General features: G+C 41.7%; 1 protein-coding gene across 1 annotated transcript; it reads left to right on the top strand.

Moving 5' to 3' along the window:
- Positions 1-26805: 26805 nt before the first annotated feature.
- On the top strand, positions 26806-58017 carry LOC126191043 (26S proteasome regulatory subunit 6A-B). Its single transcript, XM_049931755.1, has 8 exons — positions 26806-27017; positions 27306-27512; positions 28580-28687; positions 40778-40978; positions 41107-41209; positions 51333-51619; positions 53004-53231; positions 57631-58017. The coding sequence occupies exons 1-8, from the start codon at positions 26970-26972 to the stop codon at positions 57739-57741; spliced, it is 1293 nt and encodes a 430-aa protein (XP_049787712.1). The 5' UTR covers positions 26806-26969; the 3' UTR covers positions 57742-58017.
- Positions 58018-72089: the final 14072 nt, after the last annotated feature.

Consider the following 72089-nt stretch of genomic DNA (forward strand, 5'->3'; position numbering starts at 1 on the left):
TTTTCCACTGCTTAATGAACCCACAAAAGCAGTGAGAGTCATAAGCAAGATATGTGGAACTAAGCTTCTCGTCCCAGCAGCGAACTCTATGCTTTGTAAAGCATTTTTACCCTGACCTCAAGTCACCTCAGCATTTTCCTGTCAGCAGGTCGTTGAAATGCTATCATTGCTGCCAGGGCCTGAACTTGACAGCTATCAAGTTATTAATTTCAGGGGGGTGTGGGTGAGGGGTGGGGATCATATACCAGCCTTGTGCTGCTATCATGAGCAAAGATATGGAGAATTTGCATGATGTACTCGACAGCCAAGCTCAACTCTGTTCCAGGACGCATGCATGGGAGATTCTTGATGTATTGTCTAACTAGTTTGTTATAGTTCTCTCAATTCATGATGTAAGTCAGCAGAGCCACTCTCCTAGTATCATCTTCAACATTGGCAGTTTTCAGAACACTGGGATTACGGTCACAGCTAATCTTATGGGACGCAAAAGATGAGTCCTGCCAAAGCAGGTTTTTCAGCACTGAGAGATCCGATACATCTAACCTATGCAGTGGATTTTTAGAAATATAAGACAGTTTATCAGACATATGGACATTTACAGTATGACTGGCCCATGCTACAAATTGTGGTCACCAGCGACTATCACTTACGTCCAGGACTACTGAACTAACGAGCTGTGTGTGGAAGGGGTGTGAGGGGCGTATCTGGACTTTGGTGTCGCCAAAAGTAGTCTTCACACATGTGGCTTCAGCAGTAGCAGCACAGTCTAATAAGTATAGTCACGATACTCTCAAAAGTTTTTACCATTTGACGGCTGAAGCGACACTAGCGCTCCAAGCAGACAGACACAAGCGTCGTATGAATAATGTTTGTTTTCAATAATTTTCTACTTAATTAACGTAATAGTTGCTGCATTTTTTAATTCTATGCTTTAGTTAGTTACCAAGAGACATGAATTATCGTGAAATACATGTAAAACAGCCGAATCACACGCACCATGATTCAGTAACATAGGCTGCAACTAATTCGTGAAGAAATCCTTTCGAATATGTCTGTATCTGCAGATTACTCCGCTGAAATCAAGAGAATATGAACACATTTCGTGCATGAGAAGCGTATATTTCTGTCGTTGTCTGTTGTTATTATCACAGGTATTTTCCTTGGTACTTAATAATTTTCACCCATTCTTACACTTCACTCGACTTTATAATACACGAATATTTTGGTAAATGTAACTATTTTTGCTTTAAAAGGGAATATGTTGAAGATTCCTGCCGATTGTGGATCAGATTTAACAACAATTGTGGAACTGATTTCTTCTGTATTGGGAAATAGTTTTATTGCTTTTGACGATTTATTATCACGTCTGTGTGGCTTTCCATTAGCTATAGTTGTGGTGGCTTATTTGATACGTTGAATAATGTAGGTATTAAATTCCATTTTGAGTTCCTACATTCCACATTCACTGATTTGGCCAAAAGTGTAGTGAACAAAATTCTGCTTTGTTGGATAGCTATACAACGTGTTTCTGTAAAAGGTAAGGTCTTCTGGCATTCACTAATAATTTTTTGTTATCAAACGAAAACCACATTATTCTGTAAAAATGGCTCAAATGGCTCTGAGCACTATGGGACTTAACTTCCAAGGTCATCAGTCCCCTAGAACTTAGAACTACTTAAACCTAACTAATCTAAGGTCATCACACACATCCATGCGCGAGACAGGATTCGAGCCTGCGACCGTAGCGGTCGCGCGGTGCCAGACTGTAGCGCCTAGAACCACTCGGCCACTCCGGCCGGCTATTCTGTAAATGTTTGTACGTTACATGAGAATCTTAAGTAAACTGTTCTGTAATGAACCGTTTGATATCCCCAAGGGTTCTTAAGAAACTAATTAATCAAAAATGTAGTATAATTTCTTAGTTATTGTCGACTTTTATGGCACTATCTATACTCCCTATTGTTAAAACTGCACTGATGTCCAAAATTAAAGCAACAAACGGAAATTTCGCAAGACTGATTTATTTTGCCACAAAACACTTTAAACAAGAGATAGTAAAGTAGGAACAACGTGTTGAATCATAACGTAAACAACAGCAACAAGTATAACTATAGGCAAAAATGTTTTTCGTTTTTTCAACTTAACGGGTTTGCGCACACGTTCTGACAACTAGTTAATTGGCTGGCCGGAGTGGCCAAGCGGTTCTAGGCGCTACAATCTGGAACCGCGCGACCACTACGGTCGCAGGTTCGAATCCTGCCTCGGGCATCGATGTGTGTGATGTCCTTAGGTTAGTTAGGTTTAAGTAGTTCTAAGTTCTAGGGGACTGATGATCTCAGAAGTTAAGTCCCATAGTGCTCAGAGCCATTTGAACCATTTGAATTAGTTAATTTGCTCAGTATGGGGTGTGGCCACTTCTCGCAGCAGTACAGGCCTGACAATGACAGGCAATTGTGTTGCTCGCAAGTCTTGGAGAATGGTTGGTGGATGTTGACGTGAGGCAACCCTTCTCCCTAGTGGATCCTACACATGATCTATGGAAATCAAATCGGGAGAGCGAACAGGCCACGCCAGGCGTGGAATAATCTGTTTCCCAGGAAACATCAACCACCCATGCTCTATGAGGTCGAGCATTATCGTCCTTGAATACTAAGTCCCCACAGCGCCTTGCAACAGTCGTACATGTGGTCCCAAGATCTTGTCACGACACCTGACAGCAATTAAACCTTGCTGATCTACCTGTACAATTTCATAAAGAGCTGTTACAGTGTTAACATAATCCCTGCCCACACCGTTAGGGATCCTCCGCGATATCGATCTCTTTCCGTAATGGTTGGGACCTGAAATCGTGTTCTACGTGCCCTTCAGATGCAAATCCGTCGAGAATCAGTCTACAGACCAATTCAGCACTCATCTGTGAAAAGAATATTGGAGCTCTGTTCGACCTTTCAGGTTGCTTGTTAACGACTCCACTCTAGACGTTTACTTTGAAACGTTCCCTTAGAAAAATTATACATGACTGTGCTTAAACTGACACACAATGTTTTTTTAGCGCAACGCAATCTGACTTTCAATAATCCCTACAAGAGAATGGCCCTGACTAAATTAACCTATACGTTTCACAAATCACTTACCTCACAAAAATCTTTGTTACTCGAACTACTGCAATACAGCGAGCGCCACTACTGCCAGCTAAATAAAAATTTCAAACTACTGAAGGCACTAACTACTGATAGGCATAGTTAGCAAAAGAAAGATTTTAGCAGAGAACAAACAATGTATTTACCTTAATGGTGTTCAAAAGTCATAATATATATAGCAGTTCATGACATCCAGTCTTACCATGGAGGTAAGAATAAGGGGAGATGGCGCTACGTATCCCAGCCGTATTACGTTTTGAAGCCATGGACGCGTAGCTCGCTGCCATGACACCCTGACCAAAACATTGGCAGTGTGCTATAGCGCTGCGTGTATTACAGTCGCTAATTGCACCATATACGCATGTAACGTCATCAGATTGGTTGTTTCAAAGTTTTTGTTTAAAATAAAGTCTCGTAAAGGCGAAATTCCGCGTTTCTTCTGATTAAAAATAGTTTTTAATGTAATATTACGAATAGCTAGTCTTCAATGTAAACGATACAATTTTGTTAATTCAGTAATAAACGTGTATCACAAACTAAATAATAGTAACTGAAAACTAAGTCAGCTATACCCTCCCTCCAAAGCCCCATAAAAACATTTTGTTTGTAATATGTACTGGAACATTTCAGTTACGTTACACTACTGGGAAACACTGTTCATTACCACCAATATTTACTGAAATACGGTACATAGAATGGCAAATCTACACAGTGTCCTGTTTAAGCCTATACTTTACGCCAGTTAATGTAGTGTTAGCTCTTAATTTGGTACATGATGAATTCAAAGTGAGTTACTCAACACTTCGATTATCGATGATACGTACGTATTATACTGATACGTGAACTTAAAAACTAAGAATTTAATTCTTTGAATTAACATACCTTTTGCAAATGTTTTGGGTGTGTAGGGAAAACTGATGGTACAGCAATTTCACGCAGCCTTACTGTTGAACGGGAAGTTCGGTCTATGTCCTCTTCTCGAAAATGCTGAGAACATACAGAGCTCCATTTAGACGCACGACAATTCTTCCTCCTCGCGGCATTCTCCCACAGAGCTTTTGGACTTTCATTTTTAGGAAATCTAAAATCATACAGGAGAAAAATACGCTATAGTAAAAGTACAGATGTAGCACACGTTCGTTCACAATGAAGTTGTAAAATGACACTTAACGAGACAACTTACACATGAAATGTTATTCCCTTCGATTTCGCATCACAATCAGAGCGATTCGTACATCCGAACACCGCACAAGTCACCATAATAGTGCAAAATCCTTCCAAAAACGAGCGACAGGCCTATGCACACAAGCTTACAGCAGCAATGTTTGGTCGGATTGAGATGGCTACCCTCGGCTTCACATAGCTTCGCAGCTGTGACATCACGGCGTCTCCCTCTATTCTTACCTCCATGAGTCTTACAAATGTACTGTTTCTGATGGACACACGTCCAGATCATCCGCTCTCAAAATTCCGCCATTTCTCTCCCCACATTCACCACTGCTGGCGGCTCACCTCCAACTGCGCTACGCCACGCGCTGTTAACAGCCAACTGCCCAACACTACAGTAGCAGACAACAATGCAAACTAGCCACAGACTGCACACAGCACAGCCAGTGATTTTCATACAGACCGCTACGTGGTGTTACCAATGAGAAAACCTAAACAGCCTACTTACACCTTCTGTGAAGACACGTCAGAGGTAAACATACAACAGGTCTCCACCAATAAAGGCCACTCTACTAAAGCATTCTGTACACCGTTTGCCTTGGTACAACACGTCCAGTGTGTGCTGCGGGGTCAGATGCCAGTTGCAGTCCAGTACGAAAGCGGTACGTTGTATCCTTACAGCGAAACAACGGTCTCGTCTTTCTGATGTCCCACTTGGTCGGCACTGCCCTGGTTTTAGGGATAAAGTTCCGATCTCTATAAAGTGTCGCAATATCCGAGAAACAACAGAACGATTTACATCAAGTCATCGTGGTTTTGCGACTGTTCTGCTTCCATTCTTCCTACGGTCCTCCACTGCAGAGTTACTGGTAGGCGTCTTCTCTGCGCCACACTGCACTGCCTGTGACAGTGCACACGGCGATTGTGATTGTGGAACCCTGGCAAACATTGCCCCGTTAGATAGGAGCGCCGACGTCATTGTGGTGTAATTTTCCGTTGACCGGAATGCCGTTTTCCGTGCAGAACACGATCCTATGAACATCTATTGACATTTTGTATGACTACATAGTGAATTAGACACAGGACGGTGAAATAGCCGTTTGTTACTTTACTTATTGGACACCGGTGTATGTTACAAATCATTACAAACCTTAGTATTCGCCGTCATCTGGTACCATACTCAAAAGTGTTGCTTGCCGCCGCTTGGGGAGCTGCTATCGTATCAAAGAACGAGACGTAGTGTCGCAACTGTTATGTTAGACTGTGGTAGCAGTCTGAGGGAGCTCTAGAGTAGTAAAACAACGTCGAAACTGCACCAGGCGGCCACGTTTCTTCCCAGCTGTCCGCCGCTGTTCACCCAGTGCACAGCGTAGTTACAAGGTACTCAGTCTATCAAGTGCGTCTCAGAGACATACACAAAGTGAATGTCACATTGATCGAGGAAACACCCCTTTTTAGAATATTAGCAAATTCCAATTCAAAACGTGAAAAGGTCGCGTTCTAATTTGGGCCGTCACAGTAAAAGCCTGAGCTATGACCACAATTTTAGCAAACTTGCCCTGTGCAGTACACAGCGTCAGGGAGGGGTCGTTGCAGTGAATCTGCGCAGCCATATGGCTGCTGGGGGTTTGTTAGAACTGATGCCTATGCTGACTGTCTACTGATTACACAGTACTATCCGCCACTCTTTATAATGGCGGATCCACCTCTCTTCACATCTAGTGCCCAATTTAGCATTAGATAGAGGTGTCCAGATACTTTTGATCCCATAGTGTACTGCACTTACCAAAGGATCGCTCCTGTAGAGCCCCAGAATACGAGAGTAGACTAATTACAGTGTGAAAGAGGCATTCCATGCACGAATGGAACGGAAGCAACCCTGTTAAGTGATAGAATGGGAAATACAGTACCAATTGCCATATAGTTCTGTGATTTGCACTTTTGCAAGATAGACGCAAAAACATCGAAACTACTAGTGGGTTTCCAACATTTTTAGGACACTAACACTTCACAAATTGTTGGTGTATATGTTTATCAACTGATAATGGCATCCTTGAGAATGCTTATTTTTTTTATTAGTTGGGGCATTCTCTTTGACAGATATGGTTTAGAGAATCATTTTTGCAATATCCATAAAGTACGAATCAAGAGGAACACTCGACACATGTCGTCTGCTTTGATCAGTGACGCAGGAAACATGTGACAAATGTATATGTATGCTGTGTGTGACATAATAACTGCTGATTCTTGTCAGACGTAATAAAGAGAAAAAAGTTTTAGATCACGAAACAAATACTTAAAATTACGAGTATTATAACGAATGATATAAAAATAATTATTTTAATGAAGAAGCAGTCGATTGTTGTAAAAAGATACTCTAGGTTGCTATAATAGACGTCATAACATTCAGTATGAACTGAAAATAATCATTTCTCGCAATAACAGAAACTATTGGTGGAAAATACACTGCCCCTATATACAGGTCAGTCAAAAACGGTCTGGAAAGCCTCTAAGGGAGTTGCAGGACAGGTTCTGCTGAGAAATAATTGTTAAGAAAAAAATCGATGCGTTCCGAGATAATAGGCATTGAAGCCAGCCAATCAGGCCTTTGCGCGCCCAAATTCAAGTGGCACCCCAGAAGGTGTCGGTGAAACTGTTCTTCGTTGGGTTTTCTAAAACCGAACAAGACAGCCTCACATGGGACCTAGGACGGTAGTAAAAATAGAACCTGGGCCAAAAGCTGAGCAGTTTCATGCGTTATCATCTATGCTTTGAAAACAACTCACACAAATTGTGTCTGACAGGCCACTTGAATTTGAGTGCAACAGCGTGATTGTCTAACGCCAGTGCCAACTAACTCGAAAACGGCTCGACATATCGAATTGTTTTCTAACAGCCTATCCTGCAACACTTTTGCAAGCTTCTCAGACTGTTTCTGACCATCTTGTATACAGGGTGAAACACCTAAAACTTGCACAGCAAATATTGAGGAAACTGTAAATGCTGTCGATGTGCAGTTTTAGCAGAATGGATTAGTAATCAGGCTCTGTAATGTTAGCTAATCACCAGATTGTAATAATACTTAAAAAGTGTATTTTTGTGCAAACATACACTTTTTTAATGGGGCAAAGTCCGTTGACATTAACAAACTAAAATTAGGGTAAATTAGTATATCAGTGGTATCTGTTGATGGATTCTAGTGCGAGTCACTTACGGGATACCGTATTTTGAAAAGTTCGCACATCTACACTTGCAGAATGCCTGTGGTATACACAATAAAGAACAATATAAGTTCATACAATAGCTATGTGCTTCTGACCAATAATGAGACAACTGACTATCACAGACTGTGTTCAAAATGACCACTGAAAGTGGCAATTTACGCTTCCAGTCTGGTATGGAGATGTCTATGTTGTATATCATTGAGTGTTGTTAGTATGTCCTTGCAGATAGCGTCTTTCAGCTTTCCCCACAAAATGTCTACAGGCGTCAAATTCCAGGAATGTGCCAGCTAAGGTGCAGGTCTTCTGCGTCCATTCCAGCGATTTGGAAACAATTTGTGAAAATTTGCTGGAGTACTTCGTGCACTATGGGCTGGATAACCATCATATTGATGCCATGGGTTGCTTCTAGTCTGCATCCGTGGAAGATGGTCTGTAAGGAGGCTGTGATACTTGTGCACAGTCAGTGTTCTGTCCATGAAAAATGGGCCTCTGAGCTGATGGTTGACTATCCCACACCACACGTTTACACTCCAAGGATGCTGACATTCCACCTGTAGAAGCCAATGGCGATTGTCAACAGACCAATAGTAAATGTTCCAGTGGTTTATCTGGGCTTGATTCGTAAATGTGGCTTCATCACTAAACATAATACATAATACAATACGAGTATCCTATCTTAATGCCCATGTACAGATATCAACGAGATTCTCATAATCGTTTCCATGCAGCTCTTGATAGAGTGAGATACGATAGGGTTAGAACCTAAGTCGATAGAGAATGCATAAGACAATTACCTGACTCACGCCATTTCCGCGTGCTATTGCGTGGAAGCTAACGTGCGGATCAACTGAAACAGCTGCAAGAACATTAATTTCTCACTCTTTTGTCGTCATTTGTTTCCTTCTGTTACTTTCTGTAGGTGCTACACTATCACTTGCACGAAGCTTGTTGAAGAGGTTGATAAATAATTGCCGAGATGATCGACATCTATTGGGATCTCCTGCCATACGCACTGTACAAGAACGAACTGCATTCTTCCTACACTATCCATACACCATGAGGATGTTGGCTATTTCTGCATTGGTAAATCCCCTAGGCCACTCACTACTTACTGCTCGGACTGTCACACACTAACCGATTAGCAAGTCCCAGTGCACTCAAGGTACACATAAGTATGCTGTAAGCAAACATAGGAACATCATATCTAGCAACTATGCGCCTAAATGACCCAAAACAAGTGTAGGTGTGGAAACTTTCAAAATACGATATCTCGTACACGACTCACATTAGAATCCTGCAGCAAATACCACTAACTTTCTAATTTACCCTACTTTTAGTCTGTCAGTATCAATAGGCATTGTTCCAATTAAAAAGTGTATGTTTGCGCAACAAATACACTTTATAATTATTTGTTTATTGGCTAAAAATATTAGCCCCTGACTACCAACCCATTCTATGAAAACTGTAAATCAAAAGCAGTTTCCATTTCTGGAATGTTTGTGATACAACTTTTAGGTGATTCACCCTGTATGTATCGAGGTCGTACAGGTATAGGCAGTTACAAATGCTATACATAACCTGTTAGACACCAAGTGGAATCATAACTGACAAGGATTGCTATCTGTTGGAAACGATGTACTTACCAAATTGAGAAATACACATTTATTGTAAAGATATCGAAGGAAATATCGGAAAACGTACTCTATATAAATAAAAAAAACATGCTACTAAACAAAACAGCTCAAAACTATCACATATAAAATCTGGACAAAGAGCACTAATGGTGGCAGCAACTTTTCTACAGTCTGATATTAATAATGGCTACTGTGATGAATAATGGGAAGTCAACATGACAAATCATCATTCGCTTATGGACAGCCAATGAGATTTTCCTTCAAAATGTTACTGCTTCATAAATAAATGTAGATGCTGTTGTAGTAGTTTATTCATCCATAGACAATTTACATTGCATGGATTTTGTTAGAAAATACATTATATATGAATATTATATAAAATTGAGAGCTCAGCTGAAAATGGCCACGGAATGCGCATTGAAGCAGCAAGTTCCACGACTTGCACTGAAACATGCACGATGTGTGCAATTTTGCTAATGCAGGAGCAAAGGGTGGAACGGTTAGAGTATCAAATCGCGCGCCTGAACTTAAAGCTATCAGCACAGCAGCCCAAATTCCGACACTGCTATGAGTGCACCCCTTACCAGCAGACAGGGTGTCAGAAAGATGATTGGCGTATATTTGATATGACTACTGTTCAATGGTGCTACTATAACAGCGTTTTGGGGATGCAGTTTCTCCCTGCTGTTGCCCAAACACCATAGAGTCATAGACAGATATTAGAGGACTTTGACATTCGTCCGAAGCAGTGTGTTTGTATGCAACAAAAGGATGAAAGATAGCTTGCAAATGCAATACTGTCGGCGTTGCACCGCTCACAGATGTTATTAAGCACGATTGCATCTCTGGTAAAATTTTTCTTGTAGATTGTGGGTCTGAGAAGGGAGTTTACCCCAGAAAGCTGTATGTTATACCTGTCTAACGGACGCAGTGTATGCTCACCACACCGAATGACTTGTGCATTGAAACATTTGGTGAACAGAGAATGACGTTAGATTTGGGTCTTCAGTGTGAGCCTTCTTGGACATTTATTATCATCAATGTAACCAACCTTATACTCGGTCCAGATTTTTTTGTCTCATGTAATTAGTGAACTGCCATTTAATTACACTGAGTTGGAGTGGTGATAGGTCAGCCATCTCATCTAACAGGTAATGAGGAGTGTCACACATGGTACTGTCTGTGGCTCAAAAATTTTTTTGGCTGATAGAAACTGTTACTACAGTAAATGATGGCTATATTTTCAGCCCTGTACTACCAAAATTTCCAGCACTCATCTGTCCAGTGAAATGTCACTACTTAACAGTGCACCATCTTCACACATCACCTGGTCAACCCATTGCAGCTCATCTGAGAAGGCTTCCACCAGACAAGCTACTGGCAGCGCAAGTGGCGTTCCAGGAGCTGTTGGAAGTGCGTTTTGCGAAAAGCTCGGATAGTTCTTGGTTATCTCCACTACAAACGGTGGACAAAAAGACAGCACCTGGTGATTATGCAGGGTTTACAGGGCAGTCACTGCCTGCACAACTCCCGATCGTTACCCTGTGTGTAACGTGACTGACTTTAACAGTGCCATCGCTCATGCTCTGGTGCTTAGTGTGGTCGATTGTACAAAGACATATTAGTAAATTCCAGTAGTGCCATAGGATGTACGGTAGAGAAAACTGCTATAATAATGGATTTTGGGCTTTCCAGTACAGACTCATGTCTTATGGATTGCGAATTCCTATTCTGTTACGTGGATGATACATTCATATTTTCACCTACAGATGAAGAGCATTTGACCCACTTGCAAGAGCTTTTTCAGTACCTACAACAATTGGTGTAGTCATTAACAACGCAAAGGTTGTTTTTGACAAGTAAAAGGTTCAATTTTTAGGATAGGTAGCTCATCAGTCAGTCTGTCATCACTTTCTGGACATGTAACAACAGTGCAAGATATGACTTTGCCGTTAGTCTACAGAGGATTGCCCAGATTTTTAGAAATGATAAATCACTACTTGCGACATCTGCCAAGGCTGGTATGTCAGCAGGAACAACTTGCTGCCCTGCTCTCAGGCAAGCACGCAACTGGTAGTTGGAAGATAGCGTGGATCCAAGGAAGTGAAGCGGCATTTTATAAAGTCAAGCAACGTTTGGCACAAGCAGCATGGCTCACTCACCTGTGCATTAGTGCTCCATTGGCTCTCATGGTGCAGGTGAGCCAAAATGCAGTTGGCGCCGATCGGCAACAGAGAGTGGATGGCCGATGACAACCGCTCGCCTTTTACTCGCGCAAAGCCTTATGCTGAAGCAGAAGAAATGGAGTGTTATTAGTCGCAAATTGCTGGTGATCTACATGGCCATTAAATATTCTCCATCACCTCTGAAAAGAAGACATTTTACAGTTTTTACTGACCATAAAGCACTAACCAGTTTCTTACAATGTGCAACAGATCATGGCTCACCACAGAAGTGTGGATAAGTGGAATACGTAGTCCAATTTATGACTGATGTGCATCACATTTCAGGTAGAAACAACATTGCAGCAGATTTCCTGCTGGGAAACTGTGCCAGCCTTCAGATGGTGCGTTGTGCTGAGACAGCAGCAGTATTGGAGCAAGAGGGGTATTACCCCAAAGTACCATTATCCAAGATGGCGGCGATGATTTCACCCAAGATGGTGGCCATGATGTCAATCAAGATAGGAGCCATGAAATCAATCAAGATGGCGGATTTTGGCGGGAAGTTTGAATTTTGGCGGGAAGAAGGTCAATTGGGCTACCTCCACTAACCTAACCCCCAGAAAAATGGCGTGAACGTCAAATTCCAACATGATAATGCACCACATCCCTGTTATCTTTACTAAGCAAGGAAAATGGTGGGAAAACGGACTTGTCTTTATTATTTAACCAATTTCAAGCAGATGTGTTCGCCACTGGGTCTGGACTCCAAGTGGCTTAGTTCATATCGTCGCCACCAGAGTGCACTCTCATGATGTCAGATCATGACGCAAGTACCGTTATTCAAGATGGCGACACCCAGTGTGTTCACCACGAGCTCCAGAGCCCAACTGACTTAGTTCATATCGTGGCCACCAGAGGGCGCTACCATGACGTCAGGTGATGACACAAGATCGTCTGCTCTCTCTCTCTCTCTCTCTCTCTCTCTCTCGCACGTTATAACCAGACACGCACCACGTCAGCGGTCTGCGAGCGTGCGACCTCATAGCCTCCACCCTGCACGTTCATACCCGTTCCACAGAAAGTCTTCTGCAAATATTGTAACGAATGTAAGAGAATACTTGTGACACCCACATTGTGCATCTGAGCTATCAATTACCTACGTACTTTATTCCATTTCAGTTTTAATCATATTCCATAAATCAATGTACAATTTGCATATTCAATTATGAAATGACAATTTTCACATTTTCCCACTAGGAGCAGCAATATTCATTCTTCCATGACATACCACCCCCCCCCCCCGCCCCTAGAATGGTGCACTCCTATTGGCTACTGCGTTAGTCACGTGACTCTACGTCATAGAACCCCAGATGATGGTCTGTAAGGGGAAAATTGTGTGAAAATGACTCAGGCTGGGCTGGGCTGCTGGGGAGGGAGTGCACTGTATTTATTTTGGAACATTTTATTCATCACACTCATACAAAAGACATACTTTGGGTCATCTCACACTGCTCACAGACCTGTAAACTACTTCTAAATAACGTTCTCCAGATATGCAAACAACTCCTAATTTACCGAAATAATTTCATTACACACTTGCAGACTCCTCCTAAATGATGCAGCACAGGGATATGTAGACGCGCTCAGTACTCATAAACTGTCCAGATAACGCATAGCACAGCCTACAGACCTGCTCGCAAAATAATTCAATCAATGCACAAAAGCACCCTTCGCCAACTCCTGTCCAGTAGAGACATAGGCAACCCCAACGACGTGGCGTGGTCAAACCACGCACAGGCTCCCGCCCGGGTCCCATAAGCATGAGGCGGCGACATCTCATTCATACTTCGTTCCTCAGAAATTCCTATCCAAATACGTGTCCCGCCGAATGCAGGTGAAAGTTGTATGTAGGCACCGTTCATGACGCGATTGGACAGGGACTAAGGCTTATTTACAGAGCACCCACTCCAAGCAGGGTGGTGCATGTGGGGGGATCCTCACTACCCTCACTGTAACTGCAGTCCGGCGAAGATGCTGCACAAATCCGTTCCACAATCGCAGAACCTGCTTTCTCCTTAGTGATTCTAACGGACCATATGTGACGTTTGACTGATGCTTTAACGTGCGTGGCTACTTACCATTGCAAGCGCATCTAGCAACATTCTCAATCTTATACTCAAGCCACATTGGTATCTAAAATAATAACAAAGTCGAACTCTAGTAAATTCCATAGTCCCCCAGAAATACTTAACTTGCGCTTTTGTAATAGTTTTTGTCTTCTCTCAGCTTGTGTGCACGGAAATTCTTGCCCTAATAGAACCTCTTTACGAAAATAACGCACAATAACGTCCAATGCAGTCCTAACGTGATACCCACTCCATCACATGACACCCATCCTGTTCTCAACATATGCAAATGTTCTCACAGCTATGTAGGGGCTCCTATATTCCAGCATAGAGCATGTGAATGAATCCAACATTATCATTTCCTCTTATGGAATTTACGCGCCGAATTACTGATGCCGCCGGCGTCCAAGCACCATCCACCTCTTCTTTCAGTGCTAAAATTATTTTGCACAGATCGCTAAAGTGCATTGGCAATTAAATCCTTAAACTTGTATACAGATCATCAAATACATACCATACTCACAACGATATTGGAAGCCAGGAATATATCTACCACTGTAACTACAATTAAATATTACCATTGCTGATACAGTTGGACACCCATCATTGTACAGTTAATGTCTCCTCTTGATGGCTGTGCTTCTGGAATCAGTTTTACTACCTGTAGCGCACATAATTCTCAACATAAGAATTCTCTCTCCGTTATCCATGTGCTGAAACTATACATCCCTCACGATAGGACACACAGTCATCCCCTCTAGTCACGCCACAACATAAACAACACTAACTTTACAATGCAATATATACACTTTTACACAACGTAATCCACATTATCATTACAATGCAATAAATACACATCTTACACAAAGAGTGCACTTATCTTTTATATCTGTACAGCACCCAAAAAAATAATGATATGCCTGCACTCAAACCCACTGTATGTCACTGCACTCCTCAGTCCTAGGGAAGCACCGTCCACCTTTTCTTTCTTTCTACAGATGTGACATTCAGCCACAATAAACTATTTTGCACTGATCGCCATATTGCACCAGCAACTAAAAATCGCAAAGTGCCATACATATCGTCAAATATGTAAATACACCTACTCATTTACACTCTCCTCCCACTGGGGCCAGGAGATTGAATATTAGTGTGTGAACCGATCTCCAACTCAGCAATATATCAACGTGTATGGTATCGATGTAGTAAACATACAATTCATATCCTATGCAATACAAAATCACCCATTTTACATCAGAAAGCCCTCACGAAATCGAAGTTACTCTCAGAGCTGATGTGCAAAGACAGAGTCCTTTCCCCATCGATACAAACGTGCTACTGTTTCAAGTCTGGACCTGTCTGCTTGCTTGCCTTTCTACACCCATCTCCAGACTCTGGGATTACACGAACACAAGTATTTTCACATCATTAACCATAATATTATATGGTTATCGCGGTAGTTCTCGATATCAAGCACACAGCAGTAGATATAGACTCGAAATTATTTCTCTACAAACCTGAAACTTTAGCTAGGTGGAGCGTGCTCTAGACCTTTGAGTAACTAGAAACAAACAGATGAAAAAATGACATCACCACCTGCGAATACCGATCTCACTAATTTAACATACTCCAAATCACCAACACATACTAAGTATTAGTTCTCTATTCAATCGTCTAAAGACGTCAAAGTTAACTCATATACATTCCTACACTTCTACACTCCAACAGGCCTCAGCATTCGGACGGCTGCTGCCGTTAACAGGGAACGTGAATCATTCCCATCATAGCCCATGCATACACGGAATTATTCCAGAAAACTGGTCACATATATCTTTTATTATTATACTTACAATTAAATGTTACGATCGCGATCTCAATTGAATGGCATTCGACAATGAGCGAAGTATCGGAAATATCCCCTGCTGTCGGCAGTGGCTCTGGCAATAGAAAAATCTGTACCTTCCTTACGACTAGACATACTCTTCCTTTTGCTATCACAATACTCCATGTCAAATCCAGACCCTCCTTATGAGTGGACATGGTCATTTCCTTTCAACAAACACATACTTTATAAACCTTATGCTCAAATGCGAACATATCACGCATTCCCTCTACTACTATATGTAATACTTCCTCAATACACGATTGCCTGCAATACGAAATGATACTGACCGAAAATCAGCAATCTTTGTGCATGTCAATTACGTTTTTCTTGAGTGTCCTTCCACCCTATCCTAGACAGAGAGATGTAATTGGTGATATGTTAAGAAAAAACCTGATCACAGCAACTACCATATTTTACTGTCACAAGTGGTCTTGGTTCTACAGGTGCACACAAGTATCCATGTTAAAACCTATACCCACTTTACGAATCGAGGTATGGCATTGCCTGTGAATGAGGTGCTATTTTTTTTCAGACAGGTACCATGACGGTGATTGTAGGCATGCGTATTATCAGCCCATGATGCAAACTCGTGATAAAATTACCCCATTTTGAAAGTGATTCGGCTAAGGAACTTCGTGGTGAACAAACTGGGTGCCGCCATCTTGAATAACGGTACTTGCGTCATAATCCGACGACATGAGAGCGCACTCTGGTGGCGACGATATGAACTAAGCCAGTTGGAGTCCAGATCCAGTGGCGAACGCATCTGCTTGAAATTGGTTAAATAATAAAGACAAGTCCTCTTTTCCCGACATTTTCCTTGCTTAGTAGAGATAACAGGGATGTGTTGCATCATCATGTTGGAATTTGAAGTCCGCGCCATTTTTCTGGGGGTTAGGTTAGTGGAGGTAGCCCAATTGACCTTCTTCCCACCAAAATTCAAACTTCCCGCCAAAATCCGCCATGTTGATTGACATCACGGCTGCCATCTTGGCTGACGTCATCGCCGCCATCTTGGATAATGGTACTTTGGGGCCATACCCCTCTTGCTCCAATACTAGCGGCCAAACAACAAGAGGACACAGTGCTACGTGACTTAGTGCAAAGTGAACACACGGGCCTGCAGGTTCGACGTATGTCTGTCCCGTATTGAGCCACAGGTGTTTGGTGTCACACATCCTGGGACAAAAAACATGCGTACATTTCCACAGAATTCTGACACATAGCACTCTGTATAATCTGGTTCCTCCAGGCAACAGTCACAAGTGTTTAATGAGCCCTTCAACTATGCAGCTACAACCATCCTGGCACCACTAGCTTCCATCCTGCTAGTAATGGAGTGGTGGAGTGGCTGCATCACCTGCTGAAGGTGCTGAAGGTGCACTAATATGTTACTCATCAACGTGATTGGACAGCTTGCTGCTGGAATTATTAGGCCTGTACAAATCAGTAAAGAAGGATAGGCGATATTCGTCAGCCCAAATGGTCTGTGGTGGGCAGCTGTGGGTGCCAGGTTAACTCATTGTAACAACACCACTTTAGCAAACTGCTGCAGAAACAGTGACAGCATTCACATGACATTTCAGCTCCCAAATGCAACATTTGCCTGCAGCCCCACCTGTCAGGCATGGAGAGAGGTTCATCCATAAAGATCTGCTTACAGCATCACATGTCTGGCTATGATATACACCATGCACCTATTATTTCAATGATCCCTGAAGGGTGCTTTAGAAAGAGCAGAACACTTTAAAGATTGACCAAATTGGTAGACACGAAACAGTTCTATATAGCGACTAAAGCCTGACTATTTCTACTAGGAGGAAACTCTGCAGCATCATCCTGTCTGTTTTCTACTGACCTCTACCGAGCCTACAACGCCGAGTGACACTGCAGCCTCGCCAAGGACATCATAGGTCGACACAATTCCACCAGTGGCTGCCAAGAGCGCCTCACCCTCCCACTCCCTCCCCACCCCCCTCTCCCACCGGTCGTCACGAGGGCTGACTGACAGGCTAAGCACCAATACTCTAATATTCCTGCAGCACTCAGCTTTAAAAAGGGTGGAGGGGGGGGGGGCTGATGTGGCGACATTACCTTGCTTGTGTCAGCTGCTTGCACAGGAACTGAAGACGCTACACCAGGCATCCTCCTTCCCTCTTTAAAGCCAGGTGCTTCAGTAATAGTGAGGCACTGGTGATTAGCCTGTATATTCTAAACTCTCTGGACACAAGAGTTGAATTGCTGGTTTGGCAAAGATTCTCTACTATCAAGAGAGGGTTTTGTTAAATATTACTTACTTTCTTAAATATTACTAACTTTGTTAAATATTACTTACTTTGTTCAATATTATTTATTTATTTGTTACATGACTAACTAAAAATCGTAAGTGCTTCTGACATTCATCTGAAATTGGAACTGGAAAAAGGTCATGTGACAGCCCTCAATTGTTACTTTTGAAGTGTCTCATTAGGTTCATCATAAATTGATGGAAAGTAAACCGCAATACCAAAAAGTAATTAATGTAAAGTAATTAAATTTCAGGAATACATTTGTATAGCTAACATACAAGTATTTAATGATTAACGTAGTGAGATAAGACACTGCAAATGTGAAATGCTGGTACATTAATGACCAATGTAACCGCCAGAATGTTGAATGCAAACATGCAAACATGCATGCATTGTGCCGTACAGGTGCCAGATGTCAGTGTGCTGAATGGAGTTCCATGCCTACTGCACTAAGTCAGTCAATACAGGGATGGCTAGTGCTGTTTGTGGAGGTCACTGGGGTGTCGTCTGATAGTGTCCCATATGTGCTCGAATGGAGACAGATCTGGTGATCAACCAGGCCAAGGCAACATGGCGACACTCTGTAGAGCATGTTGGGTTACAACAGCAGTATGTTGGGGAAACACTACCTGAAACGCTGTTCATGAATGGCAGCACAACAGATCGAATCACCAGACTGACACACAAATTTGCCGTCAAGGTGCGTGGGTTAGCCACCAAAATGCTCCTGCTGTCATATAAAATCGCACTCCATACCATAACTCGACGTGTAGGTCCACTGCCTCTAGCAAATAGGCAGGTTGACTGCAGGTCTTCAACTGGCCTCCTTCTAACCAATGCACAACCATGACTGACACCGAACTAGAACCAGTCATCGTCAGAAAACACAACAAACCTCCACCCTGTCCTCCAAAGAGCTTCTGTTTAACTCCACTGAAGTAGAAAATGGCTGTGGTTTTGGGTCAGTGGAATGTGCGCTACAGGGCATCTGGTCCGGAGCTGCCCTTGAAGTAACTGCTTTGTAACAGTTCATTGTGCCACTTTGGTGCTAACTGCTGCTCATATTGCTACTGTGGATGCAGTACAATGCGCCAGAGAAATAAGCTGAAGACGGAGGCCTTCCCTCTCAGTAGCGCCACATGGCTGTCTGGAGCTTGGTTTTCTTGCGACCATACAGTCTCGTGACCACTGCTGCCAGCAATCATATACAATGGCTACATTCCTGCCAAGTCTTTCGGCAGTATCGCATAAAGAAGATCCAGCTTCTCGTAGCCCTATTACACCACGCCATTAAAACTCAGTGATGTGTTGATAATGGCGTCTTTGTCGCCTTAAAGGCATTCTAGACTAACATGAACTCACGACGTCCAGTCTCAAAGGAAACTAACGCAGATGACCGTTGCAACGTGTGTAAAAGAGCAGATCTGATTTGCATCCTTATAGTGGCGCTACTAGCACCACTCTTATGCGACTGGCGCGATATTTGATTAGACATCATCTTTCAAACGAAGAAACTCGCCTATCAACTTCCGTTTTTAACACAGAAGTTAATCTTGGTGTTGCAACATTTTTTTCTGTCAGTGTATTTCAGTTGTTTCAATGTTATAACTTGGGTGTTATGTCAGTATGCCTTTTAAGGTGAAAGCACAGTGAAGTTTTATCCCTCTAGGTGCGATTTGCTGTAATTAATTGTCATTTAATAACGTATCATCTGTTGAAGTGTATGCCTATGAACCGTTTTAAAGCATTATTTAGTCTGTGTTTACTATAGTTGTGTGGTTAGAGATGCATAATTGTGGAGTGGAAGGAAGTAGGTTCGAATCTAGGTACACAGTAGTACTTTTTCATCTCTGTGTTTGTAACACGTTCTAGGACTTCCTTATTCTTGTAACAGAAGTACGTTTCGCAGTATTCGATGTTATTTATCTATACGAGTGTGCTCTCTCAGTAATGAGTTCGTTCCAAGTTGTGAATTCTCACCCAGGAACCCAAGAGCGCAGCTTAAATTGCTCAAAATAAAACGAGGAGCAGTTACATCTATAGTCCTGCCTGTACCATTGATTTACTGTTTATTCTGAATATGGAGAGATTTTCTGATCAAAAAAGGAAAAATGAAATTGCTGCTAGTGAACCAACCCACAGAGACGTTTGTATTCCTTGTCGCAAATATTTGACCAGTTTTCCCAAATGTGCCACGATTTCCAATAGTATGCTTAAGCAGAAACCTAAGAGTACAATTTAAATTGCTGCAAGTGAAAAGAGTGGCAATCTCATTTATAATCTTGTTTGTCACAAATACACTCCAAGATATAAAAAACGATGCAACACAAAGGGATTATCAGAAGGGCATAGAAATCGTTAGATGTGCTGTACATGTACAGACAAAGAAACGGTTATAATTTCAGAAAAATTGGTTGATTTATTCAAAAGAAAGAGCTTCACGAACTCAGCAAGTCAATAATGCCTTGTCCACCTGTGGTCCTCATACAAGAAATTATATTGCTTGAGATTGATTGAAGAGTTGTTGGATGTCCTCCTGAGGGATATTGTGCCAAATTCTGTCCAGCTGGTACGTTAGATCGTCAAAATGCTAGCTGGTTGGAAGGCCTTGCCCATAATGCTCCAAACGTACCCAACTGGGAAGCAATCTGGCGAACATGCTCTCCAGGTAGGGTTTGACAAACACAAAGACAAGCAGTAGAAACTGTACCCATAAGTAAATGGGCATTATCTTACTGAAATGTAAGGTCAGGATGATTTTTCATGATGGGCGTGAAATCGGGTTGTAGAATATCGTCAACGTACCACTGTGTTGTAATGGTGTCACAGATGACAACGGAAGTGATCCTGCTATGAAAAGAAATGGCACCATAACTTGTGGTTGTCAGGCCATATGGTGGGCGATAGTCAGACTGGTATCAGGTGTGTCTCACGTCACGTCTTTGATGGTCACTGGGGCTCAGTTCGAAGTGGGAGTCGTCACTGAAAACAATTCTTCTCCAGTCAATGAGAGTCTAGGCCGAGGATGTGTCTGGAGACGCCACAGACAATGGTGGGATACCAGCCTCACTGTTGCTCCTCATATGGCCCGACAATCATGAATGATGGTTTGGGGCGCCATTTTTTTCATAGCAGAACCCCTTTAGCTGTAATCTGAGGCACCCTTACAGCAAAGCGATATGTCATCAACGTTCTGCGCCCAGTTTTATTGCCTTTTGTGGCAAGCCATCTTGGACTCACATTTCAACAATATAATGCCCCCTCCCCCAATACAGGGCAAGAGGTACTACTGCTTCTCTTCGTGTTTGCCAAATATACCTTGGCCATCAGTGGTGCTGAATCTCTCCCCAACTGAGAACGTTTGGAGCACTATGGGTAGGACCTCCAACCATCTCGGGATTTTGACGATTAACACGCCAATTGAACAGAATTTTCCACGATATTTCTCAGAAGGACGTCCAACAAATCTATCAATGAATGCCAAATCAAATAATTTCATGCATAAGGGTCAGATGTGGACCGACACCTCACTGGCTTGCTCAATTTGTGAAGCTCTTTCTATTGAATAAATCATCCAAGTTTTCTGAAATTGTAATCGTTGGTTTTTCTATATGTGTATACCACATCTACCGATTTTCGTCCCATTCTGGTAATTACTTCATGGCGTGACTTTTTTTCGTCTCAGAGTGTCGTTAGATGCGATCGAATCCTTAACAGTTCTTCAGTAAATTTGTCAGTCAAGACAAAATTCGCACCACATGAGCGAGGGATCTCATGTGACTACTTTCTGACTCCAGCCAAAAGGAACCTACTGATAAATCGCCTTGTCCACAGTTCTTATACGGGAATCATTTCTTGTCGACAAAATATCCATAATACAAACACATCAAACAGTGTTTATGGGGGAATATAGACAGCCTGTTTACTTTATCCATTATGTTTTTTTTTTCCTTACGTAACTAATAACGTTATAGATAACCGGCTGCTCGTATGTTCTGTCCAAAATAATATTCATATGTCAGGATTGCCAGAAACTTCATTGATAGTTGTAAGCACAAACTGTTAAATGTACTGCAAGATTCAAACAGTCAAGGACTAACAATAAAATCCAAGGAGTAACAGAACTGTCAACTGGGTCTGTCCCAGATAATAAAAAACAACTTGCACTACATGCACTTCACACTGGCACTGACTGCTCCCACACAGCCTCCCCTCCCTCACCCCTGTATAGCAGAGCTCCAGGGACTCAAGGGTATTTGTATGTTATCTATCGTCCTGCCCTAGTATGACATACAGGTGTCTGTGATTTCACCACTGGGTCGGCGTGATGTGTGGCTAATGATGTGTTTCTTTCCTGTGTTCTTTCCTCTTCCTGCAGTTCCTTCGAAGCAGGCAGTGTTTCTTCCTGTCGTCCATGCTCTGTTTCCGCATCTGACATTACCATCTGGGCAGGTTTTACCAGGTCTAAGAAGATGATTTGTCATTTCCCATTGCACTCTGTCTTATCGTATGCTCACCTCTTGTCAACACCTTATAAGGTCCAGAGTGGCTGGTTGCAGTGGTGATGGAACTGCAACCATCCTTAACCACTCACAGGACCAGAAACTAAATTCTTTCTGTATGAATGGGCTGCCTCCATTGCATCTTGAGCCCAGCGCTGTGTGTAGGTACCTACCTTAGGACGTCTGGCATTTGTTCCATTTCTGACTGTCAGTGACATGAAGAAATCTGCTGGTCGGAGCAAGGCCTCTCCATAAACCAGATCTGCCATGGATGCCTCTAAATCCGGTTTATAAGTGGTTCTTAGGCGCAGTAACACTAATGGAAATGCCAAAATCCAGCTCACCATGTGGCACATGAATGTTGCTTTTAATGTCCTGTGCCAGCAGTCGACCATATCATTATTTGCCAGGTGGTAGACAGTCATGTGGTGATGCTGGTATCTGCACATCTTGGCCAGCTCCAGAATACTGTTGATTCAAACTGATGGCCTTGGTCGGTGGTCACATGCAATGGACAATTGAACTGCACAATCCATGCCAACAGAAACACAAGGGCCCCTGTCTCCATCGATATATTTGCCAGTGGCACTGCTTCTGCACATCACTTCTACCAGTCCACAGCAATCAGTAAATAACAGTAGCCTTAAAAGGGCATCAAATGTCCTACAATGCCCTGGTGGATGTACGAGAATCAACTTTAGTTAGTGGGAATTCTCCCGCTGGCTTGCAGAACTACTGGCCAAACTTATACTTCTGGTACAGCATGCACATCTTCACGAATCTAAAGCAATCCTTTTTAATGCTTGGCCACACAGACCGGTCTGTCAGAAGTTTCATGCTTGTGGTACCATTTGGGAGGGTTAACCTGTGGATGCTACAGAAAACTGCCTTTCATAGTTCCTTGGGATCTAAAGGTCTAGGCTAATCTCATGTCATGTCGCCACCAAATGCTAACCCTCCCTCCTGCCAGCTGCATTTGATTGAGCTGCAGTTCTTATAGGGATGTCCTGCTAGTACTCCTGTCGTTGAGGGTCTGTGGCTTGTGCCACTGCCAACTCCTCATAATCGATTGTCTGAGAGATGGATTCAGCTCTTGAGCAGAAATAGGCGATGACGCTTTAGCTCCCTTAATACGAAGCAAATCTGTCGTGAACTGGCCGATGAATTCTAATTGTCGGAATTGTCATGGAGAACAGTTGTCTTTATGCATGCTGAATGCGAATGTGATGGATTTGTGGTCAGTATAAATCATGAATGACCTGGCTTTTATATATGGACGGATATCTCCCACTGCCTCATACATCATGCTCAGTTCCCTGTCATGTGCACTCCATTTTGTCTGTGTTCCTGTGAACCTGTGCAAGAAGAAACCAAAGGGCTACCAATGCTTGTCCATCTATTGGTGAAGGGCGACTCTAATCTCTTTCTGACTGGCGTGGACCACTATTGATAACGGCGCTTGTGGTAATAAGTGCGCCAACAGAACTGCCTTTTGTAGGTTTGCCTTCACTTGGTCGAACGTTTTATGGATTTCTGGAGTCCCTGCAAGGACTGTCAGCCACTCTTGCCTGCTAGAGGTGATGTCAACAGCACCTGCACTTCGGCTTGCACTGGAAGATGTTGTTAGAAGTTTACCGCTCCTAAAAGCCTTCTGAGTTGGCGGTAATTATTTGGTCGATGCATCGCTTTGGTGATTGCTATTTTATCCTTCAGGGGGCATATTCCGGCTGTCGACACTGCTTAGCGCAAGAATGCCATCAGCTGTTATCAAAACATGCATTTCGCCTTATTGATTACCGCTCCATACGTGGCGCACTCGAAAAGACCTAACGGTGCTCTTCATGCAACTTCTTCAGCTTTGAGAACCCCAATATATCATCCAAATGCACGAAATGGCACTGCAATCCCATTAGCATCTCGTAAATAAACTGCTGCCACATCTGCACCACGTTCTTCAATCCAAACAGCACTCACACATTCTGAAACAAGCTGGAAGATGTTGTTGCTGCTGCCTTTGATACATCATTTTCCGCAATTTGCATCTGATGGTATGCCTTTTTGCAGTCAATTATTTGAAATATTGTCGCTCCTGTCAGGAGATTGGAAAAGTCCTTGATGTTGGGTATCGGGTAGCAGCAGTTATCACAGGGCCTCCATTTGCCATGTTTCTCTTTTACCCTGTGTAATGGTGAGGCCCCTGGCCTTCAGATCTACATAGCATGTCAGTCTTCAACAAACCTTCAAATTCTTGCTTTGCTGCTATGAAACGATCTGGGGCTAACCTCCATGGCCACTAGAAGACTAACTGACCTGAAGTCATCCTAATGTGGCGCACTGTGCTGTGTGACACATTCGGCATATGCACCAAGTTGCTGCCACTTTCACCATTTACTACCAAACTGTGTGTGTGTAGTTCATGGTCTGATTTGTTTTTCGTCCTAGTATACTTGTGACGAATTCTCCATCTTTCCTAACCTGTGTGGCGCTGATACATACGTCTATTCCCGTCTCATATAGGAAATTGGCACCCAGTATGGCCTCTACCACTTCCGCTAGTACAAAGGTCCCTTGGTAACTCTCCCGGAACCCTAAATCTACCTCCATTTTGTAGTTTCCCTAGCTCGCTGTTGCTGACTTAGTCACTGCTATGAGATTCATTTGCGGGGCTGTGGCTGCAGTTCTGATGTCTCCAATGGGCTGTGCACTAACGTCTGATCCTGAATCAATTAGGATGTTGTGTCCCAACCTCATGTCTTTAACATATAACCTGTGTGGTGGAGTAGATAAGTTGACAAAGTTTCCTCATCACACTCATCTCTCTGCTGAAAGCGTTGCTGTTGATTTTTGCAGCCTGCCAGGCCGACATCCGGACACTGTTGTCATTTGGCGTCATTTTGGTACGCACATTGTTTGGTCCATCTTGTTGCTCTGTCGCCAGACAGCTGTTGATACTAACAAAACTCTTCCTGTTGGCTATTTCCAGTAGCTGTGTTTTACTTGTTCCTGGCCTGGGTATGATCTTCTTGTTTTGCAATAACATCGACACTTGCCTCTCTAGCACAGGGCTCTTGTAGCTTTTTAGTAATATCCATGTGCTGGCCCTTCCTTATTGCTGTGGTCTCTTGCTGTGCAAAACAGCCAGAGACCATTGTTATGTATGCTGTATATGTACTGTTCAATGTTGCGAAAACTTCGTCTGCCAACGTTATCTGCACCTGCACATCGTCTTTATCTCCCTAGTCTGCCCCCAATAACTGTGCTAGCCGTATGTGCAACAGCTTTGCATCAGGTAGCTCTCCTTCACTGTTGGTGTCACTAATATTCGTAGGATGTCATGTCTTCCATTTCCTTGATCTTCAGTACCTGTCTAAATGTTGAGCTAGCAGTTTGCACGTCCTGCTGTTCATAATTTTCCAAGTACATATACTGTCATTCCGCTGGCTGGCTTAAGTATGTTGTCTCTAACCACAACAGCCACCTTCATGTATAGTGTGTTGATTGGCACCAAAAACCCCATGCATTCATTGGATATTTCATTCTGCTCAAATATAGCTTAAGCATCACAAACCAAAGGTTTAGGTACTTCAGTCCGGAGCCACACTGCCACTACGGCCACAGGTTCGAATCCCGCCTCGGGCATGGATGTGTGTGATGTCCTCAGGTTAGTTAGGTTTAAGTAGTTCTAAGTCTATGGGTCTGATGACCTCAGATGTTAAGTCCCATAGTGCTTAGAGCCATTTGAACCAAAGTACCGGTTTGTCTGACAGGAACTGCAGCATCCGCACCTCCGTTTGCAGGTTGTTTGTTGCCGCATATCTGCTGTACTCGGGCTCGGCATTGAACTCCCCCGCTCCTCCATTGACCATTGTCAACTGCAGCTCTTCGATCTGTCTGTGCAACGCGTCTCGGAGGTTTGCTAACTGCTGGTTAGTATGCATGCACGTCATAACTTGACCCGATGATATTGCTTCGCCCTGCATGTCTCTTTGTGAATCTCTGATTGTTTGGGAGGTCATCACTTTGTGAGTACCCTTACTACTCCTATGACGTATCCAAAAAATTTTCACACGTCAGGATTGCAATAAAATTTATTGACAATCACAGGCACAACCAAGAAATAACAATAAAATGCAAGGAATAACGGAACTGTCAACTGGAACTGTCCCAGAGAATAAAAAACCACTTGCACCTATGCACACTTCACTCTGGCGGCGACTGCTCCCACTATGTCATAATTTAAACAACTATGTTTTTCTCCTTCATTAGAGCTGAATGTTTCTCTTAACATGTTATTTAATGAAAATTGCGTCATCAACTTAAGTTCTTGTACACACATGGTATGGGTGTCAGCTCTGTTCTGTTATTTTCAAATCTAAATAATTTTTCTGTTTCCAACAAACAAAACCGCTTGTGGAAGAAAACCCAGTATTAAAAGAAAATCCAAGTCGCCATGGAACATGTGCAGCTTAGCACTTCCGATGAAAACAGATGCCAACTTTGTCAAACTTTTCTTCTCGAGAAACCTTGACGTGACGTGACGCTCAGTTGAAGGTCTGGCTGAAAGCCACCATTGGAAATGCATTGTAGAATGTTTAGATGTATCGTGAAGGCCTGTGTGAATGAGTCTTTACTCAGGGATATTCCTCTTCCAGAGATACGATTTTTGAGGTTCATTTTTACAATATGTACAAAGCATCACACACTGAACTCTTGTACGTACTCATTCTGTGAATTATACCATGCAACAATTTTTTTAAAATAAAAACTCGTTAGTTCTTTTAGTCAATCACCTTGGTTGTTATCGACGAGGAAACTAACATCTGTGGCTGGAAACAAACATGGCATCGACAGCGGTGGAAGAACCTGTAACATGGGGAGATGGAGAGGTAATTTGTACAACTGATGTACCTATCACGCTACGTAACTTTATTTTTTCACTATGCTAATTACGCGTGTGCCTCATTAAGTTGCATCTTACAGAATCTTTTTATTCAGAAACAACAGTTTCAAAGTTTGGCCATGTCAACGATGACTTGTTCAAAATTGAATACTGTAGTTATAGGTTAAGAAACAGTATCTTGCAATTTTCGAATTCTCGGCTTAATTACAGTTTCAGTTACAGGTTAACAAGTGTCATCTGTACATAAGTGCGTTTTTTCTGTTTACACTTGTAGGAAGGCTTGGGGGAGGAGGTCCTCCGAATGTCAACAGATGAACTCGTTAGTAGGACGAGGCTCTTGGATAATGAAATAAAAATAATGAAGAGTGAAGTGATGAGGATATCTCACGAACTTCAAGCACAAAACGAAAAAATTAAAGAAAATACTGAGAAAATAAAAGTTAACAAAACACTTCCCTACCTTGTATCAAATGTTATAGAGGTAAGTTCACAGCCGTCAAACAACTTTTTCTATATCATCTTGATTTGGGTTGACTCGTTCATACTAGCTGTATTTTAGTTCCTAGCCAGCAAGAGATTTAGTTTCGTAAGCAAACAAATGTGATTAAAGGAAGGACTCAATATAGTGCGTGGAGAGTAACTTGCAGATAGTGTTGCAAGTGATGTGCGGTGTGTTGATTTGACAAGTTCCGAAGGTTTGCTACACGAGGAACGTTTTATTTTTGTTGCAGTGGTCTCAGAAGCTATTAACATTGCAAAAGTGTTAACACTTCAAAACTCATATATTACAACAGTGCACAATTCAAACATAAAATGCCTTTAATTTCGTGACTTCGCAATATCTTAGAGTTACTAACATTGAAATAGTAACATTTAACATGCTGATTTACATGAATAATCGTCAAATGATTTTGGGTAGTAGTAATAACATGTCTGGGGAATATGTCATTTGAAATACTGAATTACTAATAGTGAGTAGGAAACACCTGAACTGAAATCTTTCCCAGACTGACTGACTTCAGCTGAGAATCAGTTTGAAGAAAACCAGAACACATAATTAAAGTAACAAGTGTACAGAGCCATTTGTCATGAAATATGAAAACTGTTAAATCATTCACGTCAAGACTAATGAACGTGTGAGTTACCCCACCCTGCTCAATTCTTGCTAACAGTATTTAACATGCCTTTGGCAGCAATTGCTGAAGAACAATTTTCATTTTAAGTTAATGATTTATGACATAGGGTTAAGCTCAGTTTTGGGTGTTATGCCAGTCTCTCTCTCTCTCTCTCTCTCTCTCTCTCTCTCTCTCTCTCTCTCTGTGTCTGTGTGTGTGTGTGTGTGTGTGTGTGTGTGTGTGTGTGTGTGTGTGTGTGTGTGTGTGTGTTGCCTAATTGTGATGGACAACTTTTTTTTTATCTTTAAAAGAAGTTGTCATTGGGTTTAATAAAGGGAATAGCTTATATTACTACTTGTTTGGCTACATTACTCAGGCTTAAACAAAGCATGAAGTGCATATTCCCGTGAATAATATTTTTTTTTTCTTGCAGCTGTTAGATGTTGATCCTCAGGATCAGGGGGAAGAAGATGGGGCAGTTGTTGACCTTGATTCACAGAGGAAAGGAAAATGTGCTGTAATAAAAACATCAACAAGACAGGTATGGTCATATTATAATGAATAGTCATTTACTGGTGCCGTAAAGGAAAAGCAAATCCTGATAAATATTAACAATATACCAAATATACAATCATCTTACTGTTCCCAATTTTAGTGATGGGATTTTTTAAAGTAATTAGCTGCCTCGACCTGATAGAAGCTCAGGCACATAGGCTATGCTTCTACTCCTAGGCCTCGGGCTATGCTGAAGATCTGTGGCACCACAAACAAGATTCACTCTAACCAGCCTGTATGCAGCAGTCATCTTTTTACTGTTAATTTTCTTTTGTACAATCTTGCATATATTTAGTAGTAAATGGCTGCTGACTGCATATAGAATGTGTGTTGCCTCTGTGCATTGCTAACTCCATTGCCCTCATAACAGCTTCTGGTAGTCCTACAGTGTTTAGGGCTTGAAATATATTTTGTTTTTAAAGAGATATGGTGTGTGAACGGGCCTGTAAAAGTTTTTTTGGAAAAGGAAAAGATCTGGTAGATACCAAAAATCCAATACTGGTTGTTGGCTTTCACTCCCCCTGAAGATCTGGTAGATACCAAAAATCCAGTACTGGTTGTTGGATTGCCCCCCCCCCCCCCCAGGTCAACAGCAGGGTGGATACTGTATTTAATCAAAATAATTTGAAGGAGAACATGAAACTTATGGAGCAGCTACACGAGTTGGAGGTTTTGGGTGCTGACAAACAAAATAAACAGTATTCCTAATATAAAATACATACTCGAAAAGAAAAAAGTAGGGAAAAATCCACAAAGCCTCCGTACACAAACAAAGCAGTAAAAACTGATGTTGAAGGCATCACATGACCTATAGCTCGAACGAAGTCCCCAGTAACACAGTATCCAATGCGCTGTAAAAACTGGTACAGTAAAACTTCATGTGTGTAGCTAGAACGAACTTCATAGCACCAAAACCCAAGAAGTCGCTGTACTATTATCACAAATCTAACTTAAAATAACTAGAACAAAGTCCATGACACTAGAAACCAAAACTCACCGATTGTACTGTTATCAAAAACCCAAGTTGACTGAAATAGTTAGAACAAACTGCATGATCCCCACCAATCTTAATAATAAACTGCAGCTAATAACACAACCTACAGATTCATAAAAAATTCAATGAATGCCAATTTCCGTACACAGGTAAAACAGTCATGTGCGTACTAATGTTAACCATGCATTGGTGATAAAAATGAGTGTGCCCCCCCCCCCCCCCCCCTGCACACCAGTCCAATCAGTCTCTAACAACACTCAAAAACAAAACTGAAACATTGTCATTCAACACAACCAAATACTACAAAATGCCCCCTTCATACAAAGGCATCTTAGAGACATTGATATACAATGCTACAGGGTGTCACTACACAGTACAGAATGTCATATGCTGCACAACCATAATGTCATGTTATAACAATCACATCACGAGTCAAAGCTGACATCCAGTACCACATGTTTCACTTGATCCAATATTTGTGCCATCTGTGGCAGAAGATGAAAAAGAAAAATTTCAGAATTAATACCCTCATTCCTTTCACAGAATGCTCTTTTATGTAAGTACTGTCAGCAGCATTAACTGGTTGTCAATGTTTTGAGTATTGGATACTTTGCTAGGTGACTGGACTAAAACCTGTTTTGACAGTTAGATACCTCATCTTGTACCCATAGTAAAGTAGTTTTTGTTGATTGAATGTTTCCTTTATTCGTGAAACTGGGGTATGTATTGTGGCTGTGCAGATGAGGAAAGTTGATGTAGCTTTTTTTGCTGTGGTCATAAAGTTCATTTGATAATTTGAAGCATAGAGTGATAACGTTGAAGGATGTTGATTTGGTTAACAGTGTTACCTGGTTGAGTTATTGTTGCTTTGGAAAATGACCAACATTTTATCAACTTTGATCTCTGTTATTATCTGGAACAACTTTTGTTAGAGACAAAATGTTAGCTGTTGCTTCCTGTGATGCTGTATTTGAGTTGGTGTATGTTGGTTCCTGACATATATATGGGGCTGCACAAGAAAGTTTTGCAGGCCTACCTGAGCCAATAACAGAATGCGATTTTGTAAACGTCGTGGTGGAAATGCCTCAGTGTTGTCACAGCTCTATTGATGGCCACGGGTTTTGCCTGCAGCACTCACTGCGGATCCGGTGGTTAGAATAGGTCCAAGGTATTCCTGCCTGTCTTAAGAGGCAACTAAAAGGAGTCTCATACTTTCCGGATGAATGAGTTCAGATCCCATTCTATGATTTGACCTGCCACTTTCAAAATTGTACAAAAGTGCGGGCCATGTGGGGAAGGATGCAATACACGGTGCACGAGTTAACCATAGTGCCCTTAGATTCGATCTCCTGCCTCTCTTGTCATGGCTTTGCATATCCACCTGTGATTCAACTGTATGGATGAGGACACATTCCTGGATGTATCATCTTCTTCCATTCCTGTCTTCATTCGCCCCCACGACAATATTGGATTTCTCTGTTCCCAATATCCAGCACGGTAGCCAGTCCATTGTGGTGGGGCTGTGATGTACCCATTTGGTGGTAGCCCCCAGACAACATAGGGATTGCATTGCTGATGTCTGAGCTGTAAACTCCCCATGTATGCGAAGGAGTAGATTCCTGTCTTCCTGGGGCATCAGGACACCCAGAAACGGCCATCATGCCAGTTGGCCTTTGCTGTGGCTGGGGCACCTGTGGACAGAGCCCTTGATCAGAGTGGGTGGCATCAGGGCAGACGACCCTCAATGAAGCACACTAAGTCATCTCTTGCTGGTGACCATATGGCACCAGCAGTCTCTAAGAAGGGCAAGATTGAATAAAACGCCAACAGGTATGACCCTAAATGGTTTCCCTCCCTCGCTACACCATGGGAGGAACGTAGGGCTACAGAACGGAGAGAGCCATATTCAACTTGGTTTTTAGTCTGTAGCAGAACTGATGAGGACTCCTTCCTACTTACGAATCCTCAATTTTTCATTGAACACCTTGAGGATAAGTTTGGAGAAGTGACAGCGTTGTCCAAGATGCGAAATGGGTGCAGTCTTGATTCAGACAGCATCACCAGCCCAGTCCTGAACGTTACTCACCTGTGATAAACTGGATGATATTCTTGTTTCTGTCACTCCCCATAAAAGCCTCAACATGGTGCAGGTGATCAGTTTCCATTGCAATCTCCTCTTGCAGTCTGACGACGAGCTCTGTGCCAACTTAGAACGGCAGGGTGTTAATTTCATCCGGTGCATTTACAGGGGACCCAAAGACAACAGGGTTGCTACTGGTGCCTTCGTCTTGGCCTTTGAGGGTGATTTATTGCCTGAAAAGGTCAGGGTGATAGTTTACCACTGTGATGTTAAACCATACGTCCCTCCCCCTTGCGGTGCTTTAAGTGATGGAAGTTCGGGCACATGTCTTCCTCCTGCACTTCCAGCACCACATGTTGAGACTGAGGATGTTCACTGCACCCAGATACTCCATGTTTGTGTCCTCCCACTTGCATCAGCTGTGGAGAGCAGCACTCCCCATGCTCACAGACTGCCCAGTATTCCAAAAGGAGCGGAAAATCGTGGAGTACATGACCTTGGACTGGTTGACTTATACAGAGGCTAAACATAAATTTGAAACAAAACACCCCATTCGATTGACATCGACAAATGCTGCAGCTATGTTACAAGTGCCAGTGGTTCCTCACTTCGTGCCATGAACAATGGGCCCTCTGGGCCACCACAATACATCCGCCCCTTTGGTGGAAGGGGGCAAGTCTTTCTCCATTGCTCCCAGAGCACCTACTTTGGGAGTGAGGCTTCCCTAAACGTAGGGGACATCTGTCCCCTCCCCCCTGCTGGAGAAGCAACAGCCTTCTCTGGCTCCTCTTGTGCGGAAGGGGTGCCTTGGGGTCCTCTCTACAGAGGTCTCCACTAATGCCACGGTGGACACTTGACAGTGGCTCAAGGAGCCAAAAACTGCTGGACAAAGAGCTTCACAGTCTTCCTCTGTGCCTGAAGCTGCTTCGGAGAAATCTTCTCAACAAGCCCCTAAAGAGAAGCGAGAGAGCAAGCCAACTAAGAAGTAGTTTGCTAAGAAACAGGACCCTCTGGTGGCCCTAACACCACCACTCCCTATCAGTTCTGCATCTGAGGATGCGGTGGAGATATTTTTGTTCCCTGAGGACCTGGATCTCGCTGATGCCTCATCCACCATAAAAATGGCTACAAATACTCATTCGGTGGCAGCAGGTGACCCTGAGTCATAACCTGCCTCCTTGAGCACTTCACACCTTCCCAGCATCACAATAACTTCATCAAGCCAGTGGAATTGCGGTGGATTTTTCCACCACTTGGATGAGCTACAGCAACTCTTAAGCTTTACGCCTGCTTTCTGCATTGCCCTTCAGGAAACCTGGTTTCCTGGAATTGCGGACCCCTGCCCTCCACAGCTATAGGGGACATTACAAGAATTGTAGCGAATATAATAGTGTCAGATGGATTTTGCATTTGTGTCATGGACTGCGCTTTCAAACCCCTCTTGAAGCTGTGGCTTTCAGGATAAGGACGATACAGGAAATAACTGTTTGCAAAGTATATCTTCCTCCAGATGGTGCAGTACCCCTGAACCTATTGGCTGCAATGATTGATCAACTCCCTAAACCTTTCCTACTTCTGGGAGGTTTTAATGCTCATACCCCTTGTGGGGTAGCACCCTGCTTACTGACTGAGGCAGAGATGTCAAAAATTTACTGTCACAACTTGACCTGCTTCTTAAATACAGGTGCCCCCACACGTTTCAGTGTGGCACATAGCACATATTCGGCCATTGATCTCTCGGTTTGCGGTCCTCGCCTTCTCCCATCTATCCACTGGAGAGCACATGACAACCTGTGTGGTAGTGACCACTTCCCCACCTTCCTGTCACTGCCCTGGCGTCAGGCCCAGGGACACCTGCCCATATGGGCTTTAACCAAGGCAGACTGGGATGCTTTCACCTCTGCTGTCACCGTTGAATCTCCCCCACATGGTAACATTGATGTGGTGGTTTAGCTGGTAACTACAACAATCGTTGCTGCAATGGAAAACTCTATCCCTCGCTCTTTAGGGTGCCCCTGGTGAAAGACAGTCCCTTGGTGGTCACGCTGAGGCAATTAAGGAACTTGGGCGAGCTCTACAGCGGCATAAGCGGCACCCTTTCCTGGAACACCTCGTAGCTTTTAAATGGCTCTGTGCTTCCATTTGCCAGCTTATCAAAAGACGGAAACAGGAGTGTTAGGAGAGATAAGTCTCGACCATTGAGTGTCATACGTCACCTCCCAAGTCTGGGCAAAGATCAAATGAGTTTTTGGGTACCAGACCCCAATAGGTGTAACCAGTGTTAATTGTAAGTGGCATGTTATCTACTGACACAAACGCGATTGCCGAGCACTTTGCTGAGCACTATGCTCGCGCTGCTGTGTCGGAGAATTACCCTTAACCCTCCCCCTGCGCCCGCCTTTCGGACTCTCAAATGGCGGATGGAAGGGAAAGTCCTCTCGTTCACTACACACCACAGTGAACCCTATAACGCACCATTCCAGAGTGGGAGCTCCTCAGTGCACTTGGTCATTGTCCTGACACAGCTCACAGCTCCTGGACCCAATCAGATCCACAGTCAGTTGATTAAACATCTCTTGTCTGACTAAAAAGTGACATCTCCTCATAATCTTCAACCAAATCTGGTGTGATGGCGTCTTTCCATCGCACTGGTGGAAGAGCACCATCATACCTGTGCTCAAACCCAGCAAAAACTCGCTTGATGTTGATAGCTATTGGCCCATCAGCCTCACCAACATTCTCTGTAAGCTGCTAGAATGTCTGGTGTGTGAGCAGTTGTGTTGGGTCCTGGAGTCACGTGGCCTACTGGCTCCGTGCCTGGGCGGTTTCCGCCTAGGTCTCTATCTTGTGTACCTCGAGCCTGCCATCCAAACAGCCTTTTCCAGATGCCAACACATTGTTGCCATATTTTTTGATGTACGAAAAGCTTATGACACCATCTGGTGACATCATATCCTTGCGTCACATTATACGAGTGGGGTCTTCAAGGCCTGCTCCCAATTTTTATCCAGAATTTGCTGTCACTTTGTACTTTCTGCGTCCAAGTTGGTGCCTCCCATAGTTCCTCCCTCCCCCATATACAGGAGAATGGGGTCCCACAGGGCTCTGTATTGAGTGTGTGTCTATTTTTAGTAGCCCTTAATGGTCTAGCAGCAGCTGTGGGGCCGTCCGCCTCACCCTCTCTGTATGCAGACGACTTCTGCATTTCATACTACTCCACCAGTACTGTTGTTGCTGAGCGGCACCTACAGGGAGCCATTCACAAGGTGCAGTCATGGGCTCTAGCCCATGGCTTCCAGTTTTCGGCTGCACAGTCGTGTGTTATGCACTTCTGTCGGCATCGTACTGTTCATCCGGAACCAGAGCTTTACCTTACTGGCGATACCCTCACTGCAGTGGAGACATATCCATTTTTAGGACTGGTTTTCGATGCGTGATTGACTTGGCTTCCTCACCTCTATCAGCTTAAGCGAAAGTGCTGGCAGCACCTCAATGCCCTCCGCTGCCTGAGCAACACCAACTGCACTGCAGATCGGTCTATGCTGCTGCAGCCCTTGTTCAATTCCGTCTTGACTATGCGAGTCTGGTTTATGGTTCTGCGACGCCCTCAGCATTGTGTTTACTCGACCCAGTGCAACACTGTGGCGTTTGACTAGTGATGGGAGCTTTTAGGATGAGTCTGGTGACCAGCCTCCTAGCAGAGGCTAGAGTCCCTCCATTGCAGATCAGACGTGCTCAACTGCTCACCAGTTACATTGCATAGTTCATAGTTCTCCTGCGCATTCGAATTATGGTCTCCTTTCCCCACCCCGGCAGTTAACCTCCTACATCGGTGGCCCAGGTCAGGGCTTACAATTACAGTTCGCATCTGATCCCTTCTATCTTGCCTTTACCACCTATACTCTAAGTCCATTCGTGTGCACCTGCATGGTGTACACCTAGGCTGCAGCTTCGCCTGGACCTTTCACATTGCCTAAAGGACTCATTTCACCCCGCGGCTCTCCGCTGTCACTTCCTCTCGATTCTTGACATGTACCGAGGCCATGAAGTGGTTCACACAGATGGCTCGGATGGCTGATGGTCATGTCAGTTTTGTGTTGTCCATGGAGGACATATTGAAGAGCATTCCTTGCCAGATGGCTGAGGTGTCACTGCTGAGCTGGTGGCTACATCTCGTGCTCTTGAGGACATCCGTTTATGCCCAGGGGAGTCGTTTCTTCTGTATACTGATTCCTTGAGCAGCCTACAAGCTATCGACCATTGCTACCTTCATCATCCTGTGGTAGCGAACATCCAGGAGACTGGTCCTCGGCCCTGGAATGGTCCGGTCATTCAGTGGTGTTTGTGTGGACCCCTGGACACATCGGAATCCCAGGCAATGAACTTGCTGACAGGCTGGCCAAACAGGCTACACGGAAACCGCTTATGGTGATCGGCATTCCAATAACTGACCTACGTTGAGTTCATTTTTACGACGCCAGGATTTAGTCTTTGGGAGACAGATTGGCATAGTCTTGGTATGAAAAACAAAATGCATGCTGTTAAGGAGACTATGAATATGTGGCAGTCCTCCATGTGGGCCTCTTGCAGGAACTCTGTGGTTCAATGCCGACGGCTCCACATTGGCCACACTTGGGCGATTGACGGCTACCTGCTGTGCTGTGAAGAGCTGCCTCTGTCGATGCGGTGCCTGGTTGACAGTGGCCCATATTCTGGTGCACTGTCCCATTTTGACTGCCCTGAAATGAAATCTTTGGTTACCGTACTCGTTGCCACTAATTTCATCTGACAATGCCTCATTGGCTGATGTAGTTTTACATTTTATTTGTGAAGGTGGGTTTTATCATTTGATCAAAGTTTTAGCGTATGTCCTTTGTCCCTCTTGTGTCCTCCACCCTAGTACTTTTAGGGTGGAGGTTTTAATTTGTTGCAGAGTGGCTGACTTCTCCTTTTTATTCTCATGGTCAGCCAACCATGGTAATATGTTTCGTTGTTTTAATCTCTTCTACCTGTTTTTTGCCTTTCTGTGGTTTTCTTCTCACCTTTTGTCCGTTTAAGTGTTTGTTGACCCCCGTCGTTCTTGCTGTTTTTCGTTTCTCTCTGTTTTGTGTTGTCAATCTCGCTTGTTTTATTCTCACCCTTGTGGCATTGTTTTATTCGGAACAAGGGACCAATGACCTAGCAGTTTGGTCGCTTCCCTCCTCTTTTAATCCAACCTTTTTGCCTACAGTTGTTAGTGCTTTGCAGCTGAAAGCTGATAACTGCTCCAAGCTGTCAGGGACCTTCTTATGTGGTGCCAACTACAGGCGTCCTTTCGTGTTGATTATGCCTAAGAGGTGGCAGAGCGTAGGCACTCTGTGGTGTACTTTATGCCTCGTATGTTGAATATAACCCAGTCCACTGCTTTGTATGAAAGGGCACGACCAGCAAAATTTAAGCTCCTGACTCGCTTCTAAAATTCCTTGGACTCGCATTTGGGAGGACAAAGGTAGAAACCTTCATCCTCCCATCCTATTTAGTTTTTCAGTGATTTCCCTAATTACTTAAGGCAAATGCTGGGATGGTTCCTTTGAAAGGGCATGACCGCTTTCCTTCTCCATCCTTCCCTAACCCGAGCTGGTGCTCAATCTCCAATGACCTCATTGTCGACGGGATGTTAAACTCTTAATCTCCTCCTCCTCCTTCCTGTGGGGACTTGTTCCTCTTCCTCTCAGATTCGGTCTAAGCCCTGTAGCCTTCTGCCAGTGACAGTTAACTATCTAGGGTTTTATCCTACAGGGTCCTTGCAAAATGCCTCATGACACAGTTTGCAGCAACATTGGTGTCCTCTTCCTATCTTACTACCTTTCTTTGGCAGACACAACATGTTCAAGAAACCTCCCTCTGTTTCAACCCCCACCAAGCTGTAGCCTATAATGAACCCTTATCTGAATGTCCTTCCACCACATCCTTCCCCAAGATTTGTCCTAGTGTAGTATCACTATTTACCCACCAATCCTTCTGAATTCTTCAAATTAAATGCCTGCGTGACCTCAGTTGCCAAAACTTCAGCTGTAAATGTAAGACAAACTCAGTATTAATCTATTACACAACATAAAAATGTTGTAAATAAGTTATACACAACTGCAACCAGTCACTTTTTCAATAATAATGCTTTATTACATTAACCGGTTTTCGAACCCTTTCAGGTTCATCTTCAGATGATTTAACTTCCCGGATCCTCCCGAAATCATCTGAAGATGAACCTGAAAGGGTTCGAAAACCGGTTAATGTAATAAAGCATTATTATTGAAAAAGTGACTGGTTGCAGTTGTGTGTAACTTATTTACATTAATATACAGTCACGGTTCTACGAGGGCAGTTCAATAAGTAATGAAACACATTTTTTTTTCTGAAATAGGGGTTGTTTTATTCAGCATTGAAATACACCAGGTTATTCCCCAATCTTTTAGTTACACAACACTATTTTTCAACGTAATCTCCATTCAATGCTACGGCCTTACGCCACCTTGAAATGAGGGCCTGTATGCCTGCACGGTACCATTCCACTGGTCGATGTCGGAGCCAACGTCGTACTGCATCAATAACTTCTTCATCATCCGCGTAGTGCCTCCCACGGATTGCGTCCTTCATTGGGCCAAACATATGGAAATCCGACGGTGCGAGATCGGGGCTGTAGGGTGCATGAGGAAGAACAGTCCACTGAAGTTTTGTGAGCTCCTCTCGGGTGCGAAGACTTGTATGAGGTCTTGCGTTGTCATGAAGAAGGAGAAGTTCGTTCAGATTTTTGTGAACAATTGTGACAGCACTACCAACAGAGATGTCAAGTTGAGCACTGAGTTGTTTGATGGTGATCCGTCGATCATCTCGAACGAGTGTGTTCGCACGCTCCGCCATTGCAGGAGTCACAGCTGTGTACGGCCGGCCCGCACGCGGGAGATCAGACAGTCCGGCTTGACCTTGCGGCGATGATGACACACGCTTTGCCAAACGACTCACCGTGCTTTTGTCCACTGCCAGATCACCGTAGACATTCTGCAAGCGCCTATGAATATCTGAGATGCCCTGGTTTTCCGCCAAAAGAAACTCGATCACTGCCCGTTGTTTGCAATGCACATCCGTTACAGACGCCATTTTAACAGCTCCGTACAGCGCTGCCACCTGTCGGAAGTTAATGAAACTATACGAGACGAAGCGGGAATGTTTGAAAATATTCCACAAGTAATTTCCGGATTTTTCAACCAAAATTGGCTGAGAAAAAAAATGTGTTGCATTACTTATTGAACTGCCTCGTAAAATATCCGTAATGGATAAGCATAATAAAAATGTTGACCTCAGCAGCAAAGGGTGAATCTGCGAATGTAAGACAATCCTTTGTAGTCTTACAATGGTTTGTTGCAAAACTCTCGTTCAGAACATGTTCTATCATACGCAGTCTATTATTTGGTTCTTGTTGATCATTATCAAAGAAAGCAGCAGTGTAAGTAACAACAAATAGCAGTCTCTTGACATTGTTTCGCTAATGAGACGATTCCTCTCTTTTTTTAATTGTAGGCGGCGGTTGCGCGCACAAAAGCAAGCCATGCCGCGAGCCGCGACAGGCCGTAAACACGCACTATCAGAATGCGACAAACAATGCATGACACAGTATAGTAATGCATTTTCAGCTTGGAGTGACTGACGTAAACACCTATAACATAGAAAACGGCACTTATCAGATCAAAGCAAAATAAGCAATCGATTCAAACCAGACGAAGCACGTGAAAAAGGAAGGTATCCGTATAAATACGCATACGCATATGCCTGATGCATAGCAATGGCTACCTGGTAAAGCTTAACTGCTAAGCTTTCGACTCAAACCAAACTACTGTAGCTGTATCGTCATTCATTCGACCTAAATTGTGTCTCATATTACAATGGACCAACTTTGTTTCGATTTGGAGGTGCGGTCTAAAACTTTTCTCTCCCCTTGAATTTCGAGTCTCAAATTTCAGGTGCGGCTTAGATTTGGGAATTTTTTTTTCCTTTATTTCGAGTCTCATTTTTGAGGTGCGGCTTAGATTCGAGTGCGGCTTACATTCGAGTAAATACGGTAGCCATTGTTCTCTCATTCAACAATTGAAATAAGCTGTTAACACATACCCTGACATTCCAGTCGCACCCCACAGCAAATTATGCCAACATTACTACAGAAATAACACTTTGCTTTATTCTTAACTGTGATCTGTTTTCCCTGAATTTCATACAGTAGTTATGTCGAGCATAAACTTTTTATTTATATAACATGTATTAGTGGAGATTCCTGTAGAAGTAAGGAACATGGATTGATTTTGCTTCAAAATTGTTGTCAAAAGTGGTATTTAATATTTTATTTGAATATGAAATCTGAGTTTGGTTCAGAATTGTTGTCAAATTGGTATTTATTATTTTATCTGAATGTGGAATCTTGGTTGTGATGGGAGACTGATACGTGGCATAGCCTGAGGGCTATGTTAGGTTGGAAGATGATAGTCTTATTTTCCATGAGCAAAGTGAATGTTGTAAAGAAGCTTCAAGATGAGAATTTTTAGGATTGTGTCAGTTAAAGATTATTATCAGTCAGCCACGTGTTAATGAATTTTCTGGGTATTTGGCTATTCATCACTGCAAGCACATTTTATTTGTTCTTGTATGGATAATAATTTGAGGTTGTTGTTACTAATATTTTCTTTTATCTCACAATAAAATCTCATTAATATGAGGTTGCCAGCATATAACTGGCTTCTGTTCAGCCATTTTCATCCCTCTGATCACTTGTGGCAGGATTTAAAAAGAATAAAATCACCAAAAGACAAATTTATGAAGCAACATCTTAATTCTACATGCATTTAATAACATTAGTGGGTCCATCGGTGTGCCTGTGCCAACTCACTCTCTCTCTCTCTCTCTCTCTCTTTCTAATTTACACTTGTTCACATAGGCACATATTTGACTAACTCATCACAATTCTTGATGTATTTCAGACCTATTTCCTGCCTGTTATTGGACTTGTTGATGCAGAACGTCTAAAACCTGGTGACTTGGTTGGTGTAAATAAGGACTCTTACCTAATTCTTGAGACACTGCCTGCAGAATATGATGCCAGAGTTAAAGCTATGGAAGTTGATGAAAGACCTACAGAACAGTACTCTGATATAGGAGGACTTGACAAACAGATTCAAGAGGTTAGTCAGTCTGTCTTATGAAATACTGTATATCTGCTTTAAGGTCACTGCCATTATTTTTTTGGTGCCCCCTCCTCTCAATATCGTGTTGCTAACACTATCAATTTTGTGTGTTTTGATACTTGCAGTTAATTGAAGCGGTGGTACTGCCAATGACACACAAGGAAAGGTTTGAGAACCTTGGGATACAGCCTCCGAAAGGCGTTCTGTTATATGGTCCACCTGGAACAGGTGACAACTTATTATTTTTTAAAAGACATAATGTAGCTTCACCTAAGCTTTCATTCGCTATATTTAGTGTATTTACAGTAGTAACATACTGGGTAAAATGAAAAGAAATTTTTTCAAGTTGGTACCAATTTAACTGTGGAATGCTAGAGTGAATAAAGAATGTTCAGTCCCCCTCTAAAACCAAAGTAAAATAACAGCCAAGTAAAAAAGTGTTAATTGTTAAAAAAAATAAAGCAGTAATATTGTTTAACACATCCCAACTGCAGTGAACCTGTTATATAACTGCAAATGTGTGGAAGCATTTGAACATAGATATCTAAAGTTAAGGTGAGTAGTTCTTACTGCCTGTAGTGTCCAGGAAGCTGCACATGCACATGCAAAATGAACACCTCAGAGAAATTAACCAGCTGTGGCTGGTCTTGACTTCAGAAAGTTGGAAGTCCTAAGACAGGGCTACTAAGCATTTCCAGTATGTGTTCCCTTTGCTAAGTATTGTAAGGTCTAATGACACTATCAATCATCATGGAAAGAATGGCTCTGGTGTAGTACATGGATTACAAGGATTGTAGAAAACACTTAAGAAAGAAAACTACAAAGCATGAGGCAAACTGTATCCAAAGAAAATGCAGGGATGTGGAGGCAGAACATACAGTAGCAATCAGCTGCTGGACTCTTGCCACACCTGCGGGTGCTGCTGAGGCAGGGGAAACTGTGGGGGTCTCCAGACTACTTGTAAGTTTATACATTTGTGTGGAAGTAGTTCTGTAAGTGCACTTATTGCCTGGTCTCCAGACTACTTGTAAGTTTATACATTTGTGTGGAAGTAGTTCTGTAAGTGCACTTATTGCCTGATACATGTAACTGATGCAACTTTGTGTTAAAAAGATCATCGGTGTATAGGTTGGGCCATGATTTTCTTGATGTGCGAACTATCACTCAAAAACTGGACTAATTCTGTACGAGCCAATGTATGGACATTTTGCAACCTGCCACTTTACTGCTGCTGTTGTCAATTTATAGAATTACTTAGAAAGAAAGATTAACAAACATAACAGCTGCTGTCCTGAATGGCTGAGCCAGTTTGATCGCATTGACATAATTTCATGCGTGTACTCGGTAGGTTTCACACTTTTCTGTAATTCTGCTAAAAATTGTTGAGTAAGAAGTCTTGAAAGCTCAAGATGAAAAAATTGCTCAACAACTAATCTCCCACAATTTTTTTTTTTTTTTTTGTGGGGGGGGGGGGGGATAATTATACTCTGTCATTATTTTAAAATTCATAAATTATCAAAGAACTAAACTGAATATGAAAAATAAGTCTTGGAACTTCGTCATTTTTTAGTATACTGTCAAACGGGGTGATTTCGGACAGTTTTGTCGTTATTTTGATTGTAACTTTCATATATATTGTTAGATTAAATTGATTGTTATGGAAGTGGTAGGGTATATGTGTAACGAATAAAATATCTCAGAACCAGAAAGTGGATGTGTAGGTATATTTATCTGAGGCAGTTAAATAAAGTGTCCGAAGTCACCGCATGGATTGGCGTGATTTCGGAAACGTGTTTCTTAAATCTTTGTCCGAAGTGACAGTATACGAGGGTGAATTCGGACAGTTACTGCCTCTTTTTAAAAGTCTACATGCTTTTTATTTGATTCTGGTGACATTTTACACATTTTAAGGGAGCCCTTTGTTACGAATAAGTGATATGGAATGATATGTTGTTGTTGTCGTCTTCAGTCCTGAGACTGGTTTGGTGCAGCTCTCCATGCTACTCTATCCTATGCAAGCTTCATCTCCCAGTACCTACTGCAACCTATATCCTTCTTAATCTGTTTAGTGTATTCATCTCTTGGTCTTTCTCTATGATTTTTACCCTCCACGCGGCCCTCCAATACTAAATTGTTGATTCCTTGATGATGCCTCAGAACATGTCCTACCAACCGATCCCTTCTTCTAGTCAAGTTGTGCCACAAACTTCTCTTCTCCCCAATCCTATTCAATACCTCCTCATTAGTTATATGATCTACCCATCTAATCTTCAGCATTCTTCTGTAGCACCACATTTCGAAAGCTTCTATTCTCTTCCTGTGCAAACTATTTATTGTCCATGTTTCACTTCCATACATGGCTACGCTCCATACAAATACTTTCAGAAACGACTTCCTCACACTTAAATCTATACTCGATGTTAACAAATTTCTCTTCTTCAGAAACGCTTTCCTTGCCATTGCCAGTCTACATTTTGTATCCTCTCCACTTTGACCATAATCAGTTATTTTGCTCCCCAAATAGCAAAACTCCTTTACTACTTTAAGTGTCTTATTTCCTAATCTAATTCCCTCAGCATCACCTTAGTTAATTCGACTACATTCCATTATCCTCATTTTGCTTTTGTTTATGTTCAAATTGTACCCTCCTTTCAAGACAGTATCCATTCCGTTTAGTTGCTCTTCTAAATCCTTTGCCGTCTCTGACAGAATTACAATGTCATCAGCGAACCTCAAAGTTTTTATTTCTTCTCCATGGATTTTAATACCTACTCTGAATTTTTCTTTTGTTTCCTTCACTGCTTGCTCAATATACAGGTTGAATAACATCGGGGATAGGGTACAACCCTGTTTCACTCCCTTCCCAACCACTGCTTTCCTTTCATGTCCCTCGACTCTTATAACTGCCATCTGGTTTCTGTAAAAATTGTAAATAGCCTTTCGCTCCCTGTATTTTACCCCTGCCACCTTCAGGATTTGAAAGCGAGTATTCCAGTCAACATTGTCAAAAGCTTTCTCTAAGTCTACAAATGCTAGAAATGTGGGTTTGCTTTTCCTTAATCTAGCTTCTAAGATAAGTCGTAGGGTCAGTGTTGCTCACATGTTCCAATATTTCTACGGAATCCAAACTGATTTTCCCCGAGGTCGGCTTCTACCAGTTTTTCCATTCGTCTGTAAAGAATTCATGTTAGTATTTTGCATCCGTGTCTTATTAAACTGATTGTTCGGTAATTTTCACATCTGTCAGCACCTGCTTTTTTTGGGATTGGAATTATTATATTCTTCTTGAAGTCTGAGGGTATTTCGCCTGTCTCATACATCTTGCTCACCAGATGGTAGAGTTTTGTCGGGACTGGCTCTCCCAAGGCTGCCAGTAGTTCTAATGGAATGTTGTCTACTCCCGGGACTTTGTTTCATCTCACGTCTTTCAGTGCTCTGTGAAACTCTTCACGCAGTATCGTATTTTCCATTTCATCTACATCTACATTCTCTTCCATTTCCTTAATATTGTCCTCAAGTACATCGCCCTTGTATAGACCCTCTATATACTCCTTCCACCTTTCTGCTTTCCCCTCTTTGCTTAGAACTGGGTTTCCATTTGAGCTCTTGATATTCATACTAGTGGTTCTCTTTTCTCCAAGCGTCTCTTTACTTTTCCTGTAGGCTGTATCTATCTTACCCCTAGTGAGATAAGCCTCTTCATCCTTACATTTGTCCTCTAGCCATCCCCACTTAGCCATTTTGCACTTCCTGTCGATCTCATTTTTGAGACATTTGTATTCCTTTTTGCCTGCTTCATTTACTGTATTTTTATATTTTCTCCTTTCATCAATTAAATTCAGTATTTCTTCTGTTACCAAAGGATTTCTATTAGCCCTCGTCTTTTTACCTACTAGATCCTCTGCTGCCTTCATTACTTCATCTCTCAAAGCTACCCATTCTTCTTCTGCTGTATTTCTGTCCCCCATTCCTGTCAGTTGTTCCCTTATGCTTTCCCTGAAACTCTGTACAACCTCTGGTTCTTTCAGTTTATCCAGGTCCCATCTCTTTAAATTCCCACCTTTTTGCAGTTTCTTCAGTTTTAATCTACAGTTCATAATCAATAGATTGTGGTCAGAGTCCACATCTGCCCCTGGAAATGTCTTACAATTTAAAACCTGGTTCCTAAATCTCTGTCTTACAATTATATAATCTATCTGAAACCTGTCAGTATCTCCAGGGTTCTTCCATGTATATAACCTTCTTTTATGATTCTTGAACCAAGTGTTAGCTATGATTAAGTTGTGCTCTGTGCAAAATTCTATCAGGCGGCTTCCTCTTTCACTTCTTAGCCCCAATCCATATTCACCCTACTACGTTTCTTTCTCTCCCTTTTCCTACTACCGAATTCAAGTCACCCATGACTATTAAATTTTCGTCTCCCTTCATTATCCGAATAATTTCTTTTATTTCATCATACATTTCTTCAATATCTTCGTCATCTGCAGAGCTAGTTGGCATGTAAACTTGTACTAATGTAGTAGGCATGGGTTTCTTGTCTTGGCCAAAATAATGCGTTCACTATGCTGTTTGTAGTAGCTTACCCGCACTTCTATTTTTTTATCTATTATTAAACCGACTCCTGCATGACCCCTATTTGATTTTCTATTTAAAACCCTGTATTCGCCTGACCAAAAGTCTTGTTCCTCCTGCCAGCGAACTTCACTAATTCCTACTGTATCTAACTTTAACCTATCCATTTCCCTTTTAAATCTTCTAACCTACCTGCTTGATTAAGGGATCTGTCATTCCACGCTCCGATCCGTAGAATGCCAGTTTTCTTTCTCCTGATAACGACTTCGTCCTGAGTAGTCCCTGCCTGGAGATCCGAATGGGGGACTATTTTACCTCCGGAATATTTTACCCAAAAGGACGCCATCATCATTTAACCATACAGTAAAGCTGCATGTGCTCAGGAAAAATTACGGCTATAGTTCCCCTTGCTTTCAGCCGTTTGCAGTACCAGCACAGCAAGGCCATTTTGGCTAGTGTTACAAGGACAGAACAGTCAATCATCCAGACTGTTGCCCCTGCAACTACTGAAAAAAAAGGCTGCAGCCCCTCTTCAGGAACCACACGTTTGTCTGGCCTCTCAACAGATACCCCTCCATTGTGGTTGCACCTACGGTATGGCCATCTGTATCGCTGAGGCACGCAAGCCTCCCCACCAACAGCAAGGTCCATGGTTCTTGGGGGGGGGATGGAATGATATAATGAATTTTATATATTACAGCTAAGTTTTTATTTTGCAAGAATTTAAATAAACAGTCTCTTTGTTCACTTCAGCACGAGCTCATATAATATTTTCGCTTAAGCGAACGGAAAGATCTGACTGTCGTTTGAGGAATAAATGCAGCCATTCTTCTCCTGTCTCCTGGCAAGATATTATGAAATTTCTTCTCTTTTTGGCTAGATTTATCAAGGTAGCCTTTAACTAAATATCTAATATTGAATTTAGTGGAGGTAAATCCCCAATGTGCAGCCCTCAAGATACAGTGGTTCAACATTTCTTCTTCTTCTTCTTCTTCTTCTTCTTCATTTAGCACTGGCTGTAATCCTATTTTTTTTCTCGGATGTGCTTCCTGCACTTTATTTTGTAGGGTTGATTTAGGTATACCATACAAATTGCATGCTTTTCTGTATGATAATTTACCACTGTGAATATCATGAACAACTTTATCTAAAAGTTCCGGGTCATAATTACACTGTACTGTAGCACCTTTCCTGCTCTTATACGTTCTTGGCATTGTCCGAAATCACCCCACACAGTACACAGTTTTACAAAAACCGTCGTTATTTTATAATCTTGCACGAGAAACTCGACAAACTTGTACAGACATTGTCTCAATGCTGTTAGCTACTGAGCGCGTCGACAATTACGGTTACAATAGCTTCCTGCTCAGTGCAACAATAGAAAGTTTCCACTTTACGATAATGCATGGATTTTTAACACTGAGACTGTTCATCAATTATTCACCTAGGGAAACAATTGCCGCAAAATAAAAGTTGTATAAAGCGATAAATCCAATCTTGCGCTTAAAATAACTGGCACACGGACGTTAACATAAGTAACTCTTTGTTTCTATGCAGTAGCAAAGAGCAAATAAGCCATACTGTCTGAAGTTGCCCCAGTGTCCAAAATCACCCTGTTTGACGGTATGTTACTCCTGAAGAGGCATCAATTACATGTATGCCAGTAACACTTTAAAAACAGCATAAATGTGCTGTTTCCTAGGTTCACTATTCTTTTAAGTGGCCAGTCTCTCAAAAGCATTAAGTTGTTTTATAACCCTCCTGTTAATATTTTCTGTCATTGTAATATTATAAAAATTGATAATCAGTTGTATTAGTTGAAAATTTTGAAGGATGCAGTCAATCAATTCCCTCTTCTTAGTTGTTATAAAGTAACACAGTATCATGAAAAGGAATTCAGTTCCTGGTATGCTTATTTTCTGTTACCACTATACTTGTGCAGAAGCTTGAAAATAATGTAAGTGAAATAGTTTGGATTTTTGCAGAGCAGAGCAACAGTAAGTTGTAATTATTAGTAATCTTTCACATTTCAGCTAATTGTTGTCAAAAGCAAATTATCTCGTGTGAGACCCAACTCGCTTTATTTGTTCATGAGACCCAGGTAGATGCTATTTTTCTTGACTTCCGGAAGGCGTTCGATACGGTTCCGCACTGTCGCCTGATAAACAAACTAAGAGCCTACGGAATATCAGACCAGCTGTGTGGCTGGATTGAAGAGTTTTTAGCAAACAGAACACAGCATGTTGTTATCAACGGAGAGACATCTACAGACGTTAAAGTAACCTCTGGCGTGCCACAGGGGAGTGTTATGGGACCATTGCTTTTCACAATATATATAAATGACCTAGTAGATAGTGTCGGAAGTTCCATGCGGCTTTTCGCGGATGATGCTGTAGTATACAGAGAAGTTGCAGCATTAGAAAATTGTAGCGAAATGCAGGAAGATCTGCAGCAGATAGGCACTTGGTGCAGGGAGTGGCAACTGACCCTTAACATAGACAAATGTAATGTATTGAGAATACATAGAAAGAAGGATCCTTTATTGTATGATTATATGATAGCAGAACAAACACTGGTAGCGGTTACTTCTGTAAAATATCTGGGAGTATGCGTGCGGAATGATTTGAAGTGGAATGATCATATAAAATTAATTGTTGGTAAGGCGGGTACCAGGTTGAGATTCATTGGGAGAGTCCTTAGAAAATGTAGTCCATCAACAAAGGAGGTGGCTTACAAAACACTCGTTCGACCTATACTTGAGTATTGCGCATCAGTGTGGGATCCGTACCAGATCGGGTTGACGGAGGAGATAGAGAAGATCCAAAGAAGAGCGGCGCGTTTCGTCACAGGGTTATTTGGTAACCGTGATAGCGTTACGGAGATGTTTAACAAACTCAAGTGGCAGACTCTGCAAGAGAGGTGCTCTGCATCGCGGTGTAGCTTGCTCGCCAGGTTTCGAGAGGGTGCGTTTCTGGATGAGGTATCGAATATATTGCTTCCCCCTACTTATACCTCCCGAGGAGATCACGAATGTAAAATTAGAGTGATTAGAGCGCGCACGGAGGCTTTCAGACAGTCGTTCTTCCCGCAAACCATACGCGACTGGAACAGGAAAGGGAGGTAATGACAGTGGCACGTAATGTGCCCTCCGCCACACACCGTTGGGTGGCTTGCGGAGTATAAATGTAGATGTAGATGATTATGCTAAAATAACACCGTTGTTGGCAGGGGCTGGCTGATTCTGCCAGCTAGTGTGCAGAATGCCACATTTTATGTTTTATGAATAAAATAGTCTAGTTTGAAGGTGGCTTAATTCAGCCAAAACTGCTGATTACAATTAGATAAAAACAAGATGACTGCTGTCTGTTGCAGTAAAATGCTGCCTTTCTGCTTATGCATTTGATAGTTGGAAGTGTGCATGAAACTAAAATTAAGTGCATAACTGTTGCTGTTGTTTCTGTTGTGGATAGATGCACTTCAGCTACATCACACAGTTAATATGTCAACAAAATATTAACAATATTTACTGGGTGTTTAGTGCATAAAATTTCTGCATTTTGGGCTGAAAGATGGAATGACTGTCATGGGGGGAGAGAGAGAGGGGGAGAGAGGGAGGGGGAGAGAGAGAGAGAGAGAGAGAGAGAGAGAGAGAGAGAGAGAGAGAGAGAGAGAGAGACTGTAGTAATCTATCAAAATGAGGCCTATGCCAAAAGTAAGCAACTGTTCATGTAATGTAAAATTTGATTCTGGCCAAGTTTGAAAGACATTATTAAAGGAATTGGTAAAAAGTGCAGTTAACGGTGTTGGTGGGTTTTGCTTTGCATGCTGCAGTTTGTAACTGTTTGCAGAGCGAATGATGGGAAATGAACATGACAGATCATTAGTCGAATGATTAGACAACCATCTCAAAAACTGGGGCATCCTGAAACAATCCCACAAAGTTGTTGAAATGATGATTGCCTATGGCTATAGCCTGATATGTAACACAGCCCAGTTCTCCTCCCATAACATTTATTGGCTTCACCAACTCATAACTAATGATAACATTGGAATTTGGAACAATATATAGAGAAATCCTGTCATATTCCGGAAACGTGCAATACAAGAAGCAAATACGAAAACCAGTAACCGAGCTTCCAGTTCATATAGCCAGTTCAGCAGTTGTCATTATTGTGCTTGACTAATATTGTACACCAAAACTAGTCATTAGATGCAGCAATTCTCATTGGCTACTGTGTACTATCACCTGATTGGCTACTGCCAATGGAAATGAATCGCCAAGAGCAGCATGCAGTGGAAGATCTGTCAACACCATAGGTGCACTTTTCCCTCAGGTTTAGTGGTAGGGCTACCTGTGCTATATAAAATCTATTTATCCTGATGGAAGAGATAGCTCTGAAATAAATTTGTGTTAATCTTTTTTTTTTTTTTTTTGCCTTGTGTCTCTTGAAGAACCTGCGTATCACATTTTTCATTGCAAACAATGTGTTGAGGTGTGATTGGCTGCTTTATTTCAATCCATCATAATAACTATCACAAATAACTTATTGATAGCCTGTTTGGAATGAATCTATGATTTGGGACCATAAGGTGAAACATCCAAACCCAGACAAGAGTTTTAATGGTGCTTGCCGAAAACTTCGTATCTGGCAATGAATATTGTTGTGCTTCAGTTGCTCTTTTTTCCCCATTGAGTCATAGCATATGGTATGCTTTATCAGCATTTGCTTCTCCACTGTCTTTACAAAGAGACCAATGTCTGTGCAAGTAACTGACACAGTTACTGTGTTGTAGAGATTTTATGCACATTTTTCTGTTAGGTGTAGCACAGAGCAGACATGTTTCCTTCTATGCACACCCATTGTAATGTGAATGACAGAGCTGTGCTTACAAAATGTGCAGCATGAGGGAACACATGGAGATTGGGAATCACCTGCCGTTGGATGACAGCTGGCCCTTTGTACATATGACAGACAATGGAAAGTCCAGGTTGGAATAACAACATTATGAAAAGGATAGATTGCTACTCACCATAGAGAGGAGATGCTGAGTCACAGACAGGCACAAGGGAAAAAGACTGTTACACATTTTAGCTTTTTCTGGAGTAGAGAACACTCAAACATTCACACAAGCACAGCTCACATGCACATGGCCATTGGCTCAGATCGCTGTGGCTGAACTGATTTCTAACCATGCCTGATGGGAGTAATAATCCATCATGGGTGGGGGTAAGGAGGCGGCATAGGTGGTGAGAGGGAGTCACAGTTTGTGGCAGAAGGTTGAGTGCTGCTTGTGGGAGTGTGCAGGAATGTGGTTGGGACAGGGTAGGGGGCTGTTAGGTGAAATCATGAGGTTTGGGTAGGCAGAGGTTGGGGGGGGGGGGGGGGGAGGGGAGAGTGTAGAAAAGGACAGAAACAGAAGAAGGAAAAGGAGCAGTGGGTGCATTGCTGGAATAGAGTGCTGTGTTGTGCTGGAATGGAAGCAGTGAAGGGAGATTGGTAAGTGGAGGACAGGGACTAGTGAATGTTGAGGCCAGGGGGTTATGGGAATGTAGTTTATGCTGTGTGGAGATTTCCCACCTCCAAAATTCAGGAAAGCTGGTGTTCGTAGGGAGGATCCTGATGGCACAGATTGTGAAGCAGTCACTGAAGTGAGCAGCATGTTCAGCAGTTGGGAGGTCCAGTCGCTGCCCAACAGCAAGAAACAACAATCAGTTATTTAAACAGTGTATAATAGGCTATCAGCTACTCATTTATATGTTGTGTTTATATCCTACTAGGTAAGACGCTGTTGGCACGAGCTTGTGCTGCACAGACAAAATCAACATTCTTGAAGCTTGCTGGACCACAGCTTGTACAGATGTTCATTGGAGATGGCGCTAAACTTGTACGTGATGCATTTGCCCTTGCCAAAGAGAAGGCACCAGCAATAATATTTATTGATGAATTGGATGCTATTGGCACAAAAAGATTTGATTCAGAAAAGGCTGGTGATAGAGAAGTACAAAGAACTATGCTGGAATTGTTGAACCAGCTTGATGGATTCAGTTCTACTGCAGACATTAAGGTAATTATAAATAATGTAGCTATGCTTGTGTGAGTAGCCATTTATGAATTAAATGTTGCTGAAATACTGCAACACAAAGTGCTAAAATTCCTTAATAAATTAAAATGACTGTCACTTGCTTCCCTAGAGGCACATTTCAGAGGAAGATGGATACCTACTAGAAATTTTTCAGAAGATAGCTGTATCTGGTACTTCAACATATCATAGTTTCAAACTTTCTTCCTCCCCTCCCCTCCCCTCCCCTCCCCTGCTCCTGCTCCTGCTCCTGCTCCTCCTTCCCCTGTGTTTTTATCTGTGTCAGATCTATTAAACTAGTTCCACATTTGCCAACTGGTAAATGTTATTTTATCTTAATACAGTTGCTGATAGCAATTAATGATTGATTTTCCTCGTGTCATTCTTCTTTTATCCTTGAATAGTCCTGTTTCCTTGTACAATTTCTTCTCTTTTGCCAGATAAAGAAATTAATGTGAAAGGTGCTGTTTGTGCCATACCTTTTATTTACTGGTGACTGGTAGATAGTGTGTTCAGAGTTCTTTGTTGCTACTATTTCTGCTGATTACAGTATTTTCACTGCACTTTGACACCACCAGATTTTGTATGCTATACCTTTCTCATTTGGATGTATTCAGTGTCAAAATTAGAGTTAATAACACACTCAGAAATCATTACATTTCTTGTTAACTTACTTGGTTACTTACCTTTCAGATCTCAGAATTTGACAGGGAAAAATGATAGAACTCTCTCTCCTTGAGCATTTTTGTAGTCCATACAGTAACATTTTCTTTTAATATCTGCATAAGATTGCATGAAAATCGTCATGCCACTATGGAAACAATTATTTAACTTTAATGAAGCTCCGCAATTGGAAGAAGACAATCTGAATTTCATGCAGTCTCAGAAGCTCTACTTTATGTAAACACACAATTAAGGAAGAAATAGGGAAAAAGTAGACTTGTTGACCCATGCTATATGTTCCAAATTGTAGTGTATCCGTCTTTTGTGCTCATTCCACCTAGGAAGCCCCCCTTACTTTGCTTTCACGTAGTTTCAGAAGGTTTGACAACAATATCTCGGGCATGAAAGTCTTTTTTAGACAGTTTACAGCACATTGCTTGTGTTCACCTAGACAGTTACTAATGTGGCATTTCAATTTTGCTACAAAACTGTCTTCATATCTGTTCACTACTATTTAACAAATCTACAAATTAAGCATAACACATCATATCTAGTAAAATACTAATGACTTTAAAAGGTACTTATTGTATTTAATTTGTTAACCTATTATATTTGTAAGGTAGTGGACTGATCTGAAAGTGATTTTATAATAAATTTGAAACTAGTTATCATGCTAAATTTATGTATATATGTTTACCACTTTTAGGTTATTGCTGCTACCAATCGTGTAGATATTTTGGATCCTGCACTTCTGCGATCTGGTCGGTTAGATAGGAAAATAGAATTTCCACATCCAAATGAAGAAGCCAGGGCTCGAATTATGCAGATACATTCTCGTAAGATGAATGTCAGTAAAGATGTAAATTTTGAGGAGTTGTCACGCTCGACTGATGATTTCAATGGAGCACAGTGCAAAGCGGTTTGTGTTGAAGCTGTGAGTATAAAATCTGTTGTTACCTAGACTTTTATTCTAGTGAGATGCCTTTTTTTTCTCCAAAATATTGGTGTTTAAAGAAGTGGAAGGGATTCAGAAGTATACAGAAATTGTGCTATTACATGTGTTGTAAACAGTAGTTCACACTGAAATTCTATCAGTAAGCTAAGTGCACAGTTAAGTTAAAGATAAATTTATTTGTGTATTCAAAACATTTCTTACTTTAGTAAGAAATAAATTATCCTAATTGTTCCTCCAGGGTAAAATTTATCACTGTTCTCACAGTAGTGACTTCAGGTACAGCTTCATTTACCAGAAATGTTTTCACTTATATGTTTTTAAATTCAACATGACTTTTTAATTTTGGCAAGCAGCATTCCCTATGTTAAATACACGTCATATTCATTGTGGATTGCACAGTAAATTTCCGGAAAGACCACAGCTTGTCCAGTTTAATTTTTAATTAGAAGAATAAATTTTGGCTGCAGTTTAGTGCTCACTCACAGCGTACAAGACACCCAGCCATAAAGTCAAAATAGATAACTGTCAAATCACAAAGTGAAAAGCAAACCCAATGACCAAGGGCCAAAACCAAGAATAAGAACACCAAAAAGGAGACGAAAATCGTTCTCATGTAAAAACTAACCTTAAACATTCTGGTTTATCCTGTACTAAGATGTGTTTTGAAGGTTTAGTTCTTAGTTATTACATGAAAAGCATATCTGGTTGATGGTTCAGTAAGTGAAGATTATAAAATATCTGTCAAGAAAAACCATTCACTGTGGAGATCCTTCAGTATTTATTTTAGTCACTGATCATGACAGTTAATAATGCAAATACTCCAGAAGTCCATAGTTTGTGCTGTTGTTGATAAATTTAAAATTGCTGCACCAAACAGTGACAGAATGGTCCATTACCACAATATTGAAAATCTTTTTGGATGAGGACTATATATCCCATAATCAATCACAAATAAATAAACAGTTTGGTAGACTGAGATTGCATTACACAAGTGACTGGATCAGTATTTATCTGTACTGGATTAGCATTTATCTGGAGTCTTTAACAGCATCAAAAGGTAGCCCATACTCATAATTTATAAGAAAATTGATGCTGTATTCTTGTGAAAGGGGTGTCTGCTACTTATGTCTTCTCCAAATGTGTGCATTTATTCCACTTAACACGTTCACTGCCACTGTAATTGGCCTTGCTTTGCCACGTAACCAATATTTTTCTTAATAGAATCTGAAAATATATTGCTAAAAGTAATATAACATGTATTTATTTTATAAGTACACAATCAAATTTACTCTCGTGAATCAAAGTTGTTTTGGGGCGCACTAAGGCGTCAGTGGCATATCAGGCCATATTCTGTAGCGGGTGGCCGTGGACGCGCCAATGCGTCTAGTGTATTGTTCCTGGTTAGTGTGACAGTTTAGGTTACTACAATTTCATTTTATATTCATAAATGAAACGAAACATCCTACTGACAAACGACATATTTATTGGACAAAAAATATAGTAGAAACATTCAAATACAAACACAAGATCTCGAAGAAACTTCTGAAATAAAATGTATGTCAAATCTAAGAAAAATACAATCTAGAGCTTTATCCATTACACTCTCAAACAAATAAAATAAATACAAAGTTTACGTATAGTACCGACACATAACTGTCGAAAAATAAATGAGCAACGAAAGTGCTATCTGCCTTTAGAGGTGGTGAATAACACAACAATTCAAACAATATCCCGCTTTATTTGGGCAATCTAGGCACTCGTAAATCGTGTCTGTTCGTTGTCCACGGCTGGCGCATGATCTGCACTTTTTTCGCGGTGTTTTTGATTTTCCATTTGATTCTCGTTTTACCACAACATGTTGGGGATTTCTGACTGGCCGTTCTACCTGCTTTCGTGGCAATAGTGCTCTTATAATACTGAGTCTAAATTCTTGGAGGGGCATTTTTGTGCCACAATATTTATTGTGTAGGGCATGTGCGTTTGTCAGTATCATTTCCACAACGTGGATAAAAAGTTTCTTGTACCAGCGTATGGTTTTGCGTTCCGAGAGGTAATATGATAACATCTGATCGTGCCGATCAACTCCCGCCATAAATTTATTGTAGTTTACAATGGCCAAGGGCTTAGATTTCTTCTCCTTTCTTTTGGTTTCAACCTCAACCATTTCATTTGTAAATGCATTAGAAATGTAGCAAACCTCCCTCTTATCACGCCACTTACCTATCATAACTCCTTCCGCAAATCTGGCAACGGCTTCACCTTTTCGTAGTTTTGCTTCCTGTATTTCCTTGGGTGTATCCTTCCTATTCGCCCTCAGAGTTCCCGTGCAGTGGGTCTTCTTATCCAGGAGCAGCTTTGCCAATGCGAAGCTGTTATAGTAATTGTCCATGTACACATGGTGACCAGCATTCAACTTTTCATCTAGTAAATGAAGAACAATTTTTTGCGCATGGCCTCTTCCTCCTAAATCGTCCAGCATGCCAGTGTATACCGCGAATTTTAGGACCATTCCAGTGGGAGTTGTCAAAATATATAGCTTTATGCCATATTTGTGCTTTTTGTTTTTGATGTATTGGCGGAAAAGTAATCGTCCACGCCAAAGGATCATTGATTCGTCCAGAGACAGTTCCCGTCCAGGGTAGTAAACTTGGCACATCCTTTCATTGAAAAAATTGATAACGGGACGTATTTTATACAACCTGTCGGATGGTGTTGGTTTGCCCTGTTTTGGATTTTCAGAAAAGTGTAATGCACGTAGTATTAGCAGAAAACGATTTCGTGAAATACTATCGGCAATTCCTTTCACGTTGAATAAAGCGTCCTTTTTCCAATAGTCCTGCAAATTCCTCATCTTTACATTTCCCATGTGCAGGAAAACTCCCAAGAACACTAACAATTCGCCAACAGTCACATCTTTCCAACAGTTTATTCGTGATTGTCCTTTGGTTCCCGCAGAAAGGAATAATTCAATCGCGTTTCGATTTGTTTCTTCTACAACTGTCAATAGAAATTCGTCCGTCAGCAAAAGACGAAAATAATCTAAGGGAGTGTTTTCCGTCGGTTGAATAAGCAGTCCCTCATTTTTTATAAATGGGCAATTTATCATTCCAACTGGCTCTCTTTCCCACGCAACAGTTGTATCAGCTGCGTTATCTCTTGTTACCACTCCTTCTGCCATTTCCCTGTCGCTAGGATTCACAGCCATTTCTACAGTCTCATCTAAAACAAACTCGGCTCCGTCAGACTCTTCACTGGATTCCACGCCGTCCTCCTCACTGGCCAGTTCCGTTTCCGAATCGCTTTCTTCTAATATTCGTAATAATTCCGCATCCGTTAGTTTTTGTACGTTTCTTGTGTCCTGTGTTTTACGTTTCTTAGGTTCTGAAGGGCCCGCCGTGTCACGATTGTCTTCCATTTTCAGTCCCACAACAGAGAAAAACTGTAGGGAAAACACACGAACCGCACCCGCAAAAATTGAAAACAATACGTTCTTAGAGTGCCTGCGCAATGAACCACACCGAATGGCTGTGCCCGACTAAACTGTGGCGCTGAGAAACAGCTGAGTGTCTCGCCGCGCAGGCGCGTCGACGGCATATGCACTAGTATCGGCCGGACGCGCTGGTGCGCCGATGGCAGTGAACGTGTTAATATTTACAAATATAGCAAATGGAATTTATTTGTACCCAGTTTTGAAGTTATAATTGAAATTCAGTGAGGTCATTTCTGCTTCATCTTAGTTTAAAATGTGCATAATTGGGGACCTATTCAACTTGCAAGAAATAAGAGATTGTCAAATTAGCGCCAGATGAGCTCAATTCAAAATATGATCCTTGATAACTGTGACAAATACTGGCAAAAAAGAAGATACAGGTACTAATCATAGTAAATTCAGTTGAATACCTAGCAATTTTTTCCATGAAATTTTGTGTGAATATTCTATTCGTCGGGAAAGTTTTAAATTGTGGACCCAGTTATTTGTATTTAAATAGTTCAGCTGGGAAAATCGAAACAGTACTGTTGCTTACATGTGCTTGAACAGGCTTAGATGACTACATTGGTTTAAAATACCTATACAGCAACATAGTGTCCAAGATCTGAATAAAGCATTCAGTTGTTTCTGCACTTCTTTCAAATAAGATTTCTGTGCTCCTTGTTGATTCAAAATTTTGAAATATGTTTCGCATGTTTCCAAATTTAGGGAAAAGAACTGTTTCAAAAGGACATTTAAGAAAGCTACTTTGTCAGACTTCAATTTCTGTAACTGGAACATTTAAACTGAGCATTGAACATTGCTGGGTCATGTTACTCATACCCAAGTGTACTTGAAAATCCTGAATGCTGTTATTGTGATATCTCACCACAAATATTTTTTTTTCAGGGAATGATTGCATTGAGAAGGAATGCACTGACTGTCACTCACGAAGACTTCATGGATGCTATACTGGAAGTCCAAGCCAAGAAGAAAGCTAATCTTAATTACTATGCGTAAATGTTTTGTGTTTCACATTAATCTGAGACACTAATTTATGAACAGTTTACTGTGGTAAATAAATTATGTAATTCTGTAGTAGTATGAACTGTGGCAGCAGCAGCTGACTTTCATTCATCTACATACATTCAGAAATGTTCAGAAATATGATGCCTAAATTAAGGTTAACATTTTAGTAAAATTCCTTGTTTTGCTGTGATTGTCTCTCTTACAACTTGTTATTTTCTCTCCTAAAAAGTTTTGATATTAAAGAACTGAGAGTTATGTTTTTTGAAATTGTATTGTTTTGTGAATACGACTGGTGGTCTCATTTGTTTATACCACACAGCCTAATGTGTCATGTAATTGTTTCAGGGTCAAGTTTTATCTATGCACTTAAACATTATGAAATGTACAGGTTGTCGAGGAATCAGGACTTAGGAGTGGGCATCAAGGACTGATATTACATGAGAACAGGAAATTGGGTCAAATAAAGAGCATGTATTTCAGTATATGGAATACATGGGGGCAAGCCTAGGGTAGGAAGTTAATAGGTGTAGGTCAGTCAAGAAAGTCGAACAAACAAAAGAAATGGGCAATGAGAGAGGTGGTGGTTCATGATATGTTTTGTTGGTGACCGATCTTGGAGTGCAGAGCCAGAGGCTCTGAATCCCAAAAGAGATGTGTTCTCTAGTTGAGGTTTGGATCACAAGAGTGACAAGAAACTGTTATGCTCTTCAGAACCCTCCAGTGTCCATACATGTGACCCACCTCCATGCTTGCTATAGGCCAAACTGATGGTGTGAATTCATCAGCAACTTCAGCAGAGGGCTTGAAGGCATCTCATGTCAGCAGATTTAACCGGACAGGGCTGCCTCGTTTCTGAAGGCAGGCAGCTTCGGTTGTGCAGGCATCTGGGAGAAAATTGGTAAAAAACTTAAGTGGGGTGTTTCAAATAAATTTTTTTAAACTAAATCCTGACATATTCCTTGACTGTCTGCCACCTTGTACTAAAATTCTTCCTCCCACAGGAGTAATGGCACATTGTTTACAAAAGGGAGTCATCACTCCCTGGAAAGATGGTCTGCTGAAGTAGGGGACTTGAAAACCTAAAAGGGGGGTCTAATACACAATTTTGTGTGGAAGGGATCTAAATATAGTTGTATTTCAGATTCCATCAGATAAGTAAATAATAAAATATTAAATGTTCAAATTTTGTGCAAGAATGTAACATTCTTAGTAAACGAAATTGTTCGTATCGGCTAAAACCAGTCAGTCAGAATAGCAACATAATGAATGCAGTGGAATAATGGAACAAACTTTAAAGAATCAAAAAAAATTTCTCCTAATAGTTCAGTTTTACAGTGCTAAACTGGATGTAATAAAAGATTAGATACTTGCTGCACTTAATTAGTGCTGATATTTTAAAGGTTCACAGTGCCCCTAGGAATGTGTAGTAGTGTGTTTGCTGGCACATGTTAATCTCATTGCTACACAGGGAAACCAATGCCAAAACAAAATGCCTCCGCAACATAATCAAATGCTTAATTCTACAAAAATCAATGTATTTGGGTGACAATGGAAGATAATAAAATTTTGATACAATGCAGAATTCAGTTAGCTAGTTGAGGAGAGGGTGTATTTCAAAACCCATAACCCAAACATTACCTACATTAAACCATGCTAAAATATAGAAGCACGAATTTTTTTCTTACATTACATAGAAAATTCCATTCAAAGTAACAAAAATTTCTAATTGCCAGATACAATCAGGTAGTTGATTTCCCTGAAACGCCAGGAACTTGTATTCTAATGCAGTTACGAAGGGCATGACAACCAACAAGCTGTTTGTCCTCATGAATGGCCACTGACAAACTGTGGTCAAGAAAGTCAGATCACCCAGTTGCTGAGCATGCTGCCCAACACAGTGATCATCATTTTACAGGCTGTGCTATCTGGATCCTTCCTACCAGTACCAGCTTCTCTGAATTGTGCAGGTGGGAATTCTTCATGCAATATATCTTACATTCTCTTAACCCTCCTGGCCTCGACCTTCATTAGTCATTGCCCTACACCCACGTATCCTCTTCCTTGTTCCCATTCTGACACTACACAGCCCAATGTTCCACCAATGCACCAACAGTCTTTTCACTTCTCTCCTTTTCCTGCAATCCCATTCCATCCCCACCACAGCCTCCTCCTTACCCCCACCACCCAGACTGCGTCTCCCATCATGTGCTGCTGCTTGCAGTCTGACCTCAGCAGCCAGAGACTGCATTGCATGTATGAGGTGTGTGTGTGTGTGTGTGTGTGTGTGTGTGTGTGTGTGTGTGTGAAGACCTTTATAAAATAATCAAAAAGAGGGTGCAGAATAGATACCAAGGTAAACACAATTCAAAATGGTAAGTTTGATTGCGTGTTGGTATGTAGTTCACTATGGCAGTATCACAAGAGCAGGGTACTAGTAGGACACTGCCACATGGGACAAATGATAAAATTTTTAGTGTAAAGAAGACAGCAAAACTGGTACTACTGTGAGGGTTCAGCCTAAACTTTCCTTCGTTGGCAGAATGGAGGAAGAATAGTGCTGATGACACAGTAGGAGGATAAGTCAGGTGGGAGGGAGGTGAGGAAAGAGCGATCACCCACTGAGATTGGTAGAACAGGTGATCATGATCTGACCTTCTCAGCAGCTCGAATAAACTGTATCATAAATTGTCCAAAGTAATCTCCCATTTGCGTAGGAAAAAAACATAAAGTATCAAAAACAAAAACTGTCGAAAGTGTTGGTAGTTAAGGTTTAATAATTTTCCTCAGTTAACTGTATCATATGTTTAAATGGCAGAAAGAACAAGGGTTTAATTTAATCAGTTTAACAGTAAACTCACAAATTTCTGATGTTAAGGTGCTTGGTCTGGGATGTAGGTGATATTTTCCATTGCTTAGTTGACTATTACAAATGAGGTTCTACAAGATCTTATATGCTTTGAAAATTAAATTATCATTTCAGTATATAACCCTTAAAAGCAAAAATATTGGATAATCAAAACAGAAATGGGGAAAGGAGTAGTTTCCAATCAGTATTTGAAAGTACAAAATGTTCTAAAGCTTGTCAAAGCATTGTCACCAGCTAAGTCAACTGGGAATCATTAGTTTGGTACCAATAATACTAAGAAAAATGGTAATAGTTCCTAAGGACTCAGTATTAAAATGTTGTTGATAATGATTTGGGTTTCAAGGCTTAACATTTTTGGGATTTGCACACAAGTGCAATCATTGGAGACATACCACTATAATACATAATTAAAATAAAACTACAGAATTGAACTATTAACTGAAATAATGATGCAACATAAAACATACATGCTAGGACTGGTGAGATTTAGGAAAAGGAGAGATTTATGGAAAAGTCACATTCATGCGTCACAGGAGACGTAGTGGACGGGATGAGAAGGAAAGACAGACTTTGGGATACCACCAGATGGGATATGAGAACCTGAGAGCTTGAAGGTGGAAGATAGGTTAATAAGCAAGACATAGATTACTAACAAAACAACATAACAAGAGTTAATCAGAATGGAAAGCTACATGCATCCCCCCCCCCCCCTTTCAAGATCTTAGGTTTTCAAATCCCATCTGGTGCAGCCCTTTTCCCTCTTATTCTATTCAATAAGTATCCCCCGACCCGATGTTCTGGGTAACTTTTCCATAATCCTCCCCCTTTCCTAAAACTCACCAATCTGTTTTTCATCCATCATACTTCCCCGTCAACCCATCTGCCAGAAGAATGAATCACTGGCTCCAAAAGCTTGGCTCCTGCAACTGCTTGGTGAGTAGATTTTTTTTTTATCTAATCCACAATATGCTTCAGTGTAGGGCAAAAGCCAGAAAGTCTTCCACTTTAAAATTACAGGAAGGTTTCAGTGGACATACAAATTAAAAGTGCACCATTATTTTTAACCCTAGTGACACTTTGAAAGAAAATAATGGAAATAAATGCTTCTCAATTGACAATGGACTTAGCTCATCAGCGGAGCAGTGGAACACAATTTTAAAAAAATAGACGAAAATTGTAAGTGTAAAGGTCATTGAGCAATCAAGGTAAACAGAGGAGACTCTACAAAAAGAGTTGCACATTCTTGATGTGGCAACAAGACGAAATGCTCATTAAAGCAGATGTAGAAGACATGGTGTGGCAGAAAATCTAATGCAGCAAGTTAAACTTAATGCCTTCTTTCATTGAGGCCCTACTGCTTGCACATAAATAACATCAATGGAAACACCACACTCATTCATATATCAACAAAACTTTACTGTTCTCTGCGGGGTAATAGCTGAAAGTAACCATATTCTTGCTTAATAACCTGCAAGGGTACAACATATCATTTCTCTTTCGCCACTCATTATAAATCGTAACCACATGATCTCCACATTACGGATCATTAACTGCTCCATATCGGACCATTTAATGCATTGTAGCTTTGTGCACTGAGTTGACCAGTTACAGGCAGTTAACAAATATGAAAAACAAAAGGGTATGGACTGAAACAGAATAAAAGGTGGGGAGAAGAATGTAGTGGGATGCAGAAAGAAGAGAGAAGAGGGAGAAAGTTCAGTCCTTTTGTTTGGTAATCAGGTGTCTCAGCAATGCTGGCAACACAAATGCTAATCACCTAATTAAGATTGTGTACACACTTGATGTCTAAAGTTGCCTATCCTGCAGGTAATCCGACAGACGCTACCAGGATTTTTAGAAAAAAAAACACACACACACACACACACACACACACTCACACTCACACTCACACTCACACTCTCTCTCTCTCTCTCTCTCTCTCTCTCTCTCTCTCTCTCTCTCTCTCTCCCCCCCCCCCCCTCCCTCCCTCATCAAGGTTCAGAGGATTTAATGTGCCAATGATTTCAGAAGTCTTACAGTTGTGGTATGGAGCTGCTGGGGGCTACAGAACCTTTAAAGTGATCATGTATGTGGAGCAGGGAGTAGGAACATACAACATACTCTCATCAGGAGTCCCAGAAATAGTGTTCCTAGGAAAGGCAAAAGAAAATAGTATGGATCATGACACATAAGTGAAATGGAGGAAAATCCCATGAATGGCTAGGAAACTGTATGTGCCAGACACATTTTGCTTGCTAGGTGCAAATCCCTGGAGGCAGAGCTGTCCATGAGGGAGGTGGGTTAACTCGAACAAATGTTGGGGTGCCCTTGTGTTGTTGTTTTTGTGTGTGTGTGTGTGTGTGTGTGTGTGTGTGTGTGTGTGTGGGGATCCATGTGTATGTATTATTCAATTGTGACTTTTTTTAAGACTGAAATTTTTGCTGAACTGTCTGTGGTAGATCATAGAAGAATGTACAGTCAGTGTTACTAGCAGTGCTTTTGTTAGTTTATAAATTTAAAATACCACAAAATAAATTGATGGAACAAAGATTTTATAGCTAGTCCAAGTATTCTTGGGGCAAATGCCCGCAAGTACCGCTTGGCACTCCTCGACAGAATTCATAAGTTGTCGTGATGTTTGCCACTGTGCTTGTTACTGCTGAAAATCTGTCAAGATGACACAGTTGCACTGCAGTACCTACTACTCTGTACTCTTCTTGTTATTTGACCTTGAGCTGTGGCTGTAATTTAATTTTGTATTGCTTTCATTTATACAGATAATCACCACATGTGAACATGAATGTTGCTTTAATGTGCTTTTTCACAAAACCTTGTTTCTTGTGTACATCATTTTCTTCGTAGCAAGTGGTCAGGATGCAGTGCCAGCTGCAAATATTGTCAGTGCTGCCGGAGATGTTGCCCACACAACATTCTTCACCCAGTGGCCACCATAGTACCTACCATTTCATTTCCTGCGCAGGGCCTCTGACGTAACTCAGAAGCTGGACAAGCTATAGCCATCTAACTACTGAAATCAATTTTACAATAAATATTGATTATCAATTGCAGCGGTGCCTGAACGCCACTGTCACCAAGTTAAGTGATAAATTCCCATGTCTGGCTCTTGGCACATTTGTCAGTGACAAATAATTGTAACTTTTCTGGAGATTAAATATATTTAAATACGGACTGAGCAAGTTTCTAAAATAGCTTTGGTGACACAAATGGTGTTCATTCCACTAATGGCAAGCCTACAGGAGTTTAGAGATTCTAGCATTGTGATTTTGTTATTTACATAAAAACTGTGTTGGCAACATTACTGACAACCATCATTTCCACGCTTGGATCTTTTGTCAGTGTGCTGCTATTTTACATGTGCTGTGTTTCCAATTTAAGTACAGTGCTTATTTTCATTTATTCAGTCACATCCCGAAAGGTTTACCAGCAGCTATGGAATGACTGCCAGAAGAAACTCTTCTGTTGGTCATGCTTATTATTTCAGGATGATCCAAAGAAGCCCATTTCACCTAAGTTAGCTAAACTACGTGAAGAATTTGACTACACGAAAACATCTTGGAACATACTGTGCTCTATTCTTTGTGCTCATGAGAATAGTTTGCTACATAAAAATAATTATTTAGCATGGACATGTTACAAACAGACTTGTAGGTAGCAGTGTGCATTCCTTGTTCCAGAAACTACTGCAGAAAGAAAGCAATTTTTTATGTGAGCTGTTAAAGAAATGTTAGACGTTACTGTCTTTTTAGCCTTACAAAATTTGTCATTTATGGGAAGTAGCCACTAATTAGGACAGCCAGGTAATGGTAACTTCTTGGGATTGAGTTATTGGCTAAATATGACCATTTTAAGAGAATATACTATTTATGTTGAAAGCTGTCAAGAGAAACAGAAAAGGTAGTGCACTATTTGTCTTGGAGGGCACTGAATGAGCTGTCTTTGTGTGGGGACAGTATATTACAGAGAATCATAGAAGAAAGGCAGGAAGCTCTGGTTTTTTATTTATTTATTTATTCATTTATTTTATGTCCGATGCTACTCCAGATGTCTGACTGTGGTATTGTCCAGACATTGCGGTGCCGTGCCTTAGTTGGCAAAGTGAATTGATACCACAGGTGTTAGCAACGGCTCATTGCAGTCCGGAATGATGTATGGAAGGGACTCCCGAAGACCACACCTCTCCCCTAGCACTGCAGTCTCCTTCCCCCCACCCCCACCCCCTCCCACCCCGCCCCCAGCACTGCAGTTTAGTTTCCCCTGCACTGAGGTCAGTATAGTGTCGAGCATCCAAGAGCTACCCCAGGCTGTGACCGGTTTCAGCAGTCATCATTATTTAGTAGACAGTGTTAGTTAAAGTCTGTGGAACCCGTAGTTTTGTTGATTTTGAACACTGTACTTAAAGAGAAAAGTTTGTGATCATTAGCATCAAGTGATGCTTTCATAATCAATAGTTGTGAATATTCTACGCCCTCTTGTGACAAAGAACTGTCTGAAGCTAAGTAAATCTTTTTATTCATTCATGTAATAAAATAAACTAGGATATCATCTGTTGTAGTTAAAATGAACCGTCTCCCAGATTATTCAAAGAACCCGCAATTGTGGCTGGACAATTTTAGTTTCATCTAGTTAGTACAAAGACTGAAAAGAACATTCTTATTGTAAGATATGGTTTGTTTTTAGTTCTTTGTGTGGTGTTTTTTTAAGGAGGAAAAAAATGGAAAATTCATGAGAGGCATCTGGAATATTTTGATTTACAGAAAAATTCCAGTGCTACAATTAGTAATGCTATCATAGATACACAGTTACCAAGCATTAAATTGATTTACAGCTCTGTCATGGTTAGTGCTTTGATAATGGATAAAATATGATTGGGCAAATAAAAGGTGTGCAAGCAAAAATTAGATACATTTATCTGTTGCTAACTTTTTTGCCTCATGCAGCTTATACTTTGAACTTAATAGCTCGTCTCATAAGTTATCGCTTTCTGCCGCGTGGGAGGGTATTGAGATCCTGGCATTTGCCCGAGTGCTGAGGGAAACCTCCCTAAAACCTCAGCAAGGATCTGTTGATGCTTCTCTTTCTTGTGTTTTGTTGTTTTCTATTCTTTGTTGTCTTGTTAGTGTGTGGTCGTGATTTTCATTCTTGTTTTATGTGTCGTCTTCCTCTTCTGATTCTTCGTCCTGTAGGTGTTTTATCATGTCCTGTTGTATGTCATCGTCAGTGAAGTTTGTTGCTGAATTCACATCTATTGCCTTTATGCTTGTTTTGATTACTATTGGCAGATAGGGGTATTTTGTTTGTGGATATCTCAGTACGGTGTAATTTCCTAGTAGAATGTCTGTTGCGGCTGTTCTATTGCATAATCTGTTGGTGCCGATTTTAGCGGTTAATTCTAGCCATCTTCTCCTTAGGGGGTGCACTTGTGCATTCCTGTATACTACTTCGTTTCGTGTCCTGGGGTTCATCTGGCCTGTTATCCTTAATATTTTCCTTTCTGTTGCCATTAACCTCCGAGTCACTGTTTTGTTCGCCATCCCTACCGGAGCGGCATATTCCAGTATGGGGCGGACAAAAGCTTTGTAGGTGTATATCATTGTATCCCTTTTGGCTCTGTTTGTCCTGCCTCTGAGTAGGCAGTGTAGGTTTAGTCGTGTTTTGGCTTTTATCGTGATGTCTCTTGAGTGTGCCTCCCATGACATATACTTGTCGAGTGTAATGCCCAGGTATCTTGCCGTGTCTTTCGCTTTTATGGTTTGTCCCCAAAGCTGTAACCTGCAGTCTTCTTGGCTCTGTTTGCGCGTGCGGGCTCGTTTGTGTTTGAACAGAATAAGTTGTGTCTTGGTAGCGTTAGGCTTGATTTTCCATTGGCTGAGCCAGCTTTCTAGGAGGGATAGGTAGCCTTGAGTTTGTCTGTTGGTATCTTGTGTTGTTGGTGTATGGCACCAGTACGCTGTGTCGTCAGCGTACAGTGTCAGACCCTCGTTCCACTTGTTGGGTAGTGGGATGTCTGCTGTGTACAATGCATATAGCAGGGGAGATATGATGGCTCCCTGTGGGACTCCCGCTTTTGGCGTAAAAGGGTCTGGTTCTGCATCGTTGACAATGACCTTGGATGGGCGATTTTCGAGGATGTTCGACAAGAGTGTGATGATCTTCGCTGGTACTCCCAGTTTTAGGAGCTTGTAATATAGGCCATTGTGCCACACTTTGTCGAATGCCCTTTCAGTGTCTAGAAATATGGCAGCGGCGCAGTCCAGGAGGTTTAGGCCTCTTGTGACGCCGCTACATAGCTGTACTATTTGCTCTATGGTGGCGTGATTTTTTCTGAAACCTGATTGCCAGTCAGGTATTAGGTGGTTTGTATCCACAAAGGTGATTAATCTGTTCTTGATTATTGTCTCGAAAACTTTTCCTATTACCGGAAGTAGGGTGATGGGCTGATGAGATCTTGGGTCATTGGGTGGTTTCCCTGGTTTGGGGAGCGTTACTATTTTCACTTGTTTCCAGTGTACTGGGATATTGCCTATTTTCAAGGTCGCATTGTATAAGGTCTTTAGACAGGTGATTATCTTTTCTCTAGGGGCCAATCGTATCTGGATTCTTTTGATGCCATCTTTTCCCGGAGCGCTGTTTTTTCCTTTTAGGATCGCTTCCTCCACTTCTGAGTCTGTAATTTCCGCCGTTAGCGCTGCTTCGGCTTCTGTCGGTGTAATGACGATTTTTTGTAATTTATCTAATTCGAGGGTGATCTCCCTTTCGTGTCTTAGGTCGAATTTTGGGTCAGTTGGGAAGCTGTGTACTTCATCTAGAACTTCTCTAAATATATGAGCTTTTTGTTTGTCATCTGTTATAATATTTCCTTCATGGTAAAGGGGTGGATCTGATTTGTGGTGGATTCCTGTTACTTTTCTAAAGGCATGCCAGTATCTGTTTGTTTGCCCGTGATCTAGGTTCTTGCTTATTTCTGCCCACTTGTCTGCTCTGAACTCTTTCAGCTGCTGCCTGACCAAATTGCTTAATCTATTCCATTCCCGTTTATATTCGCAGTCAGCCGTTTGTTTGAAGAGCTTGTAGATGCGTCTTTTTTCTTTTATTGTACTTAGTATTCTCTGCGGAATTCTGTCTGCGTTGGGTTTAATGACTTTGATCGGCGCATTGTTTGTTGTCGCGTTCATAATTGCCTGTATAATGTTGGTGTTATATTGTTCCAGATCTTCAGTGCTTACGATTTCTTTAGCTGGGGGTAGGCTCTCCGTGAGTTCATTTTCGTAGTTTTGCATGTTTAATGTTCATTATGGCTTTTCTGTTTTGTTGTTAAGTGGTGAGTGCATTAGGTGCGTTTGTGTTATTAGCGGCATATGATCTGACCCTGTGCTGTTCCCTGCCCATGGAGGGCTGAAGTGTGTATATATGGATTTTGCGCAAATGAAGTGGTCCGGGATGGAAGTTCCCTGGTGATTAATAAATGTTGGTTTGTTGTAGGGCAGTCTTACTCAGTTTTCGATGTCTTCCAGGTGCATTGTTAATGCTATTCCGTTCTTGTTGTTCTTGGTGTCTCCAAATGTTTCCGACCTTGCGTTGAAATCCCCCATGATTATAAAGTCGCCTAAGTTTCTGATGTATAGAAGGAATTCAATTGGGATTTCGTCACAAGGTGGGATGTAGATGGTTATTAGGTGTAGGAATTTCCTTACACGTGTTTGTAACTGTAGGTGGATTGCCTGGACATGGGAGAACTGGGGCGGTAATTCGACCCTTATAGCTGGGGTTTTCTTGTTGTGGAAAACCGCCACGCTGCCTTTAGGAGTGCTTCTGGGTACAGGAATGGCTTTTAGCTCATGTGTGACGAAGTCAAGTAAGCGTAGAGGGTAGTTCGTTGTCCTCGTTTCCAGGACCCCTAGAATGGCTAGTTTCTCCTTGGTGGCTAGCCTTTCCAACATTGGGTGCTTCGTCCTGAAGCCATTGGCGTTGACAAAGCCAATGTTTATGTCGCCTTTGTAAGCGTCCTCCATCCTGAGTGTGTCTTCTGTCTAGTGTGTGTCCTGGTTACAATTGTGACGGCCTTGATTTGTGTGCCGGCGCTTCTTGTACGGAATGTGATGTTTGTTGGCTATCCGAGCTGCGTGTTGTGGGTTCTTGCATTGTTGGTTCACTATTGGGAGTGGCTGGGGTTGTGGCTTCCTTTAATGCAAGTGGTTGTGTTCTATTTTGTGTTGAGGTGATGGGTGCCTCTTCAACTGGCCCATTGTGGCGGGAATATGCTGGCGTCTTCGTGGGCTGCAGATGGAAGTGTAGTTTGTTTCCTACTGGCACTGTTTCGAGCTTTCTGCCAAAGAAAGTTTTTGACACCTCTTTCATTGCTTCCACTACCTTTGATTTCCTGTCTGGTACAATGTTGATCATGGCTGTTGTGATTGCCCTTATTAGGTCGACTGTTTTGACGTACTGGTAGCTTGCGGGTGTTTGCGACTCCTCCTGTGCCGGTTTGTCCATGCACTTTATTATTTGAGTAGTTTCTAGGGTTGTGGGGGCTGTTGGGCTTTTCAGGCATTTGAGGTCCATAGGGTGATGGTCGGCTTCGCAGTTAGCGCATTTAATCCTTTCCTCTTTCGAGTTGCATTCGCTTGCGAAATGCGCCCCAGCACATCTGGCGCACTTTGGCGACTGGTTGCATTTGTCGGCTGTGTGTTCGTAGCTGAAACACTTAGTACAGTGAGGTGGTTGTGGAGGAGGCAGGTGAGGCGGTTCTACTTTATACGAGTGCATATGAATTCTAAAGTGCTCTGTTACGAGTTTGTCCACAGTATTTTGCTCCCTGGTCAGAACCCTAATGTTGGGTGTGAGCTCCGACGTATTTCGTGATCTTATGCAGACCAAGCGCTTGAAATTGTACCCCAATGTGGTGAGTACCTCTTCAATCTCCGCCGTGGTGACATCGAAATCGATGTTTTTGATTACCACGCACATGCATGGTTTAGTGTTGGCCTTTCGGTCTTTTGGCGTGCGGTACTCTTTGATAGTGCAACTGGCTTCTGGGCGGTGGTGAGACAGGAACTTATCAATTTTGTTTTTAATATCTTGATGTGTGCTGTGTATAGTGGCGGACCTGTTTCGATGTACCACTACATCGGTTATGTACTGTGCCACATTTAACGCCTTTAGTGCATAGCAGAAGGATTTTTGGGTTTCTTCTGCTGCAAGATTTTGCACTGTCAGAGACATGCTTTTTCCGTGATAAGGCTCAGTTTTGTTCTCTTGCTTTGCGTGTTCCTCTGATTTGGGAGGCTTTACTTCGGTTACGACGATATTCGTGCCGTTTGGTGTAAGTTTTGCTTCATATTTCGGTGTTTCGGCTCGTGGTGGTGCCGTTACATCTAAATATGATTTTCCTGCCAGTGAAGATTGTGTGATTGGTCCTTTGGGGGCTGTTGCAACTTTTGCACGTGTTCTGGGTTTCGCAGTCTTAGATCCTTTGTCCATGGCTGAACCGGAAGTGAAGATGCTTGGTGAACAAAGGCGGCCCGAGGAAGGGCGCGCAGTGTACGCCGTGTATAAGTGCTGTGTGATCGAGTGCGTAATTTCCTCTTCGCGGGTGTACTGCTCTGTCCCTGCTCCTTTGTCTTTGCCTCTGCGAGCGCGGGCTGATCTGACGTGAACGGGGCCCTGGTTCACGTATACCCTATCTAACAGCCCTATTTCTGGCTATCCGGAATACTGTCCTATCCCTGACTCGCCCTAACGGACATGACAATTTGCTTTTTTGGATAGACAAGGTAAACTTGTCGAATATGCTCTGCGCGTGCGCGCTTGTCGAGAGTGTGACTGTGACACAACCTGCTTCTGCGGCGTCTCGTCAGCTACGGAGTAGAAGAAAGATTACTAGAAGTAATGGAAGCTTGGGAGGGGGGAAACAGTTTCTATCATGATGGGATAGGTGAGCTGATCAATTATTTCTCTAAGTTTGAAACATTGATTCTCTTGAGTGTTCAGAGCATCATTTTAGACCATATAAGTGTAAGAAGTTTGATTCTGAAGTCAAAAGATACTTCTCTTGATACTACAATGAAAAATATTAAAGCACCTACATTTACCTTAGAGAAGGTGCAAGACCTCTTGGGTTTGAATTCTTTAGCAGAGTTAAAAGAAGAGCTACTGAAATTGAGAGTGAGGTTAAAAAAAAAAGGGGGGGGAGGAGGAATAGGAAGTTCTTTGAATCAGTGGAGCACCTGACAGTCCCAGATGAAACTGAAAAACAATAATTAAAAAAAATTTTTTTTGATGTAATCAGACACAAGATTCTTTCTCAGACTGTTTCTCAGTATGATGAAATGGGGAATATTTGTACAATTTTTGAAGCCATTCTTAGAATAAATTGAACTCTTGATGGTGGTTATACAGTTAAGAAATTAATAAGAATTTATCATGATGATCTAACTGAATTTTACCAATGAAATAGAAATTTTTAAGTCAGGGAGTGTAGCTACTTTCCCAGATTTGACAAATATAACAGAAAACAAAGGGCTTCTATTTGCTCTTATAAATAAAATTTATAAGTTGAGGTGATAATACATTGCACTCAGGATTTTCATTACCGTACCAGTGACAGTATCTCAAGGTGAGAGGGGATTTAGTAAATTAGTATTAATCAAAATGTCATTGATGATCCACTTTTAGGCCTTCAGAAACCTTATCTCCTCACATTATTATGAATAGAACAGGAACTTGCTTCTAAAATGAGCTTCAGTGATGTAGTGGGTAACTTCATCAGCTGCATGAATAGAAGATTCTGTGTTCCATCTACAGCTGTCAAAAATTGTTTAGCTGACACTGACAGTTTCAACCAGACTTTCTAAATCAAGACACAAAGTATGCTAAAAGGTTTCTCACTAAATGTTAGGTTTGTTTCTTTTCATATCTATTATTATTATTATTATTATTATTATTATTATTATGTGTATTAAAATTTGTGTCCACTCAAATACATTACATTCAGTTAATAAATAAATTATTGACAGTGCACTGTGCAGCATGGTTTATTTACTGCTCACATTAAAACATTGTACTGAAGAATGTGTATTTATGATTATTAACTCCTGTGGGATGAGAAAACTTGGGGGCCTCCACAAATGTTTGGCTGGGCCCCTATGAAATCTAAGGATGGCCTACTGGAAATTATCAGAAAACTCTACTATGGGGCCACCTTAGCACATAACATTGAAAAATATACACTACTGGCCATTAAAATTGCTACACCACGAAGATGACATGCTACAGATGCAAAATTTAACCAACCGGAAGAAGATGCTGTGATATGCAAATGATTAGCTTTCCAGAGCATTTACACAAGGTTGGCACTGGTGGCGACACCTACAACGTGCTGACATGGGGAAAACGCTCAGGTGTTGATTTGGCCATATATGGATACTTACTTGTCTCCATAATAAATGTGTAGTCT

This window comes from Schistocerca cancellata, chromosome 6 (genome assembly GCF_023864275.1).
Source record: "Schistocerca cancellata isolate TAMUIC-IGC-003103 chromosome 6, iqSchCanc2.1, whole genome shotgun sequence".
Lineage (NCBI taxonomy): Eukaryota > Metazoa > Arthropoda > Insecta > Orthoptera > Acrididae > Schistocerca > Schistocerca cancellata.

Bases quoted from the DNA above. Each gene is read 5' to 3' on its own strand.
- LOC126191043 (XM_049931755.1), top strand. From the start codon at position 26,970: ATGGCATCGACAGCGGTGGAAGAACCTGTAACATGGGGAGATGGAGAG. The intron at 51,620-53,003 runs GTAATTATAAAT...TACCACTTTTAG, and splicing joins GTTCTACTGCAGACATTAAG to GTTATTGCTGCTACCAATCG. The intron at 53,232-57,630 runs GTGAGTATAAAA...TTTTTTTTTCAG, and splicing joins AAGCGGTTTGTGTTGAAGCT to GGAATGATTGCATTGAGAAG.